Source organism: Labrus mixtus, chromosome 20 (genome assembly GCF_963584025.1).
Source record: "Labrus mixtus chromosome 20, fLabMix1.1, whole genome shotgun sequence".
In the NCBI taxonomy this organism is placed as follows: Eukaryota; Metazoa; Chordata; class Actinopteri; order Labriformes; family Labridae; genus Labrus; species Labrus mixtus.
Window position 1 is genome coordinate 14,237,830 of NC_083631.1, and position 64,786 is coordinate 14,302,615.

General features: G+C 40.1%; 3 protein-coding genes across 5 annotated transcripts in view; all 3 read left to right on the plus strand.

The window, feature by feature from the left end:
• The window catches only part of stat3 (signal transducer and activator of transcription 3 (acute-phase response factor)), a 12,899-nt gene extending 11,018 nt beyond the window's left edge, over positions 1 to 1,881 (plus strand). For both annotated transcript variants that reach the window (XM_061027048.1, XM_061027049.1), the window contains 2 exons: positions 576 to 673; positions 920 to 1,881. In XM_061027048.1, coding sequence (XP_060883031.1) covers positions 576 to 673; positions 920 to 960 — 139 coding nt within the window. In that variant the 3' untranslated portion in view covers positions 961 to 1,881. The remainder of the gene's footprint in view (positions 1 to 575; positions 674 to 919) is intronic.
• A 4,569-nt stretch (positions 1,882 to 6,450) lies between these two features.
• stat5a (signal transducer and activator of transcription 5a) lies at positions 6,451 to 51,720 on the plus strand. 2 transcript variants are annotated; one of them, XM_061027046.1, is made up of 20 exons: positions 6,454 to 6,605; positions 32,686 to 32,750; positions 35,182 to 35,319; positions 36,139 to 36,295; positions 37,518 to 37,607; positions 39,570 to 39,744; positions 40,437 to 40,567; positions 40,676 to 40,827; positions 41,189 to 41,344; positions 43,297 to 43,476; positions 44,214 to 44,301; positions 44,877 to 44,999; positions 45,295 to 45,387; positions 46,505 to 46,711; positions 47,399 to 47,493; positions 47,826 to 47,968; positions 48,543 to 48,698; positions 48,815 to 48,866; positions 49,294 to 49,404; positions 49,549 to 51,720. In XM_061027046.1, exons 3-20 carry the CDS (start codon positions 35,192 to 35,194, stop codon positions 49,670 to 49,672), a joined length of 2,361 nt encoding a protein of 786 aa, XP_060883029.1. In that variant the 5' UTR covers positions 6,454 to 6,605; positions 32,686 to 32,750; positions 35,182 to 35,191; the 3' UTR covers positions 49,673 to 51,720. The 2 variants fall into 2 exon arrangements, with proteins under 2 accessions (XP_060883030.1, XP_060883029.1); XM_061027047.1 differs by lacking the exon at positions 32,686 to 32,750 and having other exon boundaries at positions 6,451 to 6,605.
• Positions 51,721 to 58,332: 6,612 nt separating this feature from the next.
• Positions 58,333 to 64,786, plus strand: part of plcl5 (phospholipase C like 5) — a 61,134-nt gene continuing 54,680 nt past the window's right edge. The window contains exon 1 of the mRNA XM_061027044.1: positions 58,333 to 58,963. Within this exon, the coding sequence (XP_060883027.1) occupies positions 58,661 to 58,963 (303 nt within the window). The 5' untranslated portion in view covers positions 58,333 to 58,660. The remainder of the gene's footprint in view (positions 58,964 to 64,786) is intronic.

Genomic DNA, 64,786 nt, shown 5'->3' on the forward strand with positions numbered 1-64,786 from the left:
TAACGTTGATATGCAAGGGCCTGTTCTTCCCACCTAATATCCTTTGCTAACAAACAATTCTTGTAGTTTGTACCTTAGAGAAGCTGTCATTAACACTACATCAATGTTGTACTTTAAGCTATTTTGTTTGAGTGGGCGAATCATAATCTTTCCTGGTTTGGTTTATGTTTCAATTTAATCAGTGCCTTACCACACAACCTATTTTTCATCTCCTGTCTTCGTTGGCATGACTTTGGTGCATACTGACAAGAATGCTTATCCTATCTGTGATAGACTGATTTGTTGACCTTCTTAACCCATGAACCAATGATATGTGGGTTGAGCTGCAGCTGAATCACATCCCTCTCTGCTGTCACTGTGAAGAATCCGACCTCTGACATACACAAGTTAGGGGACTGTTATCTTCTCACTTGTATTAAAGTGGGATTAAAAAGACGCCTTAGTTGTAGTTGTGCAGAGAGTATGTTGACTAACATGAACAGATTAGAAGGGAAACGTGCACAAGTTTCTGTGTGATCATCAGTGGACATTTCAGTTTTTCATATACAATTTGTCTTTTGTCTGTTTTTTCATAGCACAAACTCTGGAAATACCAGTGATCTGTTTCCCATGTCACCTCGCACCCTCGACTCTTTGATGCATAATGAAGCTGAAGCCAATCCAGGACATTTGGGTGAGTCATTTACACATGGTGTGCAAAATCCCGTGACACACACACAATGATGTGTGATTCTAAAGTCCTTAACCTTAACCAACCCAACAAACCCTTTACTTTAAACGTAAGCTCATTTTAATTCTGACCCTTTTTATACTTACTTACCAACACCAAGTTTGTCCTCTCAAAGATGCACACTAATACACTGTAGCACGTAATCAATAGCTAATATTGATGGCTTGTATATTTGGATTTCTTCTGCAGATTCACTCACTTTGGACATGGACGTACAGTCTCCCATTTGAAGAGATGTGTCACCCTCTCTTCGTTTTCATTGTCTAGATTTCATGTAATGTTGTGTTAGAGGATTTCATGATGATTTATTTTTTCCTCTGCGCACACAGTCTGCCTGTACAGTTTGTTTCTTGTACCTGTGTAAAAATGACTCACTTTCACGCTGTAGAGAATTGGATGATTTTAAAAGACCTTTTGAGGACGCCGTCTTCAACCTTCCACTTGTAGCTTTTTGTTTGACCGTTGTCGACCGATACTGACCTGTTGTATTTTAAGCAGCATAATGCTCGCATAGAATACTTTCCCATCATCACAGATATCTAATTTTTAATTATATTTTTTGAGAGCCTTGTATTTCTGCGTTATTGACTTTCAAAATGATTGTGTTGAACAAAATGTAACTAGAGTATTTCTTGTATAAGCTACTGTATGCCTCTTTGGAATTGTGCTTTGAAATGTTTTATGATTAATGGTCTTTTTCAATGTGTCATTGCATATTAAATCAAACATCAAAAGCCAAATCATAATGTAACTAATACCATGTTTTTGTGTCATTTTAGCTTTTTCTCAAAATAAGGTATTTCTTATATTTCTCAGACTTTTAAAGTGTTAAAAACTGGATAGAGGGAAGAGATGTGGAATTTTAAACATGTTTGAGGTTATTTCCTGTAACAGCCCCCCCTCCAAAGTGTTGTGAGAAATAATGTGACCTTACCTGTAAAAGTTGTGCACTTACAAAAATGCATTCCCACTTTACAATAACTGTAATTTGTGATCACTTGTATTACAAACGATTTTAAAATGAGCAGTTTATGACTATTTTTGAATTATTAATTCACCTGAGTTAATGAGTTGTTGAAATCATTTTTGAACAATTTAATGCGAGCCACATTTTCTTCCCATGAAATGTCAAAATGTTTCCTGTACAAAAATGCTATCACTGTTCATTAATTGGTAAGAAAAAAATAAAAATCAAGTAAGCACGAGAAATAGTTTAACAATCCATTGGTGTTTTTAATTGTACTTGTAAGAAAATCCTGGGAGCATGTTAAAACAGAATAAGAGCATCTCGTTGAAAGGATAAGAACTGTTTCACCACTTGTGATTGAAACAATTGAAGTCTAAAGTAGTATCAAACATCTAATTTCCTTGTTTTCATGTAAACATCTGGACACAAAATACAAATGATCTGGTGTAGTGGGAGAAGAGCTAAAAATATTTTTATATGTAAAGTATAGATTTTTTTTAAAGATGTATTTTCGGGCTTCGAATGCCTTTATTGTAAACACAAGATAGTGGATAGTCTGAAATCAGGGTGAGAGAGTCGGGAATGTCATGCGGAAAAAATAGCCACAGGCAGGATTTGAACCTGGGCCGCCCGCTTGGAAGACTACAGCCTCCCTATATGGGGTGTGCGCAATAACCACTACGCTACCGTGCCCCAAGATGGGAAATATTTTTAAGGTTCACTGAAAAATCACATACATAATCAAGTAATAATCTGTGTTCATTTCATGTGTCAACAAAAGAGTGAGAAAACCTAGAGGAAGAGGGCAACATAGCCTAACTTGTATATGACAAACATCATTTTTATACAGAAAAGAAGGCAGAAAAGAACTCTTCAAAGAGTAGTCCCAGGCGTCAGTGAAGGCTTGAGCTGCTATGATTTGAAACAATCCTGTTTTTGTCATGTGTTCTTTAGCAGCAGAGATCTAATGATTATTGGTACAACATGTCATTTCACTTCCTATTTTCAACTTGAAACTCTAACATGCGGTGTCCCTTTTGCTTATTATGATGAATCTATCGGCACAGGCTGACTGGACTTCCCTGTTTGTGTGCAGTCTGGCTTCACGGCAGATATAGCATAGCACTGATGTGACTGCTGGGATTCCCGTGAGTCCTTAGAATATGCAGCCAAACAAACACCCACTCAGGAACCAGTTTCTGCATCACTTGGCTCTACATAGCTTCCTCTCTCTCTCTCTCTCTCTCTCTCTCTGGTGTATCTTGTTTGTCGTGGTGATAGGAAATGCTTTGAGGAGATGAGGGGGCGTAGAGATCTACAGCTATTACCGTCAGCAGCTGCTGACTCAGCTGTCTGAGGAGGCAATCGTCAGCCATCACCTCTGGCCTACCCTGCAGACAATCAATCTGGAGAATCAATAAAGCTTCAACTCAGTGCAGTGTGATGACTGGTTGGTTGGTTGGTTTGTTGTGTGTGTGTGTGTGTGTGTGTGTGTGTGTGTGTGTGTGTGTGTGTGTGTGTGTGTGTCTCTGTGTGTGTTCAGTGAGGCTGCGTTAATAAATAATGACATTTTGACATGGATGTGAGAAACTGAAGTTATTATTTCTGCAGCATGATGGGGAATTTTCAGATCACTAACAATCAGAAGCAACATTCAAAACATACTCTGGACTTTTGTATGTATGTTTCTTTGACATAGAAGAGATCAGGTATGATACGTTGAAGTTCATTTAAAATATTTTTAAAAAAATGTAAATTAATGAATCACTTGTCTTATCTTGTTGATGTCTTTGCATTTAAGAGTTCTCATAACACATTGAAAGTATTATACATAACACTGTTTACTTTTACTTTCAATATTTGAATACATACATTTATTTTTTTACTTTTGCTTATACTTTTCCATGTGTTGAAAGACTGTAAATATTGAATGCAGGTCTTGTATTGTATTAAGCATTTCCCACGGCTTCATTTATTATATTTGTTTAATACACAAATGTGGCATATAGCACCAAGTTTGTGGATTTTTGATATATCTGTACCTCTGTGTAATCACAAAGGTAACTAATAGCAAAATAGAATCCACATCTTAACTTCAACAGGTGTTCTCATGGTGACTGTCTCCCTTTTCCCACCTTGTTATGTTTCAGGCAACATTATGTGACACTTTTATAGTCTGGATGTGCCTCAGGTGCACATTGCCCTTTAATTAATTTAGGCAGATTTATTTTTAGGCTGTGCCACCTCATCTTTCTGTAACTCGTTCTCTCTGTCCTGGATTCACTGGATATATTCATTGACAAACAGACAGCCAGACACACACACACACACACACACACACACAAACAAACAAACACAGTGTATGGAACATAAATTCAACCAGGGAGTCGGGGTTAAAGTAAAGCCTAATCATATTGTCACTAACTCTGGAATACAGCAGTTGAGTTACGGTGGCCCTCCACTCCAATGAATTTGCGGGGAGTCTTGCAGAGTTGAAAGCCGGACCACTTGGTCAAATCAGGCGGTTGTGGGGGTAACAATGGAAGGTACTCTCCCCACACTGAAACATGAGCTCTAAGGAGGACCAAGTCAACTTTGCTGTCCTTATAGGGACAATGAACTGCAAGGTGTGCAGTCTGAAGCTGCGCTATCCCTCACCTCTTTTGTAAATCCATGTGCTTGATTATGAAGCTCTTTAGACTGAAATAGAAAGTACCTCAATAGCCTTAATCTACTCGCTGGTGTGCAGCTGAGCACCTCAGACTGTGATTTCCAACTCAATCTCCCATCCAACAATAGAAAAAAAAAACTATTGCTCACGGTTAACTATTTTTTCTCTCAACAGCTAGCTAGACAATAGCTACCCCACTGGTGACAGAGGTCAACTTTGCGAGCTGCCCCTCTTCACAGCAAACACTTCCAATTCATCTTGAGAAAAATCCTTTTCTTGGCCTGGTAGGGGATTTTTCCTAAGGGTGTAACTAGTTCTTTCCAGCTCTACAATAAAAGTCTATTGTTTATGTATACCTATGGATTTCCAAAGGAAGGAAAGTCCTATGGTTCTCAACCCTTGGTGATACACAAGGGAATATTGTAAATTGTAAAGACCAATATGCACATTTAGTGTCCCTCAGTGGGCCTTCTGATATTAGTCTCATATATGGTTTATTTCTATATGCCCTGTATTTAGCAAGGCCCATTTGGGATATACATACACTCTCTCATCCTTTGTGTATACCATGTGCACTGTACAAATCTTAAGAGATGTTTCACCCTTAAACTATGCCTCCCATGTTTTATCAAAGATTATCTATACCTTTTTACCACCCTTGTTAGCTGAACTGTTAGCTGAATTACATATTTAAATGTCCACCGTTCTTGCGCCTGTAAGGATGCAGATGCCCACTGGGTTGCATTCTGTCCACAGATGGCAGCGGAGATCATTTGTTTTACTGCAGACTCAGCTTATTTGACTTTCAGCTTGCAGGAATGTAATGCAGCGGACATAATGGTTATGTCTGTACAAGGACCAGATCATGTCATTCTAGCTGTGTTTCTGAGCTTGAGACTCAGATCAACATCCTGATGTGTTGCATGTGTGCCCACTGAGAGGGGGCTGCAGGTTGTGAATATCACCAATGTTCCCTGAGGGAATGCAATTGAGACAGAAAAAAAAAACAGGTCTGAACCTCTTCACCTTTCAACTCTGTGAAGTTCAGTTTATACAAAGAAAAAAAAAACACAATGCAGGATCTTAGAAGAAGGCAGGATTTCCCTTGACGTGATAGTCTCATTAGCCTTGACATGCACTTGGTTAGGATTGCTCTCGGGAGGAGGTCATACCTACTTCATGATGTTGTATCTCGTTTCCCCCAGTCTCTTGGACTATATATAACTTCCACTTTTGTACCAGTTGACGTCGCTATTTTACAAATTGAGGCCGGTAGATTTGGGAACGACGCACTCAGCTGACTAGAAGGTTGCTGTGGTTTTATACCTTACCAGTCTGTTTACCAGAAGAGAACAGCTTTGAACTCAGCGAGACAGAGAAAAAAAAAAGTGAGTCTGAGCTTAATGCCATGCAGAAATTGGCATTCACATGTATTTGCTCATTTTAGGGCTTTAAGTGAACGAGGCTATATATTTCAAATACGGTCGTGTTTTACTACTACTGCAGAGCGTTTACGGTTATTTACTTTCAAATTCAGTCATGAATGTTTGGTGATGGTGGCCTATTGTAAAGCACACAAAAAAAGTTGCAAAATCATTCGAAATAAAACGAAAATATTGCTCATATCAACTTGGAAAAAAAAACAAGATAGACTAAATAAAATAAAATAAATGAGTCCTATGCAAAATAGGCTATTGGCATACACTGATACGGTAACTTCGATATGATATGCTTCTATCAAATAGGCTTTTTAACTCCGTCCTCTATGCATATTCCTGTCCAACATCTTTGCCTATAACCTACTCTGCACTTTGAGCCAAATTGTTTTTCATTAACTCAGTAGGCTACACCATTGTGCAGAAAGTTTGAAATGATTTAATAACCGATAATCTAATCCATCATTGCACCCTCCTAAAGCCTGAATCTGTCTTTAATCGAAATCAATCATCACTGTGTGGGGGGGGGATCAACAAAAAACTGCTACACCCTCACAGACATTAAAGAGCCGCCGGAAGTGGGCGGGATGTTAGAGAGAGAGTGAGTGAGAGAGAGAGAGAGAGAGAGAGAGAGAGAGGGGGGGGGGGGAGAGAGAGAGAGAGCAGTGAACTGTGAAACGAACTGTAGAAACTAGACAACTGACTTACTGAGAGAGATCCGTGCCGTAGGTTGCCGACGTCGCTGCAGCCTCTGCCCGCATTTTATGAGATACGACAGCAGCTCCAAGTCGCTCCACGGAGGTAAGTGAGACCGCTCGACGTCTGCTTGAATGTGTACATTGCTGGAAGAGGTGATTGTCCTCGTGTCGGTACCTACCTGACTTGTCCCCGTTACGAAATAGTGCTCTCCTGACAGGAGCTTTGTAAACAAACTGCGAGTGCGGCGTCGAGGCACGAAAACAAGAGACACCCCGCTGCATGTCAGACAAAAATAACTGTCGGACTTTGTTTCAGTCACTTTGTTTGCGATCTCTTGCTGCGGTGTTAGAAACGCTGCCGAATCAACAGGCAGGTTCTCAGAGCGCTGTGATATTGCTACACTTTTGTGGTCCGTTCACCGACTGACAGCGTGTCTGTGCTGCTGTCAGGGAGCTTACATGTGACCCGCTGCTGTAGCACCGCACAGAGTCACATTAGCTGTTTTAATAATAATAATACGTTTCCGTCGGTAAAGCTTCCCCTCCATCCTCGCATTACTCCAATATAACCCAAACGAAGCATACATTGGCACAGAGATTTAATAGGACCATAAAGATAAGACACTCTCACACACACACACACTCTCACACACACACACACACACACACACACACACACACACACACACACACAGAGAGAGAGAGAGAGAGAGCTTTTAAACGTAAAAGGCGTTATGCAGAGCTCCAGAGTCATATAAAGATGTAATTGGCATCAAAAGTCTGACAGGTGACAGCCTGACTTGAGAACTTTTGTTCAGTGACCGTCTTTCTGGTAGGCTACTGACACCATGCTGTGCCCTGTTTCATTCACCTGCAGTTTAAAATCTGCTTAAAGAGACGAGGGGAAAAAAATGGAGAAAGTTCTTTTTACTCGTTTATTCCGGGAGAGAAATCTTGGACTTTGTACTCCATGACAGTTGCTTGACTGATGTGGTAAGATAAAGGCAAAAGCATGCAGACATGTTCATAACAGTGTAGCGTTGCTGTAGTTCTAAACTGCTCAGCTGTGAATTAGTTCTGCCACCTAGACCAGCTGCTGTCTCATTGAACAGGCTTCTTCTTACATGTCAACACATCCACAATTAAGAATATGTCACTTTTGGTAGCTGTCACCAAAACACATTTTGTTTTAGTGCTGTTTAGGTCTTGTCTCTTGCTTGTTTTGTATCAAGGCTAGATTAAAAAAAAATCAATAAAATAAATCAATCATGTTATTTCCTTGTTAGAAAGCAGCTTTACAACTAAAAAAAAAAAAAAAAAACCTTGACCCACTAATGAATTATCATAAAATTCCCCAGTTCCCCATGGCATTAGTTGTGATTCCCCCAAACAGTACAATAAGGTCACTATGCTCTCACTAGAGTGCTTCAGACACAGACGCACAGTAAACCTTTATACTGCAGTCAATTTGCACTCAGACAACTTGGCTTGCAGATGAAGAAGATATGTCTTTCTCTTGATAAATTTAGACTCAAAGGCTTATATTAATATCAGCTCAGGTCATGGTCTCACAGAGGATGAATTTTGAATTTCAAGTAAGTTTGGTCTTTCTAAAAAAAAAAAAGTCTGGACAAAACCTGTATTATTGCCTTCTTGTTATTGAGATGTTGTAATAACTCTCTGCCCTCTGTGTTAATGTCCCCCTTGAGGTTGCAATAACTATTGCTTCCCAAATTCGGCTGAATTGTTTGGCTTCCTGTTTGGCCTTGGAACATGCTTTCAGAAGAGCTGAAATTAGACAGTTTATCATAAATCATTTTGATTGGTCATGTGTGGTTAACTAATTTTTCTGTTTTCTGTATCTGGAAATTGAATATCCATTTTGAATACCCATGGTTTCGGACGAAGGAGTTTTAAAACGTGGTGTTGCTTGGGCTTTGGGAGTTGTGACATGATTTTTTGTCATTTCTGCAGGTCTACTCTCTCAATCAATACTTCGGTCAAGCTGCACAGGAAATATGGGTCAATGCCTTTTATCATCTAACCCAGTTGGCAGACACTATATTACCCTGCATTGCTACCCCTGATATTGCAGTGAGTGTTGCATGGAAGGGGAGGGTTTTCACAGGTTTTCTGGGAATCAAGGGTGTTTAGGGGTTGGCAAGGGGACATGACATGCAGGCCAGGCATGACTTGGCTGTTACACTGTGTCCCTGAAAGAAAGACCCAGACACAGGAGGAGGAGTGGTAGCAGGGGAGACAGGGGAACCCAATGTGTTATCCTGCAAGCCCACTATGCCATGTGCTCATGGCATGGGCTTGTCTGCGCTTCTCTTTTTTAACGCTCCACACTGCCAGACAAGTCTACGGTTCAGCTAGCGGGGAAAGACAGACGATAAGTTTGAGTTCTGTAAGTAGGGGGGTGGGGGTGAGACATATTCTCAGCACTGACAACACAAGAAGCTGGAAGTGACACAATTGGCAATCTTTTGTTTCGTTGTGACTGAGCTGTGAGTCAAATGTGTCACTAATGCACTTATGACAGTTTCAGTTCAGGAGGAGAGGATGGAAGGAGAAAACAAGAGTTTCGCCATGTTTGATCCAAAATAATAAAAGTAGCATTCCCAATGAAATGTTATCTATTAACGACAAAAGGGGGCCAAGTGAGGTTCACGGTGAAAGAGAAAGGGAAACACATTCAAAGTGAAGTGATAAGGAAGCATGTGGTGACAGGCACCCTCACCTCCTCCCCCTTGGGGCTAACGCTAATCCATTGGTCACATGACCATCGGCTTTTAGCCTGGTCAGGGCCAGGAGTACTCAGATCCATCTGTCGAATAGCGTCGCTGATTGTTGGCATCCAAAACGTGGACTCCTGTCCCGTGATCACGGCCTGCTCCACACAGGAACTCCTGTTAGATTGTCGTCATCTAGAAATGTCTGCAGGGTTTTATCCAACATCGTTGTCGCTTGCTGTGTCAGTGTCTTTATTCTCTTTTTTTTTTAATCTCTCCCTTTCTCTTCCGGCCTCAACTTCACTTGAATTCTACTTCTCATTAAGTGCAATAAGTCAGTTGGAGGAGGATGTAGGTCAAACCTTGCGCTGACACTGAGAAGCATGATAAGGACTTAGGTTATTATCTCAGGGACCCAATAAGAGTGGCCAGAACGCCTCAAAAAGTGAAGCCTAAACAAAGCCGTATGAAGGAAGTCACAAACCAGGGGAGTTCACAATTCAGTTCCCATGCATCACTAGAGCTCTGGGTGCCGCATGAGGAGACAGTGGGCAGAGATCATCCTGGGATATAGACTTAAATGAATACGGTCAGAAGTTGTTGTTTTCTTATGTTTATAACATACCCTCTGTAAGCCTAAAAACAGAGGCGCCAAACTCTGTTGCAACTTGCCAGAGGCTATTTTGTATTTATCATAAGCATGCATGATTACCAAAAGGTTTAGTGATGTATGAATTGTTTATACATGGCATCTTTCTTTTATTCAATGACTGCATTCAGAAGCTTATGAGATGCTCTTTTTACTAGATATAAAGCAAGTGTGGAACAATTTGTCTCACTATGTTGCTCATTGAAGTTTAAAAAAAAGTAGCTACAGGAACCCAGTTTACAGTCAGTAGCTCAGAGTTCAGCAGAGCTAGCTTTTGAGGGGCTGGCAGGTTGCCTGTGTGGATTCCCAGGAGAACGTGTGGACTCAGAGTGAGAAAAGAGAAGTAGATTTCCTAGTCACTCCCAAACAAGCATGAGTTTGCTTTTTCAGAAATAATCCTCACCCCAGGTTTTCCCCCCAAGAAGAAGCTAAGTGACCAACAGCAGACAACAGTGTCAGAGCCTTGAAGCTCTGGCGTCTGAATGGATGTCATTTTATTTGAAATCTTTTCAGGCTGTTGTTCTTTTGCACCTGAGTTCAATTTAATTTTCAAAGGCAATTTTTATTAAAGGAATGGTTTTGTGTAGAATCTTGAATGTATTATCCAGTGAGTTATTAATGTCTGACTTCTGGTGTTGGAATTTAACTCTGCACAACATGTTTGGTGTACTTTTATTAATGCCTGGAGCCGTGAGCCATGCTTGATTTTTCATGCATGAATTATGTGAACGACTGGCTTCATTTCGAGCCTAGCCCCAAAGGAAGTTCTATCATGTGAAGTCTTGGATCTTAAAAAGAGGTTTGATAGTCAAGTGCTGAACAGGCACAGGAAATTGTGTTGGGTTTATTTTGTTTATTCATTTATTAGTTTATAATTTAAACTGTATTTTATTGTGAGGGCAGAAGAGGTACTAACTACGGTGTGATTTACGGTGTAGATTTCAAGATTGAATGAAAACATATACGTTCTGATGCAGTAATGACTGTGCCTATTGTTGCATGATTTTGTAAAGAAAAATCCTTTTGGGGTAATTTAAGTGAAGTGATATGTCATGGTGACAGGAAAAATATTATCTTTAAGGGTATTTGCATTTCTTCTTTTCGCAACAACAGTGTTCATGCTGTGGATGGTGACCTTATAAAGCCTGACCTGCTGGCCTACTTCTAAGGGCAGTGCAGTTTAACACCCATGGAGTGACCAGGAAGCTGTATTAATTTAAGAGCACTGCCATCTGACAGTGTGTGTCAGTTAGAGGCGGGGGGGGGGACGACTCTATAGTAATGCTGCCACTGTAAAATCAAGCAAACATAAAGTACATTCAGTAGGACCATACAGTGTAATCACACAAAATTATCTCAGTATAGCAAAATCTCCAGCTTAGTGACAGGAATAAAACACATCAAATGCTCCCTGTGAGCTCAAATAAGCTCTTGAACTGGAATAAAGAAAATCTTTTCTATATATATTTTTTTCAGCACAAAACCCATAAAAGTCCTTTTTATATTATCACATGGGAAGTAGTTTGCGTGCATGCTTTTGTAAGCACATGAATTCATTTCTTTTATGGAGCTACCAGGTGTTAGGTATATGATATGACTGGACCTTGCTCATAAATACTTACAAGCTGATCATGAAGAATGGACTTTAATGAGATAATTAATATCCTCTCAGCTGACATGAAAAGGTTGTTTTACTTGCAAATATACAGTCCTATTTTCATTCAGTTGTTTTATCCTGTATTTCTGCATGGTGACCCTCTGGTTACTTAATTTGCATGTGCATTGTCGTTTCTTACAAAATGTGACAAAAGATACTGTTTGTAATAGAATGACACGAACTAGATTTGAAGGAAGCACCCAGACAAGAGAAACAAGATTAGATAAGCCACTTCTGAACACTTTTTTCTTTTGAATTCTATGAATAAATGATGCTACTTTGAGTGAGTCAAGATACAATACACAATGCATTGCTGTCAGTGTATCTTGCTGTTTTTGCTGTTTTACCACTGGTGGTGGTTTTGACACTTGATTTGTCCCTACATGAACTGTCTTATAAAATGTGTCATGACAACCCAGATATAGAAGAAGTGGTGCCAGAGACAGGGGAACTCAATGATTTATAATCTGTCTGTTCAAATCTTCCCCTCGACATTTCAGGTTAGACAATGAAGGTGAAGTAGTCCACTTAAAATCGGCAATGTGCAACTTTTCCCTTTGCACAAATAGTGAAGTCTGAAGATGACTTCCTCATCTCCAGTAAGTCATTTTAATCCCATGACACTTGTCACTTTAATGATGTCATCATCCTGAATGTAGCCTTTATTGAGTTAACCAGATCTGATCCCACAGTTATAGACGTAGCAAGTACGATTTCATACTTCATAAATGCCACTGTTCTCGCTGTTGTTGATCACTATTTTAGGGTTAGTGACTTCCCTTTTTTTGCTGTCCTCACTGCTAACATTTACCTAACAGATACAACTCGTCTTTCCATTTTCTGTGTTCGGATCACTTGCTGCAGGTTTGAGATTCAGATTCAGCAGGCAAGGTTAAGAAGATTCACTGGGCCAGTCTTCAGATTGAGAGCGAAACAGACACAAGTTAATGTCAGGCAACATGTTACAGAAAAGAGTGACATACTCTAACTAGTAGGCAGAAATGGCTTGAAAACATTTATATCATTGATTAAGTAGACAAATGAAGAGCATTAGTGGAGACAAGTGACACAACACAAAGGTAGACACCACCTGATAGCGCTGTCCTCGCAATCTCATAATGTCAAATATTAAGAGGTTCATCAGCAGGACAGTCTCCTATAATGGCCTTCAAAGTGGGTTATACCATCACTAACCTCAGGAAGATAAATTGCCACTCAAGGTTAACAGTTGCTGATAACCACCTTACATCACATGGCAAATACAACTGACATTATATATCCTCAAGCCTCACAAGCATTTGACAAATAGTTGCTTGACAATAGGTACCTTGTTTCTTATTTACCTAAAATAGTAGTGGAGTTTCTTGGTAATAATTGGCTTGCAAGTGCACTAAAACTGTAATATAAGTGGTTAGCAAAACATTCAAACACATTTAAAATGTTGCCTTAACCTCTCCACTTGAAGGATTGTTTTGTTGTGCACAGACCCACAGACTAACCAAATCAACATATTTATTGTAATTGAAATGTGAGAAATACACACTGGCGCTGTATCTTACTTTATGTAGATGGACTGGAGCCCCTTGTTTTATAGTTCAGCTGCAGGATGAGAAATAGATGTCGGTGCTGCTGCAAGTGATGTTCAAGCCTGCACAGCTTATAGCAAATGAGACGGATTGGATAAGCCATGGCGATCTAACAGCCAAACAAATACTGTATTTGCAGGGAGAGGTAGTCGATAGGAAACAGTTTGAAATTCAAGCATTCAGAAAAATGCTGTCAGTACGTGAAACAGTCAGGCACTCAGGCATGTTTCTGACGGCGACGCACACATTGCTCATGTATGCACATCTGAGGGACACCATAAACAATTTAGCTCAGTTGTTTGTGCTGCTATTATTTATGAGCCTTGTTACACTGACTGTGTGCATGTGTGCATCTGTGTCTGTGTGCGGCTTGTGTGCATGTGTTTTGTTCAGCCAGATTTAGGTCATGGATGCTCCCTTGTGTCCAGGGAAAGAGCTAACATCCGTGAAAGATTACGGAAAGGAGCATTTGATTAAAAAATGATAATGACGACATACAAGAGAACAAAGCTTTCTCAATTATTCACACTTTAGTCTAATTTATATCTGGTTTTACATTGGATTAAAATGTCCCAGATGACAGTTGAAATAGGGTTGAATCCGACACTTTCTTTGAACATTTTTTTTGTCTTCCAATAATTATCAGAGCACTTTTGAGACTTTTGTAGCTTTTTTCTTTCCTTTTTGCACATCTTCACAACATGACCTTTTTTTATTTTTCCTTTTCAATGAACCCAGTGGTGTAATGAATACTCACATACGTATGTGTATTCCTTGCTTGTAGAGGCACAGGCGTACTATGATGCAGAGTCAGGATTTGGATTTGTGGCGCTGTAATCCTGTATTGATTCTGTGAGCTCATCTCCAGCCTCCTATGCCACTCCCATTTAAAAAAAAAAAAAAAAAAAAAAAAAAAAAAACAACTAAACCTTAAATATCTGCTTTATTTAAATGAAATAAGCACTTAATGAAAATGATCAAAATTGCACGTGTTCAGATCTTGCTGATTCCGGATCTTACTTTGACAAAGAATATTCATTTCCTTTTTTATTCTGTTTTTGTGGACCACAGACTCAATAAAATGAACGCAATTAAAGATGTCTCAGTCATAACAGTGTATTGCCTCGTGTAGTTAGGGTTTGGGGTTGTTCAACATCTGTTTAAAAGACACCAGGGGATTCCTGTCTGCCTGATCTTTGACTACGAGATCCCATCTGTTGCTGCCTTCTCTGTCCCCTGCTACCCCTTCGAGGCATTTGGCCATGTGAGTCAATCACATGCACTGTTAAATATACACTGAGCGAGAGAGAGAGAGGGGAAGGCTAGGACAAGACATTGTGTGCATGTTGTGTAAATACATTGTTTAGCAACACCATGGCCCATGGCGTATTGCAGTTCCGTCAAACCTCATTAAACACACTTTCCATTTTCACATGATCTGCTGTCCCGGCTCTTCCTTTTGCACCCAGCAAGCCATGAGACAGCTTGTGTATAGAACTGTGAACTATAAATAGGATGCCCACACTAAGGGTTTTGTGTAGTTCCCGTCTGGTTTCCTCTGTATTGTAATTTACAAAAAAAAACACTGGCTGATTTGACCATCATATTTAATGAGGATCAGGTTGTAAATTAAATTTCTCTCTTACTAGTGCAATTGGTTAAAGCTTCCGGAAGAGTTTACCTTATTAGATTAACCTATTGTCCTCAAATAGGCTTGCTCTATTAGTATTTACTATAGCTGTAGAGACACACAGATTTCACATGAATACACATTGAACTAGGAAATCATCTCGTGCAGGAAAAGCCCGGAAATGGAGGTGAGAGGGTTGGCTGTGGCTCTGTGTTACTTCAGTGTCTACGCTCACTTCATCCAGATTATCCCCGTGCATCTACCAGAATCGCTCAGAGGCTACCATGCACACAGCACCACAAGGCTGATGCCTTTGTTGACCTTGTATAATGTGCCACAGATGAGAGCTCTGCCCTGTTTTTTCTGTTTGGATGATCCTCATGTTATAAGCGAGTCCACCACACCCAGCAATCCCATCAATGCAACAGTATGACGTTAGGATTATTGGTTGATCAGATCTCCATCTGCGAGGGCCGCGTGCGTGCGCTACTGTGCAGAAGAAAAAAAAACCTTCTTTGTGTCTCAGAAATAATACTTTGTCGAGTGCGTCCACTGCTACACATCATTGCTATGTGAGACACCATGAATATGGATGATCATTTCAGTTCTTTAATGCACAAGAATGACAAATAAAACGACAAATAAAATATTTCAATTTTATTTCTGTTTTGTTCCTTGAGCTCATTCCTGTCTGTCACGATGTATTGCTGGTGTTGTGCGTTGCTGTGGGGCAGAGACCTCTGTGCAGTAAAGGTGGGGTTGACCTTTACTGAAGCACAGAGCTTGCCATGAAGGGGGGGGGGGGGGGGGGGTATTGAAAGCAGCACAGTGGGGGGATGGTCCCAGAGCTCTGGTGACTGGGTTAGATACTGTGTGTGTGAGAAACTGCAGCTATCTGACCCCTGACACATGACATGCTGGGGAGATCAAAGGGCAGAGTTGTTACAGACTGTCTGTGCCTGTGTTTACAGGAGTGCTGATAGAGGGAAAAGGGAAAAAGAGATAACCAAAGTGAAAGGAGAGACTCCCGCCTTGAGAATCAGGAAGGTGATATCACCTATAAAGATACAGTTGATATAAGTGAAAAGGTTTTGTTTCAACATTCATGGATGTGCACTATTTCACCCCATTAGAGTTATAACAAAAGTTCTAATGTTACAAACTTTCTAATGATGATGATTTTAGCTGTGAGTCATTAAATGTAACCCCTGCACAGGTCAAAGAAAAGAGAGAAAGAAATGGAGAAAGTTGTGATTAATGCTTGATTTACTTCATTTTAACTTCCTCACCTCCTGAAGGATTTCTGAATTACCTAACAAATACTGAGAATTGGACTATTGCTGCATCAGTGGTTGTGGTTAGCCTGATCTGAATAAATACTTTTAATAGTGTTAAAAGCCTTACATAATAGCCTAGATATGCTTTCTAATCCAGGATTTCCAAAGAATAGAGGGATTTATGTTTGTGTTTAGGATCACACATCAAGGAACAATTTAGAGAATAATTTGATAAATAATGAAAAAAGCAACCACAAAATTGCATCTGAAGATCCAAAAAGGTCACGTGATCTTTTGGCAAAATGGGTGTAAGGGACAACGCAGTATTTAATGGATATGTGAAGGAACTTGCGCCTACTCCCAGCCAATCCTAGCATTTGAGTTTTAAGCTAAACTGAAATAAGAAAACAACTTATTTAAAAAAAAAAAAAAAAAACAACAAAAATGTTTTGTTCACTCTTTCATTCAAGGGCTTTAATAGACGTAGTAAAACCAGTTTGTAGATGTTGAAACATTATATAAGCCTTATTTTCCTGATCCCGTCACACACACACACACACACACACACACGCACATGCACACACACACACACACACACAATCACACACACACACGCACATGCACACATAACCTTTCCTTGAGTATATGATGATGGTACTAATTGAGCAAGCGGGCGACAGAAAGATTGACTTTGAATAAATGAAAAAAGTTAATTGACCAGAACCCGAGCCCTTGAGATGAAGCCTAACAGAGTTAGGGCATTCAAACACACATCAATCAGGTGTGACTTTTAATAAAACGTCTCATGTTAAATTTGTTAGAATTAGGCTGACTTATGCAATAACATGCAAATGTCAAGTGATTGGCTCTGCTAAACTAACCGAGCAGTGCACCCCAGCCGATGAAAAGAATTGATTTTCTTGAATCCTCCTCATGGATGTGAACTCCTGCAGTGCATGCTCGTCTCCTTCCCTGCTCCTCTCGCAGCACGACGGCCAAGTCCACACCAGCCAGGGGTATGCAGCCCTGTCAGTTAGATATAATTGTTGTTCAAAACAGCAGAAAGGAAAGAAAAGGCCTGCAGAACTAAGATTAGACAGTGACTGAATTAATCAGCAATCTGCTTGTCAGTGGAAAAATAAATTCAAGTTCAGAATAAAACAAGTAAACAAGAGAGGGTGCAGATAGTGATCCCTTGAGAGGAAGAGAAAGTTAGGGAGTCTTACACTAACAGATGATAATGATTGTTGAAGATGGAATAATATATAGTTATTACATTAAATGTTTTTTTTTTTTATCAGTGCAAAGTCATTTAATTCAGTCATCCCCTTAGGACACTAATAAATCTTAAATGAAGGCATCGTGACATGAGGTTTCCATTGCTCTTCATTCATTACTAAGCTGGGGCCGAGGACATTTAAGGAGAATACTAAAATGCATGTATAAAATACTACTGCATCTGTGAGTCATGAGTCAGAGTTCATCCAGCGTATCAGCCTCCACAGCGATATCGGCAGCGACATTTTGAGCAGCTGTGATAGCACCCAGTCAACACGATGTTGCAGCTTCAAACCTAATTGAGCATCTTTTTTTGGAAAGGAGAATTCTGACTGCAGGCGTAATTTCTTGCCTGTTTAATATGCTATTTAATAATATTCACAATATCAACTCTGAATCTAGTTGCTGTTTTTAACTAGACTGAAAATTATATTTCCCGTCATATCCACGGTCAGGTCCACGGCTGCCTGCTTACTCTCAAGCCTTGCTCAGAAATAATAAAATGCATTCTTTTGTTTTCTGAGATTTACCTCATACTTTCATTTCCTCCTCACAATCAGACAATATTTTACGAAAATCCAGGCTTAAGCCCAAGGGGTTTACAGTTCGGCCTCCTCATTTGCCCCTGCATAGAAATATGTCAACAACACTCTGATATGAGGCCTCATCACATTGACCCCCCCCCCCCCCCCCCCACATACCCCCTCATGCAGGTCCTGTCTGGGGCATCTCCAGCTCTGTGGTCCCAGTGACATATGGAGGGCCCCAGTGATGTTTGTTCACTTGTCAGATGGCATTTGCCGCGCTGTTTGGGAAGACGACAAAGCTGGTGACAGAGGAAGGAGGTCAAATGGCCCACGTGTGCAGGGAGGTCTTATGGGAGCATTAAGGTGTGGTGGATTGTATTTAAAATAACATGAAACCTGAAATTTACCCTGTTATTCATAAGAAAACATGATATTCTAAAGTTAGACTATTTAGCATGACAAATGTAACAAATATGTAAATGATTTGACATGGTCATGGAATAGTTTTTTTTTTGTCAGTGAGATTATAGTAATCCTCTTGCTTACATTGTTTGACAAGAGTAAACACTATGAATTGGTGGATGGATGAGCAGCCGACCATGAGCCTTAAATGGTGATTGATGTGTCTTTTATATCCGCAAGAGTGGGCAGAGGTGATCCTCATTACATGCTTGATCAGAGTCAAATGTCATCCTTGCTGAAGGGTTACACTGTTTCCGTCATGTGAACATTGAATTTATTTGGTCGGTCTTACAAACTTTTTTCATATTGAAAAACAAGGGATGATAGAAAACAGTTCATTCCCTTCTCTGTTCTGCTCTCTCAGACCCACTACTGCGATCTGATGGACATGACACCCAGCGCCCAACACCAAGGAGTACTGCATTACAGGGACTTGTTGGGCCCCACTTGCTAATAATTTCTGTCCAAGCAGTGACACTTTCAGACCGTCATAAAGCAGCAGGATCATACCAATCACCACAAATGACAAGAGGGATATTATTGGAAGTTCCGAAACACAGATTGTATAACCTTCATTTGTATTTTTCATTGAGACAGAGTACAGGCAGAAACTCCCAGTCATGCTGCATGCATTTCGAAAATGAAGCAGCAGTTGAGGTTTATAATATAACATGATGCTGTCTGAGATGTATGTTCTGAGATTAAGTGTCCCCCTGGTTGTGTTTGGTTAGGAGACGTGGACGGCATGTAATGACACTAACCCCAAATGCCCTCAGCTAACAAATGGACTTGTAAACTTAATCATCTGGATCTGTTGCCTGGTCTTTGTTTTCAATTCATGCTGTATGTAGGTTAAGCTTCTTGTTGGGCGATTATTTTAGAAATATATTTTTTTCTTTCTAACTGGTCTGTAAGCCCTCTGCTTGGGGCCCCAGAGTTTGTTATTCAGATGAAAGAGCTTCTCTGTTTGTTTGTTTTATTTTATAACAATGAATAACAAAATAGTCGTTTGGCCTGCATATATCAAGACATTTTAGTTAATTAATCTATTGGTTAAAACAACGTACTAATATATTTCTGCTTAAAGGGTTGCAGGTCAGGCTTAGTACTAATGTCTGTTTGTACAACTGGACTAACACTGTGCAGCACTGAGCAACTGCTGAGCAGTGACAACTGGCTAGCTGGTTCTCTCTGCTGTCTGTCAGTGGTTTTCTGGCTGCAGGCTTCTGTTCCACAAGTGGCTACTCTCCAACAAACTGGCATTCCTGCTGCTGAAGACTTGAGCTTCAGGCCGTGTCCGCATTTAACACTCCCTCTGGGCCTCGGATTATGTAACATTGCCTACTGGTTCTCTGTAGTTGACGCCAACACACAAATGGATGCACACACATGTGTGGACATAACATGTTCAAATTCACATACAAACCTTTGCATGCCGGGCTTCATTCATGTACCAGAGTTCCCCCTAGGAATAAAAGCGTATTTCTGATTCTAATCAGATTCTGACTCTGAATCAACATCCAGGCAAGACAAGTATAGCTCAGTGGTTTTCACTGTAACAGACAAATACAGAAGTAACTTCCTTGAATAATGTTGAACGTGATGTGTGTCACTTCTCGTGTGTTTTTTTCTTGTTTCACAGTTTTTTTTTAAATGAAATGCTGAGTCGAAAACAGGATTCAAAGGTGTGAAAAGTGATTGACAACTAAGTGAAGAAGTGTTACACATTTTTTCTTAATAAAAACATAAAAAACATATATATATGTGTATATATACATATATATATATATATAAACACACATAAATAGGAATTTTTGATGGTAACTACTACTCAATGACACATATTTCATGTTCATTTGCTGATTTAATCTCTTTCTTTATATATTAAAATTTCAAATAATTCTAGTTCAAACCAACGCTTGCCATTGGTTTGCCATTCAAATCTATGCATAAGAGGAAAGACGTCAAGTGTGTCACAAAAGAGGTGCTAACACATGAGGGCTCGGCTGCTTTATCACCTGTTAGCATCTGCATCTTTTGCATTAAAGTAAACAAATAGACACAAATAGAGTGATATGTTCCTTTACTTAAGTGTGTGCAGGGCCGCTCCATTATGACAAAAATCACAATCACGATTATTTTATTTTATATGGAGATCACAATTATCAAACATGATTACTTGTTGATTTTAAAACTACTGCCTCACTTTGCAACTCTGAACGCTTTGAAACACAAGCAATACTGTACATGAAAATAAATCAGTTTAAAAATATAAATATATGATAATTATATAAAGTTCAATAAATGAACGATGTTTTTGAGGTAGTGGGGGTGTACTCAAACAATGTATTCAAACAAGTTGTTTGAAACCTGAACCAAACATGACAAAACCTTTGGACGGATCAAGTGCAACACGACACAGTAATCGTTTGATCTCGATTATCTTTTATTCATGACTGTGTGAAGCCGAAATCATCATTGAAATTAAAACTTGATTAATTTCCCAGTGTTTATATTATTACAGGAACAGATATTTGCAAATGAATGCACAGCTCAGTCAAAAAGCTTCTGCATATCAATCTGTCACTCTGATTCTCAGATATATGGTATCTTACTGCAGTTCCTTTTGCCACAGTCCACATGATGTACTTTGCACCACCTGTACTTCATGGATGTTGTGCCGCACTTGAACACACGAGAGATTCAGACTTACACTTGAAAGAATTTCAAGGCTGCACTGATTCCTTTTCACATACAGACTGCAGCCGTTTCACCTCAAACACCCTGCCCTGCTCTTAGACGTCTGACCAGATGGTTGGAGAGTGTGAGCCGGTGGAACAAAGCAGATCATTGGCTGTTCAGGCTCTGGCTGGAAAGGGTTCAGGGCGGGCGGGGGGGTCAGATTAAGATTAAGATTTACTTTATTGATCCCCGCAAGGGGAAATTTCAGTTTTTACACTCTGTTAACCATGCAACACACACATAGGCTGAAAATATACACACATGCACAAACAGGATCCTGTGGACATGCACTAATGGAGAGATGTCAGAGTGACGGAGCGGCCCACAGCGGGCAGTCCTGAGCTGATGGTGGGAAGAGGGTTTGACACCTTGCTCAAGGGCACCTCGGCAGTGCTCAGGAAGTGATCTGGCACCTCTCCAGCTACCAGACCAACTTCCATATTGCGTGTGTGTTTGGCCTTGTTGTGAATATGTGAGTTTTCCCCCAAACACACTATGTCAAAGCATTTTCTTGAGATTTTTCTGAACAACTGTAGTTATGTGTTTTGCCAGAATTCATGAATGAATAAAGAATTTTGAGATTCACTGTTGCACATCAGTCTATTAAGTGTACGTTGGACATTTAAAACTGATGAAGGGGGGAAAAGGTAATGCAGCCTCTCATTTTCCAGGCCAACTTGTTTCAAGACTGAAACACAACACCACAATAGCATTCTTGCTATGTAGTTTAGGGTCTAATCGTTTAATTTTCTGTAGGCCTTTCTGCTATTGGATTTGTTTTGATTTTTGGGATAAGATTCAATTTTTAGTAAACAATAACACAATAAATTCCACAAACAGACCACAAGAACAGTTATACGGCAGCTATTTGACTGTTTAAACCCGAAGTTAGCACTGTCCATAAGTGATTATTATGGCTTTATTTAGCTGCAGGAGTTTGGGAACAGGCAGTTGTTGGTCTATTTTTTGTGAGCAGGTGTTGAGTGTCAGCAGAGGAAGTTTAGCTCTCTAAAATAATGGCACAAGCTAACACTTTAGCATCGCATTCAAAGCTCTGGAAACAAAGGGCCTCTCATATAATCGTGCATCTGCATGCTAACTGATATAGATTGCAAAGGATTTCGAAGTCAGCGTTCAGTAACCAATTCATATTCACAGATATTTTTTTCTGATAACAGTCTCCATGCTTCCGATAATTTAGTCTCCGATGGCTGCACTTCCCTGATTGTCACTTGCTACGGCAAGGGACATGTCAATCAAAAACGTAATCAGACACGCCCCCACACGTCCAGCAGAAATAGCTGTATTTTGACTTAGGTTTTCTTTTAGTTGTGTTTTTCTTTTTCTTTCAGATTTTTTGGGGTGTTGAACGAGAGATGCAACCACTTGACATAAAATTAAAAAAAACAAATTAATCCTAGTCACTATTGCAAAACAAATCTAAAGAAAGATACATCATCATGCTGAATAACCCGGACTGCCAGATGAAGTGGAGTCATATCGAGGGCAGGCTATACCAAGCACTATAAGGCAGGCCAGTGACACTCATCATTATTTTCCGGGCTGGATGGCAGAGTCCAGTAGGGTGGGTCACCTGCGGTATATCATGATTCCCTGATTGATTCCACTACTGACTGCTGCTCCATCACTCCTGCAGGCTGCTCTGCTCACTGAGCTCCAGCCAGAGTCACAGAAATAACAGATTGCATGAACTTGATGTTAAATTAGGTAAGTAGTAAACGTTGGAGCAAAGCTAAGGTGCTGTAGTGTGTCTATCAACAAGAATAACTTTACCTTATTTCCTCTTTCCTCCGTTCTATTCCAGTGTAGTTGTGGTGCTAAAAGCAGTCTAAAAATGTCATTTAAATGTCTGAGACCCATCCTGGTAAAGACGCAAACAGAAAAATTACAACATGTCAAATGTTGAAGCATTTCACAACTTGTCTACTGTTTTGTTGCTATATCCCAACTTTATGTTATATGTGGGCATCAAATTCAAACTTGGACATATCATTTTCCAAAAATAATGAAATGTTTCTATTTCATCATTTAATATGTTGTTGTGTTTGTTGTATTTTTAATCAACAAGAGGTGCTGCTTCTAGTAGCTTCTATGTGCATGCAGCGTGCTGGAAATCGTATATTACCAGAGTCATACCCGAAGCCAATGTCCATGCATCTAAGTTAATATTAGCAAATGTCTCTTAATGCTAAAGTCATCCAAAAATGTCCTTTAAAGGGGCCATATTATGCTTTTTCTGGTTTTATATGCTCTTTAGTGTGTTTTCCAAGTGTCCTGTGCATGTTTAGGCACATCTATGTGCAAAAATTCAAAGTCCGCGGAAACGCGGCTTCTCCCACTCCTCCTGTTAGCTGTAGCATTAGCTGCATATAACGCTCGGTCCTAGCCCCCCTCGAAAAAAATGTGTCAGTGTGACGTCTTGTCAGTGTGATATCACTGATCTAAGCCCATTGGCTCGTTGTGGCAAGCCCTGCAGCTCATGTTGCACGCCCGTTAACTTCTGTAGCACGCACACGACATGCCGTAGCCTGCGGTAGCACAGTAGTGCTAAGGTGCTAATGTTTTTGCTCTCGTCGGAGCCAAAGTGGCTGCATTCTCAATATGGTAAAAGGGGCGTGACATTTGCGAGAACCGTGCTGAGCGACTGACCAATTACGGCAGAGCTGACAGGCCGACCAATCAGATCCGACTTGGCACACGTGGGGACTCTGAACGTGGGCACTTCAGAGCCTTAGAGAGAGTCAGAAGCGAGTGCATGGAGCAGCAGTACATGAAAACAGACACTTTTTTAAAACTTTAGCTATTGTGAACATACTTTAGTAGGTACATAGATTAAATATATGAAGGGCATAATATGGGCTCTTTAAACCCACTACATGTAGCATGTTTGTGTTCAGCAGGTGTCCTTTAAGGCAAAGGAAATACTTAGTTCTTGCTCATGTTGAGACCTACAAATGTTTGCTGCAGTGTGGATATCTGTACCCCCTACAGAAGAATGAAAGGGGCTATATAATGCCTGTCGGAGGCCATATTCTCCTTTTATTTGTAGTGGCTCATCATCACAGCTAGCAGACAAAGGGTATCCTCAGGCCTCCGCTCCAGCACTATAGGATACCTGCTTCCTGCGGGCTTGAGCCGGTTCCTTTTTCCTCTGTACACAATTACATTTAGCCTGTCAGTGTGATGCGTGTCTGTGTTTGCGTGTCCGAGGGTACAGAACAAAGGGCAAGCTTTCAGCTGTACAGACGTGATTGCATCTAAGAATGATCACAACAAGCTGTTCTGCCACCTGTAACGTCAAACTGACCGACATTCGCTCCAAGCTGATCCATGAAAATAATCAGTGATCATTTTTCACAAATTTGTTGAATGACTTCAATAATACTGCAGGTGTAACTTCAAAAAGCACTTCCTTTTAATATACTTTGTGTTTGCTGAGAAATTAAACAATACATCCGCTCACTCTAAAGTCAGTTCACGATCTTAAATCTGTTTGTAGTTCAATAGACTGAAGCAGTGATTTTGTGAGTTCTCATTTAAAGTTCAAGGGCACAAGCTCCTACTCGATCTGATGTGATGATTTGATTTCCGTAAATTCTTACAATTACTTTATTTCGTTCCAGGAGTCCACAACATTTTGAGTGAACAGGATATTTTCTCGACATCATAAAAAGTAGGATTAAATGTTACATAACTATATCCTGTTTCTCATATTCAAATATCTTTGTTCTTTTACTTCTTTCGTTCTAGTGTTTATTTGTCAGAGGTTGCATTTATTTCTCAAACAATCACTCAGTTTTGCTCCTCAAGTGTGTAACATTTATCGTCTTTCAACAACCAAGAAAATGCTAACTCTGTTAGCTGACAAGCTGTTACTTCTACAGACACGTTCAGACAGACAGACGGACACACAGAAGCAAACTATTTCAGACTGGTGCACATTTCTGCTGAATATTGGTCCTGGTTGTAACATTAGAATTTATTACTGTAAATATTATTTATCTTATTTTTACCTCATTTTATTTTATCTATTTTACCTTATCTTTTTACCTCATTTTGGTTGTATTGCACTGCGGGTCGGAGACAAACGCAATTTCGATTCCACTGTATGTCTGGCATATTTTGAAATTGACAATAAAGTTGACTTTGACTTTGATATCAGTGACAGCTTAAAAATTAGCTCATCTTGCTAATGTGAGGATTTGGGTGTGACAGCTATTCCACTCTGGTACTTGTTTAGCCTGTTGCATGGAGGTGTAACGACAAGAGCTGACACTTGGCCTGCTGGGGAGACACGTTTGACTCAGAATGCAATTTACCCATCAAATTTGATCCCCTCTTGAATCTGTGAATTCAGTCCTGTGAGCCGTATTTTATTAAAGATCTTCCACATTCAAATGTGAGACGAATACACATAACATAATTTCACCACCTACACACTCTCCACATGTGCGCACACATAAATGAGCACATCACTGAGCTAATAAGGGATCGTCCTCATGTTGACAGCGTGATGGGATGTGGGTTGGAGCACAGCAAGAGGAGCTCAGGGCAGCTTAGACAGCACAAAGAATCTCTTGTAGTTGTCTGTCCCTTCATTTAATTTGCTAGTGCATTGGCTCATCATGCGCTCCTCTGTGACAAGAAATCTCACATGTCTTCTTTCATTATTTGAATCTGTCTGAGTTGGGAATGGATTGTCATATCTGTCTGAACAAACTACCTTAATTTCTTTGTGAAAGTTAGAACTGTGGCGTTCAAATGGTCAAACATTTGAGTCTGGAGATGATTCTAACAGTGATTGTCTGCTGTCTGTCTGCTGAAAAAGTGGAAGAGTTGACAAGCTGTACTTTGGCCAGCTTGTAGTGTTTGCATGCAGAAGAGTGGTCTGCCAGATCTGTGCTGGTGATGTAATGAGGATGTTTGGCCTGGCTGGGATTATGTCCTGGCTGCTCCTCTTTACCTCAGGGCAAGTCTTTGAAAGTCATGTTCCTTCCCTGACCCCTGAACAGGCCGCCATCCTCCATCTCTTCATAAACAGTTCTTCTTTTGAAACTTTTCACAAACATTGCCCTCTTCAACTATTTTTTACTCTGTGTGTTTGAAAAGCCTGTAATGGTTCATTTTTCTCTGTGACAGAAAGTGAGTTATGGCCATCATTTTAATTTTACAGTCGCTCCATGCATCGTTTCTGTCATGGAGCAACTGTAACAAATGGAGGAGTATGTGTGTAGCAGTGAACAGTGTGAAGGGACCACTGAAAAAGTGGGTTTCAGTAGCCTGAAAAAACAGAAGACTTGGATTAGGATCATGCCTATGTCATTAATTATGAAGTTCGTTTAAATAAGGCAAATCTACAAACTGGATTACAGTAATTAATGGAGAGGAGAGGTCAGCAGGGAAGTTTCACTCACCCACTGCTGGTTGAGCTGTGGGTGAGTGAACTTCGCTGATGAAACCTGCTGGAACTGGATGATGAAATGATACTCTTTAAACATGCCACGCTCATGTTTAGATACTGTGTTTTTCTAACTGAATGTTGTATGGGATCTTCTTGTTGAAGACGATAGTCCCGTTTACAGTCATATAATTGGAATGAGAAATGCTAGTTGAAATGGATTCACTCATTTTTAAACATCACAGAAAAAATTACTTTATCTCCTTACTGCCAACAGCAGCTGGCTTTAAATACTAATTTGTTGATTCAACTTGCAAGTAATAATCATTGGAAAAAAAAACAAAAAAACTGTTGACTAAAGTGTCTTCTAAGTACTCATTGGTTTCACCTCTTGCCAGTACAGTATGAAAATCAACATGCATAGGAAGCTTCATATTTGTCAAATAAAGCTTTCAGAATGGTTTAGCCATGTACTGCTGGGAACAAAACCATCCAAGATCTCAGAGCGATCCTCACAAACAACTGTACAAAATACGTACATGCTAAATGCAAATGAGAAAAATAGAATAGATCTTTATTCTTATTGCTATAAAAAAAAAACTAAAGGCAGTTTAGCTGCTTTTTATGATGGTAATAAGTAAATGGGCAGATTAACAAAACGAAAAGATGCTGAATGAAATCTTGGATGGATCATTCTTGCCAGATTTTTCAAAATGCAGCACGATGATAGATAACAGAATTCATTTTCTTGCAAGACTTGCAGACATGGATGATGTAACAGTTAGAGTTTATATTTTCAGTTTAATAATTAGCTTATCTTTCATTTCTAAATGACAGTCTTCAATTTAATGAAAATATAAAACTGCAAATAACAATTTCAACGAATGAAATTTAGTCACTTCTGTTAAGTGTTTTAACTAACTCACTTGAACAGAACCCTTGAACTACTTCATCATAATGTTTTCTTTGCTTTGGCAAATGCAGCATCATTCGGTATGTTGTTAAAGTGAGCCCTTTTCATTCTGGCCTTCGTAGGGTTTTGGTCTTAAAAAGAGAAGAAAGATTTCTGTGAATAGTGGGTGGCACTACAGGTTTGTTTATATACAGGAAGTGCTTACGTTAATGAATGACAGTTTTTCCTCAGAGGAAACAGTGGGTGACAGGCATTTGTATTTTTCTTTGCATAGTCGATTCATTCATATATCCATGGGCTATTTGAAACACACTCAGTTGGGCTTTGAAACATAATTTGCTCATAGTGCTATAATCATTAATCCTAAACAGCTAATTTAGGACAACAAAGATGCTGATGATGGTTCAGGACTAATAAAAGATGGATTGTAGAGTTGTTACTATTGCCTGGTTGATTGCAGTTGTAATTTATTGTTGTCTTGGCTCACGAGATAAAATAATCAGAACAAATCAGTGAGCAGAGGAGGATGTTTGCTCCTTAGTGTTTGGTCTCTGTTCACACTATGGTTCACACAAGCACACCCAGAACCCCCTCTGTTTACAAGCTTCTGCTGTACTGAATACTCAGTGTGTTTGGCAGCACAAAGCAGCGAGGACTTGGCTAAAGAACATGTTATTCCTTTTCTTTGAGATTTACCAATATAGAATACGAGGGATTTTTCTCTCTCCTCCATTGAGAACTGATTGAATCTGACATGCTTTGAAGTTTTATTCTTTTTTGGATTCTGTTCGCTGCAGAAACTGATAACTATTACCAGATGCCATTACTGGCACTGATACATGTGTGCTGTTTAAAAAGATGCCGTAAATCTGTCACAGTCATACGGAAACATGTCCGGGTGGAATTGAGCTCTAGTCTGTATGATGACTTGCCTCAGAGGCAACAAGTGTTGCATGGTGATTTTTTTTTGAAGAGAAATCCTTTCTCTTCAAAAACAATTCCCAATGATTGTGAAATACGCATTTCTTAGGTCTCAAGAACAGAAACAGCAACAACAAAGTTGACCACTGGAGGCTGAGTAACTGTTCTGTGCTTGCGGGAGACAGATTGATCAACAGCTCTCCACCTGCACAGAAAATGTGAATGTTGCTGTGTTGTTCATGCTCACAACTTAACTGATATTGGGAAATATGGTGTGATCTGGATAGTCCTGGGCTTTGAATGCTACACTACTGTATAGTCTAAATGAAACAGGGCTCATTAACTTGTCTTTTACCTATGTATCTAGGAATAACTTCACCCTCTCTCGACCTCTATAATACTAGCTGGAACTCTTTCTCCATATTTCTCTTCCTGCGTCTATGACTCATAATTAATACAGAATTCTGCACAATGGGTGAAAAAGAAAACCCGTATTATTTGAATTCTTGTCACTGTTGTGGGAAGGCACTGACAGTGAGGACTGATTGTACTTCAGTCAAAAGGTGTGTGGTCCCTGTCCTTGAACTCAAGCTGTGCAGACGCTTTTCTGCTCTCTCTTGCTTCTGTCCATATTCTTTAATACTTTTTTATTACTTTTTAATACTTTTTATTACTTTTTAACTTATGGGAAATTACCGCTGGAAACTCCTAAATTGCTTGGACCCTTTTTTTATGATCATTACAGAGGCTAACAGCAACATTCTGGTACTTTTTAAAAATTTTTTTTACCAGTGACAGTAAGTCTCATTCATCCACTTCTCTGGTGTCATGGGTTACAATACGCTCTCAGCTGAGCCTAGAAAAGTACGTTTGTCTGACCAGTAAGGACAACATGAATACCGAGGTAAATCATTGAGCTGCACAGAGCGTGAACGCCATACTGTATGCACTCTGAAAAGAAGATTGAAACGCTGCATCGAATACATGAGGGTAAGGAGTTTATTAACTCTTTAGCTGCTTCTGTAAATGGTACAATACTGCCAAACGCTAACGGTAACACAGAGATTGACATACATGGGGAAAGGTCAACTATAACATCCTGCTTTAGACTTGACAAACACACTTCCTTGGATCTGACACCACTTCACCTTCAAGCTGAGCTTCTCAAAACAACTGTCCCTATAATGATGCTTCAATCTGGCACCAGATCGGAAAAAAAATCAACTCTGGCCAGGACCTGGACTGATGTCGTCCACAAGTGATGAGGATCCAGGGAGGACTTTAAAAAGAGAGCGTCATCACTCTCTCCTCTACCTGACCTGTATAACAGGTTTGAGTCTGAATGATTGCAGCACCAAAGGGGAGACTGAAGTGCATCACAATACGAGCAAATGGCATAGCCCCGAACCACTGCTAAACATTAACAGAGGGCTATAGGAGACACTGTGAAACCAAGTGATAACATTAGAAGCAGCGCCTGAATCAGCGTCAGGTTAAGGCCCAGAAGGCACTCTGTTAACTCAAGAACCTGAAGGTCAGATACTATTCTCACTGGGGAGGCTATAACTGACCATGTTGGTCAGGATTGAAAATCTATCTGTGGCTAACACATCAATCAGGGAGCCAACAGAGATGCCGCTTGCCATCATGCCCAAATAACATGAAGAGAACATTGGAGTAGGACAACGTAGCAATTTCTGAAGAATTGAAGCAGTGCAGACAGACAGCAAAATAAAGATACTCACATATTTGTCTGGAGACTTCTCCCAGCATGTGTGTTCCGGCTGTTCTGCCTCTTCAGTGTCAAGCCAGGAATGAGGGATACCTCAAACTCGATAAGCCCGACTTCAGAGCAGACAGTCAAGGCTTTCTGTCAGGCTGTAATTCAAAGTTTAATACAGCTGCCGTGACATTTTTCAAACCTCTTGATCTGGTCGAACCCTCTGTGTCTCATGAAAATAAGTTTAGATGCAAACACAAAGAATTAAAGTAGAGAAAATATGTCCTCTTTATCGTTAAGTTTTCCTTTATACTCTACATAGATCCATCTTTTCAATCAGTCATACCTGTTCAAACTGTAAATAGTGGGATCCGTCCAAGATGAATCCTGAAGGAAAGAAACAAAAAAGAGGCTTTAGCTTGTCTTCAGCAGACAAGACGTAAAGGTCTGTCAAGATACACTAAGTTTAAACTGCAGTTCATGTGAAACTGGTATTATTGTGGTTGGAGTGGTCTCTAGAGGTGAGATGAATTCCAAGAAGTGAATTGCATTTTCAAAATAGTTGTCATGTTTTGTCCAAAATTAAATGGTATATATTCTTTCAAACTAAGTTAAGCTCTGGAGCCAAAATAAGACAATTATAAGATGTAGAGCCCTGTGCGGGACTTCTTTTATAAGAGCTCCTGCCAGCTTGATTCCTGAGCTTCGCCGCAATGCTTCTGCACTGTGTGATCCTTTCCCGCCAACACCCCCAACATGTCTGTCAAATCCTGCTCTCACTTGGCAAATTCTGACCATTCAAGTAAAAATGTTCAGAATATTAAGGACTACGTTCATTTTCAGGAATAATGATATAAATGTGCTCACACAAGTTGCAATTGCACAGGTTTAGCAGTTGCGAAAGCCGCCCGGTCATTTTGTGAATCAGGTTGTCAGCTTGTCAAAGTGTCACACACTGTTTTTGGCTGCGGTGGAGCTAAAACGTTCACTTTGAATTGAAACACATGAGCAGTACTTGCGCCCTAGTGAAGGTCTCTACAGCTAAGTGTGACACATTTCCTCTGTTGTGTCTTGTTTGATATGTGCAGGGAGAAGGGCTGTAGCTTTGATGAGCAGCAGGATCTGAGCAGGTGGGTTGTCTCAACCCAGAGGTGCCAGATTCTGTTTCTCTATCATTTGTGAATGAGAAATGTGTCCAAAGATCACTTCGTTTTCTTTGTGTTGTAATAACCAACTTAAATCTTTTTTTCCATTTTATTCCCTCATTGTAAGCACTAGCTATCAGTGACCACCTGCACCCATGGCGAGCGGTATCCCTCTCTCAATGCGTCCTTGTACTCTGATGTGTGAAATAAATAGAGCTCTCTTATAAAATTATTGATCACACAGGTAGTTAACAGGTAGATGAACTGGATTGACCTACTATAGAATCTGTACAGGCATATATAGTAACTGTAGGTCTTATTGTAGGGAGAATTCCTAAAGAAGGAATTGAGCATCGTTTGCCACCACTATCTTCCCCTTCTCAAGGTCACATTCATCAAAGATACTATGCGAATGACATTCCAGTGCAAACAAGTCCATATAGTTCTGCAGCTGTGTGGAATTAGGACTTGTCATGAATGTGTGTTTGGCGGGAAAAACTGTAAATATCAGTATAGTTAAATTCCATACAAATGTATGTGATAAGCTAAGGTCACCATGCAGCTTTTCTCCGGGCAAGAAACGGTCTTACTGATATTAAAAAAGGTCTATTGTGCATACATAACTGCTGGTTCAGTTTTTTAAAACAGCAACACAAGAAGCAGAGGAATTCCTTTTCTGGCAGCTTTCACGGCTGCTTTTGCAGGAGTGTTGAGAATTTGACTGTTGCATTTTGCTGTGTTCAAAAAGGTTTTGCAGTTGCAAAAGTGGTGCTATACTTTTGTGGATCTGCCCGTTACAGTGCAGTTATGTACCTTCCGTGAGAATAAAGCAGTAGCTGATCTGGTTGTGATGTTTGCTATGTAACGCTCTTCCTGTCTTATCATCTGTCGGCTTTTGTGTTTCTTATCCATTTGGTTGGTCCTGTCCTCAACATGTTTTTAGAGAAAATCCTTCCGAGAATTCCATGTTATGATAACAGTAGAATTGACAGCGGAAAGCATGCAGGGTATGGGGGTAGTGATGATATATAAACTCAATTATTTTATAGTAATTAAAGATGTTTGGAGAAAAAAAACTGTTAATGCAGTTCCTGCTTCCTGGCAGCATCTATATATGTCTTTTTAATTAGTTTCCAACCACGTTGAAATCATCTGTGAAACAGCTTGGCCTGTATACGTTTCTTCCCCTTGGGAAATTCAAAACATTTATCGTATTATGTTGACGTGTCCTCAATGACTGAAAAAACAAAGTAAAATCTGTTCAGTGGACTTTCCCTTGCACCCTTTCAGATCTCTCAGCCTCTTAGTTTTTGTTACTGCTGGTTCTTGTGAAAAAAAAAAAGGAGAAATCTTCCTCAGAAGCACCCATGGTTGACTCACTTCCTCCTTTTGCTTTCTCTCTCTCTCTCTCTCTCTCTCTCTCTCTCTCTCTCTCTCTCTCTCTCTCTCTCTCTCTCTCTCTCTCTCTCCCTCCCTCCCTCTCTCTTCATTGACTCTCTGACTTGCTCTCTGCCTGTCTCAGGTTTGTGGTCCTCCTGCTTTAGAGTTTCCTGCTGTTACATGGTAACAAACAGCTGAAGGAAAGAGGTAAGCCAGAGGGGTTTTTTTTCTTTCTAAATCTGTCGTGAAGTTTGGGGCAGGTTTTCGATTTCTTGTAAGGAGAGGAAGGTAACAGAGGCTTTAAATTGTCATGGTTTTATTGTGGGGTCATGGAAGGGCATTTGGATGTTGCGGTTAGTCAGACTGAAACAACTGCAGAGAGACATCTCATACTTCTGTTGGAGGGGAGAATGGAGCTGCTACTGTTGGGCAAACACCTAAAGGCTTGTCAAAGAGACAGATCGACTAGTAACAACCTCACGGTATATGGCTAGACAACAAACACCACGTTTCAAGCTTGCACACCCGGCATGCTCAGTGTAACTCTATGCATGTTGGTGTCATGCAGGATGGTACAGAAAGACAGCCATGCACTAACAATGAGTGTTACAGAAAAAGGGTGGTAGAAAAGGTCTCTTCCTGTTCGCTTCCTCCTCCAATCAGCTGATACTATGAGAGTTGATGCTCGCTGCTGATGCCCTCAATGATAAAACATATGTGCAGCACTTGTTTGAAGAGGATTTAATTGTCTTTGAAGAATCTGCTGTATGTACCTTAGTGTGCTTTCAATTTGTCTTAATTTACACACAATCCACCAATCTGAATGTTCAAATGAAAGAAAAGTGAACAGTTTATTAAGCATTGTGTACAAGAGTATTTCCTGGGTTTTCAGGTAGTCAAGCGTGTATGATCTCACCTCATGGAAGCTATACGTATATGGATCTTTACATCTGCTCCATTGAGAAGTGAACTGCTCATAAAGCCACCAACAGTCTATCTATCGTATAGCTTCTAAAATGTGGCAGCTTTCTGAGGTCAGTGCTCTAGTCTGAATAATAACAAGAAAGTGGTTGTGAACCGGCTGTGCCAGTCAAAGGTTGAAGTTCAGGACACATACTGGGTGATACAAGTGCAGGAGCATTAGCATAGGCTAACAGGATTAGTGCTAACAGATGCGAATACCATTACGAATGGAATTATCTTCCCAAGCTCATTTCACCAAGACAGAAGTAGATGAACATGCACGCATACAGGCAGAGGTCTTAAAATGAATACAAGCTAATATAATTAGTACAATACGTATACATTCTCACACTCTGCCTGATGATTAGATGAGCAGAGATCTTTCTGGGAAGGTTTTTTTTTTTTTTTTTTTTCATCAAAAGCATTTATTGTCTAGCATCAATAAAAATGCAAGTGAAAGTCACTTGTGTGAGTCATGGGATTCTCTTGAATCTGAAACAGTTTCTGTTTGCGTTGAAGACTAGTAATCAAGGTGTAAAAAGGATGGATAGAGAAACTTTCCTCAAACTCTAGCAGCAGAAGCATGAAATATGCATTGTTGGTATTGTTGGTATTGTTGTAAACCCCCTGTCTGATTAAGAACAACTGGAATGAGAGAGAAAGTGAAAGAGGGATAGAAAGAGTTACAGTAGATCAACCTTCTTTTTTGCTTCTTCTTTTTTTTTTGTGCATCAAGCATGCTGTGTGTAGGCCTGTTGCTGTCAATTACGTATACAGTGTTGTACAAAAGATGCACACAAGCAGAGCCGCTGACACCGCAGGCACTTACCAATACACACACGCACTTACACACAAACACTCACACATACAAACACCGCAAACTTCCCATGTACTCATATCGCTCAGTGTTTTACTGACAGTGACTGTGCCACTTTTGAGAAGGTGAAGGGGTGTGTTGACTGAAAACAATGAGCAGTGACCCTCAATGTGGAGCTGTTGGCTCAACAGAGGAGCCTGTTAAAGCCTTCGACAAGTTCAGAGTAAAAATACACAACGCTAAAGTGCTCATGATGGATAGGCTGGATCTTTGTAACATAACAATGAGTAAGGTCTTTTTACCTGCTCTTTTGTTATGTTAACAGACAAAGAGTGAAATATTTTACCTGCTTTTTGTAAAGTGTCTCGAGATAACACTTATTATGAGTTGACGCTATACAAATAAAAATTGATTGATTGATTGAGTTGTAGATGAAAATCAGAAACGTCTGTAGGTTATGCTTGGAGGTTTCGTTACAGCGGATCTATTTACCATGTGCAGAAATGTTAGGAGTTTTCGATGCTTTATGGATTGAAGTAAATAATGAGGATTTCTGAATTTGGTCTGTTTTAACCACACAGTATCACTAGAAGCCGTGTGAATGAATGCTTGTCGAGCCCCGGGAGTCCTGCTTAAAATCACAAAACAGTCTGTTCAACACAAAAAAAAAAAAACAATTCTGTTTTGAGAACACATTAAGCACAAAAAACAACACATAGGAAACAAAGACAAACACAGATTAAAACATTCCACCTCAAGTAAGGGATTATGTAAACCAGCAACATGTTTTCCTTTAAGGCAGTTTGTCAGACATGAAGTCAACAATTTAACACAATGTTCTTTTTTTTTGGCCTTCAGGGTGTTGAAGATGGCAGTGTGGATCCAGGCCCAGCAGCTCCAGGGAGATGCTCTCCACCAGATGCAGTCTCTGTACGGGCAGCACTTCCCCATCGAGGTGCGACATTATCTGTCCCAGTGGATAGAAGGCCAGCTCTGGTGAGTGTCTCTACTGAACGTGTTTGTAAATGTACATGTGCACAGTTATGTCCACATTTATGCTTGCACAAATGTGTATCTTGTATGTTTGTCTGTCAACGCACGTATGGACTGCTGCTTTTGTCTTGGTCTCCGTTTTACGCCTTCACGTTGTCATTATGTTGCCGTTTACTTTCATCGGTCTATACAACCCAAAAAACGTCACACCATGATTTTTCTCCATCCACTTGTGCTTTTGTCTGTACCACTCTTTTGTCCCGATAAAACCTTCTTTGGTTATAAAAGCCTGTAAAAGTGATTTCACAGCAGCACCTCTGTCTTTTGTAAAATGTCCTCAGCTATTGCAAGGAACAATGCCATTCCCAATCAATTAGTGAAATGTCTTCCTTTGCGCTCTCTTTTGCATACCTGTTAGTTCTGCTGATACAAAAAGGGTCTACTGACAATCACATGCTCAGCTGTTAAAAACACTTAGAGAGAAGATGTTCTCTTTTATCACGTCCCTCCTGTAATTGATTTTCATGCCACCTCTCCTGCCCAATTTAGACATACAGTATTTTGTTTTTCGGATGAAGCATTCGTATACAATATTTTCAATGTGGAAAGATGCCCCCTCCCCACAAACCAACCACATTTACTTGGTTACCTTTAAAACGGAAAAAATTGACTTGTCGTCAAGGGTGAAGTTATTCTAGCGTATTTGCTGTTTTAAATCTCAGAGTTAATCTATTAAACGTGAGATTTGTATTTATGCATGTTTCTCAGATTGCATGTATCAAGTGTACGTGCATATACGTATGTGTCTGTTTGTGTTGTTAGGGATGCCATAGACCTGGAGAACCCGCAGGAGGAGTTCAAGGCCAAACGCCTGCTTGACAGTCTGATCCAGGAGCTGCAGAACAAGGCTGACCACCAAGTGGGGGAAGATGGTTTCTTACTCAAAATCAAACTGGGACACTATGCCAGCCAGCTAAAGGTGAGCCTTTTGGAAATATACACCACTTGAAATAAGAAGAGCATTGCAATCCTACTGATACGCAGCATCTTACATCATGATTCTGGATATGTTCCTACAGCCTGTCTGACTGAGAGGCATTGAGTTTGCTATGCAAATCAAGATAGAATGATTGATTGAAGAGGGGGCATTGCAGGGGGGCTATGTCAGGAAAACAGGCAGTATGTATGAGGCTTTTTCTTGAGGAAACAAAAATACTCTAACGTTAAGTAAGATGTCTGTGTTGCTTCTCAGCCATCCAGGTCATGGTAAATTCGAAGCTTGATCCAAAGGCAACTGGAAGATGATAAACCTAGTCTAGTTGCTTTGAGATCAACCTTTGAATTAAATATTAAGTAACTTCTCATTTTAAAAAAAGACAAAAAAAAAAACAGGCTTTTGTAGACATCATTTTTTTTTTAGTCCACCTGCTCAGTCCATGTTTTAGAGAAAGCTCACATTTAAACAGTTTACAGTGTGAAAATGATGAGCAGATATATGGATAGTACAACTGTTCAACTCAAAATCCTGCCGTGGCAAAGGTTGCATCAACTCTAGGAAAACAAGAGGACAGCTTGTGTAAGGGCCTTGGGAACCATCCACCACGGGTATTTATGATGGAGCTCCCTGCTCACAGATCCGTTCCTCTTTTTGTCTTCTCCCCTCCCTAATTTTTGTGTCCTTACATTACTTTTTCTTTTACACTAGAGATTCTTTTTTTTTTTTCACTCAAAGGCAGAATAATGCAGATAATACTGTTGACGTCCTGTGCTGGTTTTCTGGTCTTAGTGTGCCACCTCGGAAATTCACCTGGCTGAAAAAAACTTCTAGCTGTAAACTACTATAACTAGTATCACAAACAGACTCACAACCCAATTTTAAAACAGAAAGTGAAACCCTGATTAATTACCAAATCCTGATTGGAAAAGAAATATAACTGTAACAAATAAACTGCTCAACTATGGCATTTATGTGTGTGACAGTTTGTGTGTCTAAGAGTCTTGTCTGCATAATTGAGTGCCGTGCGCCAGAGATGGGTCTCATTAGGCTCATCTAATGGCTCTCAGAGTGTCTGCGGGGTTGGCTCCAGAACTTAGCGAGCTTCCTTGAGGCGGTTTAATTGCTGAGTCCTGTGTGCAGCGGCCGCTCAGCTCGTCAGGAGCTAACAAGCCTTAACAAAGCATATGTGCTCCTTGTCTTTCAGAGCACGTATGACCGCTGTCCTCTGGAGTTGGTCCGGTGCATCAAACACATTCTCTACACGGAGCAGAGGCTCGTCAGAGAGGCAACCAATGTAAGTATGCTGTGAAAAACAAGGGTTAAAGCCTGCAAACATACTTGTACTTATTTGTCTCCACACTGACATACCCACTGAATATAACCTTGCAGAGTCAAACACCGGTGGCACACCAAATTCTTTTCAAAGCCTACAAGCACAAAGAGAGGTGGCAAAAGTAAATAAATCTCAAGTTGCAGCACAGATTTTGTGTATAAAAAAAAAGTCTCTTATGAAATATTTACTGTTTCAAATGCTTTACAAAGCATCAGTGAAAAGTATAGGCTTAGAAATAAACTCACAGTATGAGAGAAGAAGTAGCCCTCTGAATGAAGTATCCACCAGCTTTTACTATGCAAAGCTAACTGATCCTCATGTCATTTTTGGGGAAACATAGTTCTCAGATCATTCTGCTTAAAGTGGAATAAAAAAGCATTTCATGTAAATAATAATTAACATTAACTTTGCTCGTAGTTGCAAATCATTTGTATGGAAAATGGTCTTGCTGCTGTTGGTCAACATCATTTCATTCACTAGACGTCGCATCTCTGAAATACAGCTTTGACAAAATATTTGTAACTTGAGGTCTTGCAGAATACATAGTGATGAACACACAAGGTTTAGTTAGTTTAGGTCTAAATCAGTCTTTATGTTGGGAGGCAGCACACATGAGGCAAGATAACAATTATCCATAAACCACCTCAAATGCATTAAAGCTAAGGTAAAACGCTTGTGAGGTAGATACAGGACGGATGCATGCGGTTAAGAACAATGCAGGAATGTTTGCCCTTAGTTTGCTCCAAAAGATGTTGACTGATTTAAAGGGACATATTCTGAAAAATCTATTTTTACAGTGTTGTAGAACATTTGTTTGGGTAACCTGAGTGTCTACAGATCCACAAAATAATAATAAACCCATCCAGTCCTTTGTTTGTAGTCTGCATAAGTCTTACAACACAGAGAAAAATGCTAAGTTTCAAATTTGCTCAACTTGTGATGTCACAGTGGGATCCTGGTAAAAATAATACCCTCCCCAGTAAGTCCACCCATGGTCTCCACCCCCAGCCTAGAACAAAACTTTTGTGCAGGTCTGCCATTTTTAATTCTCACTAGCGAAGGAGTGATGTCTACTGGGAAAACTCAGGGGGGGGGGGGGGGGGGGGGGGGGCTCATCGCATTTAAAGAGACACACACACCAAAATGGAGCGTTCGGAGAGAGCTGTTTTACACAGGGTCTCAAACCTCCTCTGGTGCTTGATTCATGTTATATTTTGACAAAAGCACAGTACATATATTTCATTTAGGGGACTGTTTGAAAAGGTAGAAAATGAGAATGATATGTCCTCTTTAAGGATTGGTTTATTTGGTAACTGATACATTTTCCCTCTACTTCTCACCAGCAAAGTATGTAGTCCTTTTTATTTTTTACAAACGTGAAACCTGCAGACACTCAGTCATGATGTATGATTGCCTTAATATGACTAATTACATTATAAAAGCCTAAAGCCAGCAGAGCGTACAAAACATGTGACTCTTAGCAACTCCTGGGGTGAATCGATTTCCAGTCATAACATGCCTTTTCTATTAGTGGAATGCATATTTGGACTAATTGAATTTCATCCTGTTAAGTCTGAACCTTTAGGCACCAATAATACTTTTTATCAGACCATTTAATGACCACGTGGTCTGCTGAGTATGATAAGCATCATTTTTGTACCTTCTCTATGTGAATTTGTGCCGACTGGTTTGTGCACACTTGGGCATTCTTAGACAAACAGCTTTGATGCCACATTCAGCGTCCAGCACAGATTTGTGTCCCAGCTCTCTCTTCTAACTCAGCTTTGTGTCCAGCTATTTACTTTAACAACTATCATAAACAATTCAGTGACAGAACCAATCTTACCCATATTGTACCCCAACCACTATTTCCTCTGCCTCTCTGAATGCGCCCGTCTCTCAATCTGACTCTGTTATTTACAGTCCAACTCTCCGGTGGGTGGGATGATGGACAGCATGTCTCAGAAATACCAGCAGATCAACCAAGCTTTTGAGGAGCTCCGCCTGCTGACCCAGGACACTGAGAATGATTTGCGCAAGCTCCAGCACAACCAGGAGTACTTCATTATCCAGTACCAGGAGAGCCTTCGCATCCAGGGTGAGACCAGAGAGCCTGAATCTTGTTACAGCTGTGAAGTAAAGCAGGAGCAGGAGACAGAGCAGCATTTTTAACAAGTTCACGAGTCATTCATCATACTTTCCAAGTAGTGATTTTCACATGTGCACAGTTATTGGCTTTCAGATTCATCAATTCCAAATGAGATATGATTACATTTTGAAATGCAAGATAGAGGAAAACATTTTTCAATACTTCTCAGTTTACACTTTGTTTACACCTCAATTATTTACTGGATGAATAAGGAATGTATGAAGAAAATGATTGATTTAATGACAATAATCATTTGTTGACGCTCTTATTGATTAATTTGGTGTGCAGCTCTTGTTCCACTCCTGGTAAATGCGTAAAGCGAAGTTTAAATGAAGAGTATGTGCACTTTTTATTCACATCGATGTCAAATGTGCTTAATTTTGCAGATTATCAATGAAAAAAAAAAACCTTTGCATTTATGTTGCAACATTCAGAAAGTAACACCTAGCTTTGATAGCATCTGCGCTACGCTAGAAGAAGTTTCTTGAGTAAATCATTATGCCACTGAGAGAATGCAAAATCTCTGGGCACATATCAGAGATTTTCTTTACCTTGTCTCCCTTTTTTCCTCCTTTTTTTTTTCTTCTAACTCATCCCCACCCCTCCCCCGTTTGGATGTCAACAACCCCACCCATGTTCAGCTCAGTTGACCAGCCTGGCCACACTTCCCCCTGCTGACCGACAGCTCCGGGAGCCGGCCCTCCTCAGCAAGAGAGCCACTGTGGAGGCATGGCTGACCAGAGAGGCCAACACACTACAGAAATACAGACTGGTTAGACATGACCCTTTAACTTTATATGTATACTGTATATGTTGTTTGTTTGAGTACAATGATAATATGAGCTTGAAAGTAAAAATCTATTGTTCTGTTGACATGCAGGACCTGGCAGAGAAGCACCAGAAAACATTGCAGCTGCTGAGGAAACAGCAGACCATCATTCTGGATGATGAGCTGATCCAGTGGAAGAGACGGCAACAGCTGGCAGGCAACGGGGGCCCGCCAGAGGGAGGCCTGGACATCCTGCAGTCCTGGTGAGTTCTCCTCCACCTCCCACCAAGATCACAGCCACTGGACTCCCACAAAAAGCAAAGGGTCACTGGTTTACCGGCTTACAATTGACTACCGCTGGGTTTATTTCAAATGTTTATAGCCCCTAATAAAAGGCATATGCATGACTTGCTTTACTCCTTCATTTTCACAACGGCTGCCTACTTTCTTCTTTTTGTGGAAATAAAAAGCTTTTCCTGTTCAAACATTTCCTAGATCCTTTGACTGATGTTGTTTGGACTTTAACAAAACACAATCAACCATGTCTACGCTCAAGCTTAATTCTCACTACAGGCTTTTCTGTGGGGCCGAATGTGTGTGTGTGTGTGTGTGTGTGTGTGTCAGGTGTGAGAAACTGGCTGAAACAATCTGGCAAAACAGGCAGCAGATTCGGAGGGCAGAGCACCTGAGACAACAGTTACCCATCCCCGGACCCATTGAAGAGCTCCTTAACGAACTGAACGGCACCATCACAGATATCATCTCAGCATTGGTCACAAGGTTTGTGTGTGTTTGTGTAAAGAGTTATTTGTCTAAATTCAAAGGAAGTCAAGTGTCTGAGAATTATCCAATTGACTACACACTTTGCTGCTGTATTGCACTGACCAGTGAAGTGCAATGTTTACATTAGAATTAGTGCAACTTGGCCATGGTCTGGGACTATAACAACAAAATTGACCTTTTGACCTGCACCTGTTGAACCTTAAGAACTTACTTTCCTACTTTTCTGGACAATGCCTCAGTCCGAAAACACAGGCCAAGCATGAGTCACACCCTTCTACTTCTTATAATTGGCTAAAACAAAAATCTGGTTTAAGGACACTCACGTAGCGCAATGTAAAGTCAGAGTGTTTTTTTGTGTCAAGAGAATTTCAGTATCAGCACGTGTCGGTTGTGCTATGAACATTGAGGCACTGTCCTTTTGTGCACTTAATGTCGACCTTTACATAAGCGACTCCTGCTTACACAACCTTTGGTTGCTTTTTGGGTCAATAGAGTGAGAGACATTATCTGTTCCTCAAAGTAAATAACTCTGACATTCAGTGAATCCTTTTATAATGTCATGTACTAGCTATACTGTATTCTGTTAAAAAAAACATAGTGGGAGGTCTTTCTGAGTATGTTTGTGTTTTCTCAATGGAGAGTTTACTTTATAACAGATATCTGCTTAAGTGAGGAAATTTGAATTAAAATAAAGTTTATAACAGCAATCACTTCTTCAGCAACTTAGTCAGAAAGACAATGGAACACATATTTTGCCCGTTGCGTTCTTTGATTTTGTATAATTGATCAACTTTTAAAAACTGGCATCAATCTTTTGTTGTCTTTGCATTCTGGATGAACAATTAACAGCTTTCTGTGGGTGCTTAACAAGTTAAGCAACCTTGAGTTTCACCAATTGAGCACATTTAGAAGGAACAGCGGTAGGAGGGGTTCATTTTTGACAGTCAGTAACTTAATACAGCTCCTTAATGGTTTAAATAAATGAATGGTAAATCAGAGAGGTTGTTATTTATGAGATCACTTTCACTTGATTACATGAATTCTTTGTTCCCTGAGAATCCCTCATGCTGATGAAGGCCATTATTTTCAGCTCATGATCAGAGAACTCCCCAATGGAACCACTACATAAAAATGTATTCACGTGATGGTGAAAACGTTGAATGGCTTTTGCTGGGGAAAAAAAAAACGACATAAGGGAATTCTATTAAAAATAGGTTTGATTTCATGTTGATCTCTTTAGTCATAAAGCTTAGAAATGAATTACATTAAGGGTTAAGATTTAAGTGAGCATTGCAATTTTCATGGTTACGGGGCCATGCTTTGGAAGTGTACGTTTTCAAAGAACATTGAAACACATTTTTTAAGAAGTTTAAGTGTGACTCCTGTCTGCATGTGTAAAAGGTTGAGCCCTGGGTTGATCTGAAGTTTTTGACAGCATCCTCTTCCCTCTCCTTGAAGATTGTCCCTGCAGGGACCCATAACACTTATGAGTCTATGTTTCTGTTTCAGCAATTCCTGGTTGGCCCCAGACACGCCTGAGCTCAGGCAGTAATGCACTGCTATCACGCTCAGTACAAACATAGGTTTATGTTAGACCAACCTCTAGGAAGTCCCCTGAAGCTTTTTCTCCCAAAGTCAGAAGAAAGTCATTGACGTTTTTTTTGTTAAATTAACAGTTAATACTTTTTTTGATGACCTTAAATTAGTTTAGAGGGTTACAACTGAGGTTAGTTAGTGAATACTAATGTTCTCAAATCTGTAAGCCTGTAAAGCTAAAGGGACACTTGCCAGTCTTTGCCAGAGTTATTTATTAAAATATGATGTATTTCATAAGTATCCCAACTCTGATGAATAAATACATGAAATACATTTTTTTATACACTTGAAACAAACAAATAATCAACAGGGCTTTGTTCTGTTTTAATGTTTCCTCTCTCTTTCCTCCACAGCACCTTCATCATTGAGAAGCAGCCTCCACAGGTGCTAAAAACCCAAACTAAGTTTGCCGCTACAGTGCGCCTTCTAGTGGGGGGTAAATTAAACGTTCACATGAACCCTCCTCAGGTCAAAGCTACCATCATTAGTGAACAACAAGCAAAAGCCTTGCTGAAGAACGAGAACACACGGAAGTAAGTCCAGTGCCCTTTCCATCTCAGCCCTTTCCTCTCTGGTGACTTTTACAATGTGGTGTATGTTGAATCAATTTTTCAAAAACATATTTGAATCCGACATTTTAAGAAGCTACACACGTCAGACTTTCACAGTGTAGCAGCAACATGTTACCCTGTTTGTTCCTCTCCCTTGCATACACATTTTTTTGGGATCCCTACTCTCTTTAGTGGGGGGACACTCTGTTGAGCCCCCATGGCGCCATTAAGATAAAGGATGCTCAGTTTTCTGCAGGGAATAGTGGATCCCAGGAGGAACTCAGTCCTAGCGTGTCTCCAGACCTCACCACAGAGACATGTCTGGAACTTGAACAATGCCCCAGAGGAATCTTTGGTGTGGATGCTGAATCCACATTTAGCCTGTTCCACCACCTCAGTCCACATTCCTCTTGACTAACAGAAACCTTCCAAGACTGTAGGTCAGCCAGGCAGCCAGTGGTTGAACGGGTTAGCAATTCAACAGCTCAGCCAGGACATCATCTGCTTTTCTCAAACAAAACCACTTGGTATGGCACCCAATCCACAGGCCAATCACATCTGTTTGGTGTTTTCTCATGTTGAGAAGATAAAGATGATGGTATAACACTTTTGTTATAATTACCCAGAAAATTGACATAGTTCCTAAACCCACAGGTTTTTTTTCACTCAGAAGAGATTACGTCTAATTGACTTAATTCTTGATTGTCTCTCGTATTCAGTGACAGCAGCGGAGACATTCTCAACAATAACTGCGTGATGGAGTATCACCAGACAACCGGCACTCTCAGCGCACACTTCAGGAACATGGTGAGCCCAATATCTTATTGTCCTTAGGTACCCTGCGATGCAAGACACACTGTACAGTATGAGACAGGCAGTTTTCTGAGATGTATTTGATTGCCAAGTCCATCATTTGTATAGAAATCTAAAGCAAACAAGAGTCTTGGTTAATAAACAGCTATGCTTCAAACAAAGTATTGTTATGGTATCTTCAATTGCAAGAATACATATTTCATGTCGAAATAACATTTAGTTAGACTGAGTGTTGAGCTGCACTAAAGCATCCAGTTTTATTGCATAATGTTTTGTGCAGTGTGGGTATTACAGTACAGTACATACTGCACAAACCCTTGGACACATTTTAATGATTTGTAAGATCAGTCAGACTCTTTCTGCATCACACATGTTGTAAGCAATATTCCCCAGATACTTCCATGGATAATTTACCGGTTGCCATGTAGACTGTGTGAATTATGGGAGCAAACACTGTTCATATGATGTGTGTGTGTGTGTGTGTGTGTGTGTGTGTGTGTGTGTGTGTATGATTACAGGAACTCACATTCTTTTTTTTCTTATTCTTAATCCACTTATCTTTCATGTAGTCTTTGAAGAGAATCAAGCGATCGGACAGGCGAGGAGCAGAATCTGTCACAGAAGAGAAGTTCACCATTCTGTTTGAGTCCCAGTTTAGTGTTGGAGGCAATGAGCTTGTCTTTCAAGTGAAGGTGAGAGGGTGCAGAACAATGAGGTAGAAGAGAAGGCTCCATTAGCTTTGACCCAAATGACACAAATCATTCCTCCTAATACAATAGCATGAATCTGTTCATTCTTACATTTAAGTCATATAACTTGAAGCATCCACTCCCACACACAGTGATGCATTGTGCACATCAGCTTATTCCCATTTCTCCTCTGTCTGCTTCCCAGTGGTTCAATTATGTTTCAAAAGCTCTTTCAACCATTATGTCATGTTGTTTTTCCCTGTTTGTTTTGCTGATAGTCTTTCTTCTTTCTTCATAGACGTTATCACTCCCTGTGGTGGTGATAGTTCATGGAAGCCAAGACAATAATGCCACAGCTACTGTATTGTGGGATAACGCTTTTGCAGAGCCGGTAAGTAAATGTTCATGTTTGAGAGTGTGTCCATGTTTTTAAATTCAATTTTAATTAGCATGTGACATTACATTTTTCAGAAATGCTTATAAGATAAACTTTGCATTTTTTGTTAATTAAATTAATTAGTATAAAAGAGCCCATATTATGTTCTTTTTGGGGTTCGTATATTTAATCTATGTACCTACTTTTGTACGTTCACAATAGTTCAAGTCCGAAAAAAGTGTCTGTTTTCATGTACTGCTCTTCCTTGCTCCCACTACGCTCTGAGTCCGTCAGCTACGCTCTGCTGAGCCCCCACTGTTAGACCCCACGTGGGCCAAGTCTGTTCTGATTGGTCTGCTGATCCGCTCTGTCGTTATTGGTCAGTTGCTCAGCACGCGTCTCGGAAATTTCAACATGAGCTGCAGGGCTTGCCACAACGAGCCAATGGACTTAGATCAGTGATCTCACACTGACAATGACGCCGCACTGACAAATTTTTATCGAGGGGGGCTAGAACCGAGCGTTACATGCAGCTAATGCTACAGCTAACAGGAGGACGTAGGAGAAGCCGCGTTTCCGTGCACATAGATGTGCCTAAACATGCACAGGACACTTGGAAAACACACTAAAGAGCATATAAACCCAGAAAAAGCATAATATGGGACCTTTAAATGCTGTGATTTATCCATTTTCTTGCCCGGCATTCTGGGTTCAACATTTTCTAATGTTCTGATTTGCATTGTTTTCTCTTTGGAATACATTTTGTTAATTTGTGCAAGTTTAGGAAGGTGCAGTGACAATTCAATAGGCATTTTTATAAACTTTCCATACACTGTAATAATCAGCTCATACAAAGAAAGAAATACAAAAAAAAAAAAAAACATAAAAATAGATCCTTTAGTTACTGCCCTTATAACTATAAATGCATATGATTACCTTGTTTCATATAAAGTGAATTGAATTATGTATACTTTACATTTGGTCTCTACACTTGGTTAATATGCATCTCATCACCACCAGTTCATGAATATTTTACATATTTAATATATGACTACACTTTGCATCCTGCTGTCATCTTGCGCGTGTACAAACATCTCATGTAAATCCTTTGCTGTCTCCCCTGCGTCTACAGGGACGGGTGCCTTTCCTGGTGCCGGATAAGGTGCTGTGGCCTCAGCTGTGCGATGCCATTAACATGAAGTACAAAGCAGAGGTGCAGAGCAACAGAGGCCTGTCTGAGGAAAACCTGGTCTTCCTGGCTCAAAAGGCCTTCAGCAGCTCCAGCAACAACCCTGACGAATACCGTAACATGACTATGACTTGGTCACAGTTTAATCGGGTCAGCATCGGCTCTCTTTCCTTGTGATTCTCTGTGTATCTTTGAATACTAACACAGCTTATGTAAAGAGTAAAACAATTATCTGTCATCATTGGCAATTAATATATGGATGTATAAAAGGTTTTAGTCTCCCTGCATCTTCAAAATGCCTCCAGGCCATTTTCAGTAAGCCTTTGGAGCAACATGCTTCTTCTCTGTGGAATCATTTCCTATTGGTTATTCATACAGAGAGCTATTTCGTGCTCCATTTGCTGAGTCCCTGCAGCCCTTTTCTGTAGTCGACTTGAGTAAGAGCGCATCATTGGTAGCCAGGTCTTCATCTTAATGTGCCTGTTTGTCCACACAGTGAAAGGCTGGAGGCCTCTTTTTCTGGCTCAAAGCAGCTGGTGATGGTAGAGAACGCGCTCACATTCACAGCACACCATCAGTCTCATTAGATTACAGGAACATCAGCCACTTTACAGGCTGCTCTTTAAAGCACACATATACGCATGGTTTCACCCCCTATTTTTTGTCCTCTTCCCTACACACACAACATAAACACATACAGCTGCACACCTGGTTAGATTATAAACACAAATAGGAGAAGGACGTGTTGTTTTCTGTTTCTGTTTAAAAAATGTACATGTCTATTTTAGTCCTGCATTCTTATTTAAAAACCTTTTCCCTTAAACCCTTTGCCGACAGGAAAGCTTGCCAGGAAGGAACTTCACATTTTGGCAATGGTTTGATGGTGTGATGGAACTCACAAAAAAGCACCTTAAACCTCACTGGAATGATGGGTAAGAACCTGCAGCAGCTTGTGTTTTTTGTCGGCTTCAACCTCAAGATGAAAAAATGTTCCAGAGCATAAAGATAACAAACTGTGCCTCTTTTTTTTTTTTAAACTGGCAGCTGGACTGCATGTTCTTAGGAAGTAAATGTTTTCCTGTCCTCATTTTGTCAATTTCAACAACTCAGGCAGCAGTTCAGTTTTATGTTTTTCCATGGCAACCTGGTGAGCTGGACCTGCTCCTGACAGTAAAATAGGAATGTAATGAAGGAGATAGGTGGTCAGGGAATGCACTTCACAGTTTTAATGTTTTTCCCTTGTATTTATTTCCTCGCTATGAAGAGCCATATTGGGCTTTGTGAACAAGCAGCAGGCTCAGGACATGCTGATGTCCAAACCCAACGGTACCTTTCTCCTGCGCTTCAGTGACTCTGAGATTGGAGGGATAACAATTGCCTGGGTGGCAGAAAATCCTAACAAAGCCGGTAAGACACCAATCACAGTCACAGCAAAGATATAAAATAGAATATTTTTATTGTTAGGATTAGGGGATTTAAGCCAATATTCCAGCCACTTATCAGCAGCTTTATAACCAGAATGACTTGATTTCCAACATTAAGAGAGGATACTGGCCTTGCATGAACCACTGCGAGCTAAATTTATTATTATTACTGTATCTCTACTCCCCCCCACAGCATCACTCATCCAACTTGGGCCCAGCACACCTTGCACAGAGCTTGAGTTTGGCTTCAGTTACTTATTCAGCAATTATTTACAGGGTGACAAAGAACACAAATCAAACAAAGTAACAACCAACTGGTAAAAATAGTTTGGAATCAAAACAGCCAATGAGCAACATATTTGCCTAAATAGTCGAGGAAAAAGGAAAAAGTGTGCCAACTTAAAAAAAAGTTTGGATTTGTCAATGATGTGGTCACGGCTCACACAAGAGGCCAAGAAATCAGTTCCTGCAAGTTTAAGTACCTCAAGAGGGGCTGCAACTTGAATATGTGTAACTTCACAGCATTATGTTAATTGTTTTGTAATGCTGTGTCTCAGGTGAAAGAATGGTTTGGAACCTCATGCCCTACACAACCAAAGACTTCTCCATTCGCTCTCTGGCTGACCGCATCAGCGATCTCAATCACCTCCTCTTCCTCTACCCCGACCGAGCGAAGGATGAGGTTTTCTCCAAATATTACACCCCACCACTTTGTAAGCTACATTTTCTTTGCTTCGGCAGCTGTTGCGTCCAAAATTAACTGATATTTTTTTTTTTTATGTATGACAAAGCCATTGAGCTGTCCTTCCCATGCCTGTTTGTTTTACAGCCAAAGCAGTGGATGGATACGTGAAGCCGCAAATCAAACAAGTGGTGCCCGAGTAAGTATCAAGCTTCCCTTTTTCACCTTATTTTTCTTTTCTGTCTCTCCTTTCTTTCTTTCATGCTGTCCACCCACCAGTTTCCCCCCATGGCAACGTTTAGAGTTAATCACCAACTATTGGAGCCTGAATTCAGATCAGCTATTAGTTATCTGGTACTGTTGGAGGAGGCCAATTAAGGATGGCCAAGGTTCCTGAGTGAGCTTGTCTCTCACTCATCATTAGAGTTAGGCTTGTTAGTTAGCAGGACCCGCTCCCTGCCTGTCTCCACGGCTGGTTCTCTTGCAGTAAAGAGAATGGCCGTAATGATGCAGTGAGGTCTGGGAAACACGCTGAGGCTAGTTGCTTAGGCAACTGCTGCATGTAGACTCAGGCTTTTATATTGGGTTTATGTGTGTCTGTGTGTGTGTGTGTCTCTTATGTACAGGTTTACTACAGCCAATCCAGACCCTGCAAGTGGGAATCAAACCTATATGGATCAAGGCGCCTCACCAGCACCTGTCAATCATCCTCATACTTACAACATATACCAACCTATGTGAGTCAACAAGTCCTTTAAACCAATGAGTTGCGGTTTGGGAATGTGTGTTCGCGCGCATGTGTTTTCTGTGAAGAGTGAAGAGTGTCTTGTTACTCTAGCTGCTTTGTAGTGCGACTCCTGAGCATGTCCTCTCTGTGGCAGGAGTGACTCAATGTTAGAAGCAGAAGGAGAATTCGACCTGGACGACACCATGGACGTGGCGAGGCACGTAGAGGAGCTCCTTCGGCGGCCTGTAGAGAGCCAGTGGGGCGGCCAGCAGTCCTGACCCTTGAACTTTTAATCAGTGACAGCACCAGACATACACCGCCTCCTCATTTTGCCCTACTCATATTGACATTTTACATGGTTTAATTCCATTCATTTCTCTCTTTTGTCAGATAGCTATAATGTGAAATGTTAATAATGTTTGTGATTTTATTTTATTTTCAGCATGACAGCATGCATGTCAGTAACTTCTCATAGTTTTTCTTTGTGTCTTTCAGTGTTTGTAAAACAGACTAGGTATAATGCAAAACATACAATGTTACAGTATTACAAAAAAGAAAAGAAAAGGTATCGTTCATTCACATTGTGCATACATTTCCAGACAGATATATATATAAAAAGAAGATTCTGTATGCATTCATTTTACCAGTTGAATGTTTTTATTTTATTTTTCTTCTTTGTAAATGGGTTATCAGTATTTTAAAAGTTACATTGAACATACCCTCGGACAAAAAAAGAAACGTAATTGAAGAGTTTGCTTTTGCTCTTATTTACATTTTCCTATTCACTGCTCTGAAAAGTTACGGTTCTCAAAATTCATATACACTAACCCAAAGGCAGAGTTACTCTTTCTGCAACTCTCCACATCAGCACATGTGCACAAGTGTACGATCTATTTGTTCTGATTTGTTCACCAGCTATAACCCAGCCAGGGGGCTTATGCACCTCCCTCTCTCTCTCACAGGGCTATTTGTCTTCTGTCTGCACACAGAAATGCAAATCCAAGCATTTACCCAGCGCTGCCTGCTTTTCCTCTCAGGTCCCTCCGTTCCCCTCATCAGTGCTACCTCGCATTATCCTACTGACAGTCAGTGTTACTATTGGTTCCCTTGTTGTTTCTGCACCATGCTCACATCCAAGGTACAGTCTTTTGTTGTATGTGTAAACCTCTGTGAAGAAGATACTGGCTACGTTTATTTGCTGTTTTAAGATGGAAACCACTTTCCTGAAGAAGTCGAGAGGCATGATGTTCCATAAGTCTGGTCAATGTTCAAATATTCTAAGCTGTGGTGCTGCTTCCTTCATTTTTCTTCCCATCCGTCCACTTGTCTCTGTAGCTCTGTCATGACACTGCGGTGAAAGTCTCTTGTGTGACAACATGACCGCACCAGCAGCAAAAGTAGCGAGATGTACATACATAAGTGCACACATTAAATCCTTGCACAGAACTACCAGCCACTGGGCCACATTTAGAGCTCAAGGATATTAAGACAATACAAGTCTTCATGTTTAAATGGCTGACTTTTGTTTTGGTCAAGATTAGTTTTCATTGTGTGTCCCCTTTTTTGCGACACATACAAGATAACAGATACATTAGTCTAATGGAAAAGCTTGAGACTATAACCCTAATTACGCCTCTAAAACAAAACAAAAAACACATGTACACACACAAACACAAATTTTTGAATTGAAAAAAAATGTCACTAACAGCAGTCTTGCACCTCAGGAATGAATTGCTTTGCTTAGCCAATGAAAAAGCCAAATAGAAAAAGATCTACGTATACAGAATATATGAATTTTATTTTCGCTATCATAATTCTATTTTATTATTGTTTCTCTGGCACTCCCCTATCAAATGTAAGGGCCATGCATGACACTGTTGAGGACTTGCATACTATAACCTCCTTAGTTTAAGCAGAGGGTTAAAGTCTCGTGTCAGGACAAGAACAGCTTGAAAGAGGATTCAGAACAACTGGAAATCAGAGAGAAATGTATGTTATTTTTTGTGTTTGTCCAAAAGACATTACAGTATTAAAGATATTCCCTCTGTTATCTTTTCATTTCTTCCTCCAACATTTGCTGTATCTCACTTTCTTTCCTATTTTTGAAATCTCAAGCTACATGGGCAGTCTTTGCTATATTCTTCATTCTCATCATTTTGAAGCATTGTTCCACTGGAGACTGTGTATTTTCTTCATGATGTAGATGGCGCTGTGTGCTATTCAATGTATGTACCATGTTTGTGGTTTTGGTTTGTCCTTTGGAGTTATTCCAAGAAACAGCTGTTGAGTCAAAAAGAAGAAAATAAAGTTTTATAAATAATTTTAACTCAACTTGTAGAAGTGCAGAAGATATTGATGTCACTACATAATAAATGCTTATTTTAATTGCATGCAGTCAACACTACCATTTGAATCACCAGATGTGGAGCTACACAGGCTCACCTGGATTTAAAAAAGAGCACATAGAGTGAAAGCTGTGTGTAATTGCCTCATACAAAGATTTAGTGGAAGTCATGGTATGTGAGCTCTGACCATATGTGCACTTAAACATTCTTAAACATATACAGAGATTATGTCCATAGCTGTATTAAAATAACTTTGAAGGAAGGAAAGTGTTAGACTATTTTCTATCAGATTGATTGATCCTTATTGAATCAAAATTCAAATGAAGATTGTATTATAGTTTTTATTCCCAAGTCGTTACACTCGTTTGTTTAGTGAGGACTACAATGAATCCATGAAATAACGTGAATGCATGATTCGTCTCTGTGAAGCTTTTTGATTTGTTGATGGTTTCACACAGAAACTTTCACAGACAGGCAAGTAGGATTATGGACTTTTCTTAATGGTTCTTATACTTAACCAAACTAATTGTAAAGTAATTGTTATGCCATGGTGCAAGAAATATTTCAATGAAGTCAACAAGCCAAAGTAAAATTATGTTAGACATTGACTTCAAAAATGTTATGTAACCCTTGAATCTGAGAGAGGATAATATGGGAGTCAAACTTGTATTAATTTTATTTTGAAGTCGTACTGCTCTTTGATATCAATAGTTATTAACAACACACTATTGGAGCATTTATGATCACAAATAAATGTAATGAAATAAGCTTACTTCTGCCATCTGGTGGTCATAACAAACAAAACTGATTTCAGTGTGTATGTGCCCATGTTGGTTTGTGTTTGTGCGTGCGTGCGTGCGTGCGTGCGTGCTTGCGTGCGTGCGTGCGTGTGTGTGTGTTTGAATTGTAGCTTTAATGCCATTTCTTGAGTGTGAAACCTGGGAAAGGTGATAAGAAAATCAAATTAGCAGTCTACAAAAGCGGATGAACTCATTTCTGTTATCAGGTTATACTTTGAAAAAGTAATTTGCTTAATTTGCTTTATTGAAAAAAAATACTTGGTATAGATTATTAGTATATACTGCGTGCCATTTAGTTTATTAATTGGTAATGTGTGACCTGCAGGCTGCTGTGTGAATGGCTGAAATGTGTCCAGGTCAGAAATGGTAATCAGGTGAAAAGGGCTCCTAGAGGTCAGTGCTGACTTGTTGCTTGGATACTAGACCTGTACTCATTCGTCGTTCTTATCGATGTGCATATTTTTGATGGTTGTTTTTCTTTTTATGCTCCTGAACATGGTGTGTCAGTGTCACTTGGCCTTCTCCTCACACAAATGCCTTGACATTTTATGGTCAATTTGAAAAGTCAGATTTAAAGATATGAAGATCCTAATCTGTTGACTCAAATGTCTGATCATGCTGCTAAATTCTAATATTTAATTCAAGATGGAATCACGGCTCTCCGTTGTCAACACTGGGATATTCCTGACAGTATGCATCAGCTTTGTTCAAATTAATTTAGCAGCCTTACTTTAATTATCATAATACTGATAGTGGGGGTTTCCCTAATAATACTGTCATAAAGTAAGTGGTTTTTAAATATTGATTTCTGGACATGATTAATCTTCTGGGGGGTGGAAATAGATATAAAGATGTGGACACCACAGTCTCTAAAAATGATCTCTCTAGCAGATGCTAATAGTAACATAAACCTATATATTTTTGATGGTAAGATGGGCCTGTCACCACCAGGTGTCAGCAAAGTCAAACAGTTCACACAGCAAGCCATCTCCTGGGTGGTTGATGTGATGTCGTCATTGATTCCAGAAAAAAACAAACAAATTGAAATATAGGATACGTGATTAAATATTTCTTAAGTCAAAAACATGTTGAAATCCTAAAGACAAGTCTGACCAGGCATCCATTAAAAAGTGTGCTGTCTGTAAAACATTTTTTGTTTCAGCTTCGGTGATTCATTTCTGAACCTCTAAATCTGGATCTTATCTCTACAATTGAAAAACACTTTACGCAACACATGTAACGCATGTTCCTTCCTTCAATGTAGTTACTGTTTGGCATCCATAGAAAAAAACAATTTGTGAATGTAAACACGTATTCAGACCCCAGGTTGAGCCTACCCCCATAAGTCCCTGATATACCCTGTAATTCTGTGACACAATTTTAAATATGAAATAAAAACCTATAAATGCATAAGAAGACATCTATGTGGGTTACAGTTATAATAAATAAAAAATAATAATTAATCTTTTTATTAATTTAAATAATAAAGTGTCAGTGACCCCAGTGATGATGACTGGTGACTAGTCCTTTTTTGTGAAATTTGATTGGTTGGTTATTATCCCGTATTTTGTGTGTGAGAACATTTGTTACTCTGTCCAGGAGTTACTGCAAGGAGAAAATCATTTCTGTGATTTACAAAAAAAATGCACTTATCTGTTTTTGGACTGTGTTGCAGTTGTTTTATGTAAAGGACTAGGGAGAATAAATAAATATAATAATCATAATGAAACCAGCATTCAAGGACGCTAAAGTGGCTATGGCTTTGTGTTGCCAATGAGGACAAGCAGGTAACATAGCATGGCAGCTGTGAAGTTAATTACTTCTGTCATATGTAGTTTGCCTCAGACTAATGTTAGCTAAAGCTTGCAGACAGCTGCTAGCCAGCAGGAGTTATGTATTGCTACTTGCATAGTAGAGTTTGATGAATTTTCTTCACCAAAAGATATTCAAGCTCTACAGTCTTTATAACTCCATATGTTCTTTTTGTGTGGACTTTGATTTGGATCCTAATTATTTGTGGTTGGTTGGCATTCCATACTTTCTGCATGCATTGTTTTTTTCAATGGTAATATTCAGAGTTAAATGTACTTGAGTTGTACATATAGTGTGCATTCACAAAACATAACAAGCTTAATAGCATCTAGTTTTTCTGTCACATTTACAGCTCCCCAAATTACAATACCCTTGCATCTAACCAAATTGGATAATTGGAATGATATGAGTGAAATCAAACCAAACCAAGACTAAACCTTCTACAACATCCTAACAGCATTAATCTGACTCTTACTGAATTGTTGTATTATTTGAAATATGTCTGTTTAAAGAGAGGATCAGATGTTGTGTTTCACATGTAGCAGATTTTATTTTATTTGAAAGATAATCTGTTTTTTAAGAAAAGTCGTGCAAAATCAGACTGTAAATTCACACTATTTTTGGAGAGCCTTTATTGGAAGGATCAAATGCACAGTTTCTGTTCCTGTCACTCTGATGATCACATGAGCTGGCACAGGAAGCTCAGCAAGATGAACCCTCTGTTTGTGGCTTTAGGCAGCAGGAACTTACCCTTCCCCAATATTCAAATGTTCAGTTCAGCACATGTACCTGTGAGAAGATTGTTATTGTGGTTTTCTTCTTTTCTTTGTATCTTTTCTAGAAATTAGAAATGAGTAACTGTTTCTTGTGCTGCAATAGACACTGAATGTGTCAGGGAACATTCCAGCAACCATGAGGATTTCCTCAAGAATCTAGTGTGCTAATAAATCCTGAACAGTTGACCAGTTGACCCCTGTCGCTGGATGGGGTTAGAAGACTTGATCAATAAGCTTGCAACAAATACAAAAGGCATTAGAGGTGCTGTAGTGGGATGGACTAATGCTTTACTGACACGGCCATGGCTGACATCCTGCCACAGGAAGCTACAGCAAAGCTCAATGGAAAACAACAAGGGTTTTATAGAATAACATCGGCTAATCAGTGTTCAAGGGTGCTGATATGACAGGTTATTATTTCAATATTTTTCTCACTTACTTTTTCATTTGAGCTCTCAGACTAACAACAAGTTGCGCTCTCTTCGTCCCTCCTGACTGTTCATTTATTTAGCCCTGATGTCTTGTTTTTTTAAATATATTTTTAACATTTTTACATACTTTATTAATCCCTGAGGGAAAGTGTGGAATGAACACTGAGCAGTATTTGCAGGTGGATCAATGAGCGGACCCTTGTCCCTCCCCAGGCTGTGGCCACATGCTGTGGACTCATCTGAACTAGTTTAGTATTCATATGGAGCTGATGTTTGGGGACAGGTTGTCAGAGGTCTTTTCACATTAGAGTGACACAGCTGGGCCAAGGAGGGGAGGCTTTTAAAAGCAGCATTTCAACTGAATTATTTCTGAGAATGCATAATACAAGCCCCATGAGAGACATGAAAGGTGGGGGGGGGCATAGAATATCTCCAGTAACTTCTGCCTAGACATTTACCATGACTCTTCTGGAAAGTGTTTACAGATTTCATTCACTTTTTATTCTTGCTGCAGAGATGTGCCTGGGCTCCAATAGGAGCTCTATATGTCTGTAAGTCATTCTTATTCAGATGAATGATTAAAGAGGCTGCGTGTCGGCTGAAGATGAAGCCTCTTTTCAACACCTAAGTCAGTGGAAAATGACCAAGAGAAAACCACAGCACACATGACTGACTTCTTTTGACCTTTTCCGTCCTCTGACACAATGTATCCAACGATCAAATACCGGATACAGCAATTTGCTCTGTGTCATGTGGTTGGGATTTTCTCAATGACAGATTCTCTCCATTGTTTGCAGCAATGACATGATAAGAATCTGAAAATAGAATGGAATCTGTCTTTGATGTGGAGATGTCACTTTGGTTCTGATTAGTCGAGCCACATTTGACAAATCTGAGCCGACGCTGCGCTCACGCCCTCTGCTCTACATGATTCCTTTCATACAAATTGGCTGTGATTTGATTTGTGCCCTCAGTGGCTAAAGGGAGTTGCATTGCCCCAGCTTACTGGCCATGTCTTTTCTGATGATGTGAGCATGGACCGATGGTGAATTGAACATCCTCCATTTTGGTAGTTTATTTTATCCTGGCAGGATTGTATGCAGTCTTTCCAACGTGACTACAAATTAATGGGACTAATACAGTCACTACTCTGTTGTTGCCTCTTGCTGACTGTCTTCTAATCAATATCCATGAAGAGAAGAAGTGGGGTGAAGAAAGAGCATCCTTGAATCTTTTATGAAGAGTAAGCTATGAATATAGGGGATTGACAACTTGTGTTTTGTGAATGAGCCATTACTTTCCTCTATAGAGGGAAGAAACAGTAGAAAATTAAACTCTACAAAGCAGGACATAGACTGATTAAGTGCTAGTATTGAAGTAATAGATAAAAAATATGGAAAAAACGAGGGTAATGAGGGTAGAGTTCCTATCATTAAAACTACAATACAAGTTGAAAAAAAAGATCTTATATTCTATTTTCATACCATTCACAGGGATAAAAGCGATGAAACAAAAACAGAGATGCAACACAGGAAAAGAGATTCAATCTTCCTGCAGAACAACATTCAGCTTCAAAACATCTAGGAAGAGACTTTGAAATAGAAAAGGAGTCCTACGATGTCCCACAACTTTATGTTCAGCACAGACAGACCTGAGTGAAACGAGAGGAGACGGACAGGAAAACAGGGAAAGTGGGAACAAAAGGGAAGGAGAGATAAGCAAACAGCTGGGACATTCATGTGTTTGAGAGACCCAAACAAACAGGCACTGTTATAGAGATGCGGTGAATTTACAGTATTGTTATCAGCAGAAAAACATGGACTACAAGTACAATGTTTAATCTAATCTATTCACTCAGCCGGAAACATTTCAACAGTAGAAGTGGCAACAAGAAAGTTCTGACTTACAACTTTAGACATGCCAATTTTATAAACAGTTGTTTTAGGCTTTTTTTGGGGGCATTTTTTCCCCTTATTTGATTGGACAGTTGATGAGAGACATGAAATGTTGGGAGAAGAGAAAGGGGGTGAATGCAGCAAAGGGCCGAGGTTCGATTCAAACCCACGGCCACTGCAGCAAGGATTAGCCTCTGTACATTGGGTGCATGATATAACCACTAGACTGTCATCTGATTGAATCACTGTCATGTGTTTTAAAGAAACAGGAAGTTTTATTGATTCACCAATATGTTATTATGCACCCAAATGTTTTCTTTTCCAAATAGGCCGGGACACTGCCTGGCCTTTTGGTTTCACATTTGATGAGCATGGCTTGCAACAGCCTACAAAATTAGAATGAAAATAAAATAACGATACAAACGAAAACTTTAGAATTTGTGATTTTTGTTGTTTACCATTTTCACTTTTTAATAGCCTATGTTGACTCCCTCTTATGGAGAACTTACACAGTCTTCTAATGGAGTTTAAGAGCGAGTGTGTGGTTATCTCACATCAGGTTTAATGTTGATTTCTAATCTCTTGTTTTAAGTTTGGCTTTAAAATAGCTAGTATGATTTTTGCAGCCTATTCCGGATGTAGAACGCGCGCGCACACACACACACACACACACACAAAAATCAAGCTGTGATTGCGCGCGAGAGCTGCTTGATTCAATTTTACACGCACGCGCATGTGTGCACGTGTTTCGTGGCTTATTGCGATTGCGCTTTCGCAGTCTTGAATTTGTCCCGCGGATGCATGCAGAGGGGAAGCTCTCCTGTTTGTGCAGCAGCAGCAGCAGCAGTGTAGAGGACGCGGCGCGGCGCAGACAGCGGAGAGTCCACAGAAGTGAAACAGATTGTGAGGACAGGGAGAGGAAAGTGTAGGCAAACAGGGCAGCAGCGAACCCTCGACTCAACTCAGTATTTGCAGTGTGTTTTTTGTTGTTGTTGTTGAGCACATACCCCTAGAAAGCTGCGTGCGGGGGTACAGCGTCTGCTCGTTTGTTTCAGCAGGACTAGTCCGGATTCAGACATATCTTCATGTGATGGACCAGTAAGAGGAGGACGAGCCACACTGGACGTCAACAAGTCCACCGTGCTGTGAAAGAATGGGCTGTTTTTACATTGTGGAGGGGAGGGCTTTGCTGTAACACCGGCGGATCATGGCAGGGGTACACGCTTCAGATGCTGTGTCGGGACATTTTCTGGATCCTGCCATCGGTGCCCAGCCGGCTCAGGGCGCGACCAACATGCCCGGAATCACCAGCGATGCAGCCGCGTTGACACCAACCGGCACCCGGGCGTACTTGGAGGTGTCAGCGGCTGCCCAGGGCTACGGGGCCGAGGGAGTTTACACCAATGGACGATACATGGAGCACGGCAGTCCAAGGATCGGGAGTGGCAGCCGTGATAATTCCGCCGAGAGAATTCAGGGATCTGGAAACCCACCTTGCGGCATCATGAAGGTTGGTTGGTTGAAACGTTTAATTATCCTTTGATAGGATTCTCAAGGTGACACAAGAGAGTTTCCTAAGTGGCTGTGCCACTAAACGCGTTCATAAAAGGCAATACAGACAATTTTGGGTTAAAGCCAGAGACTGTGCAGAAACTTCTAGGGACATTATAAAGTGGGACAACTGAATAAATTCCCTTCTTCTCTTCCCTTCTTACAAATGTTACCCAGTGAAATAATAACTTATAAGAATATTTATTTCCTAAATTTATAACAATGGGTTACACAAAGCAATAATAAATATTGTAATATAATTTGTAATATAAATATTAAATCTGCATTTGCACTCAACAGAACTTCTCATTGAAAGTCATTTTTTTAATGTTGATTAACCTTCCTCCTGTGTCAAACTCACCGACATGAAAGTGTCTGAGTCTTTGTCTTGTTCTTGAAATCTTTATGAAAAAAAAACATTTTATTAACTGAAGTCCTGAGCACTTCATGCATCATCATGCAAGCTTCGTCTTAGATGTCATTTCAAACAGAAGCAAAGTCCTAATACGTTTTTTGTTGCTGCAGTGACCCTGCAGTTGCCACAGTACAGCACATTTGTTCTGGTACAGTAACACAACTGGAGAGTACAGTTGTAATGTATTTCACCTGAAATAACATATCTTATGAAGCAATATATTTTTTAGTAATCTTATCTTTAAAGTTACAAATGGAGCTGCAGGGCTTCAAAGATTTTCAATTGACACTGCAGGAGTGAAAGCAGTTCTTGGTAGTTTTTTTTTTTTTTTCAAACCTTTCCTTGATATAAACCTGATTTGGGGATCAGGGGCAAGACATCTCTTTGCTAGGCCCTGCCAGTAAGTGTTAGTGAAAGTTAAATATGTTTTAATGCGGGCCTGGCCTTTATTACTGAAGGATTAATGAACTGTTGTTACGCACACTACACGATATAGACAATATTTCACATCTGATTTCTGTTGTGTTTCTCTTTTTAAGCTTTAGTGCGCACACATTGATTTTCAACACAGAGTGCAATGTCTTAAAATGACAGACTTCAAGGAATCTTTGGTGAAGGTATAAGTGTTGCGTAGGTGTGACACACTGGAGAGTTACATTCTGTCATATCAGACCCAGTTTGCTTAGCAACCGACTCAAAACACTTACCCCCAGTATTGGATTTCCTGCAGATGTGGGCAAACAAAAATAACCTCCATGTCTTGAATGTTGTTGACTAAATGGAACCCAAGTAAAGGCTTTTCCTTGGTTTTCACTACAAAAACATTTGTTCCCAATAAAAAAAAACCAACAACTTTGAAATATAAGATGGCTCCAAAGCACTAAATCCTTCCTCCCTCTCCACAACAACCAGCCAACCATTGTGAGGCTCAAATGCAATACATGGCAAGAAAGCTGGAGGGGATTGTGCTGTTAAAATGTGATTGATAACAAATCTTCAAAGGCTCATTGTCTGAATGTGCTCACATGATGCTAGAAAGTGATGAATTACAGTAATCTTTATATTGCTTCAAATATTTGTAAATTATTGTTGTTGGTCTGGGAGAAAGTCACAGTCAAAATACAAAATCAGAAAAAGAAAAACAGCTTGAGTGTGACCCTTTGCATTTTATGATCCCAACAGTGCACTGACATGTCTTTCTTAGACTCCCCTTCTGCTATGAACATGTTTGCACATGGCTGTACACATACATGACCCAGGTTAACGAACAAGAACGCACAGGTGAAAGACCAAACTTTAGACTGATCGGCTGTCAAAACTGGCACAGTGGGAATGTGCACAGCATGAGGATTGCTTTTTGCATGAACCGTCATGGATTACAGTTTTTTTTTTCCAAGCATGTAGTCTTTTCTTAGTTCCAAGAAGACAGAAGTCCTTCAACAATATCCTGTTAGAATTGTCAATGCAGTTGCTCTGTTTTTACATTGATCACATGACGGCCTCCTACGTTTCTGCATTGAAGTATATGAAGCTATATGACGCTTTAATACATCTTGTGCCATTTGATACTTGATCTGTACTCATGTAATGGTACACACTGTCTGAGAGTGAGCATGGTCGGAAACTGGGTCATTCCTTCTGCAGACTTGGGCCATGTATAGCTTGAGCACACCCAGCCACACTTCAGCCGCTGTTTTTGTGTGTGTGTGTCTCTGCGTGTGTGTTGGATATGAGGTTTTAAAGGTGAAGAGGTTGCGGTTCCATGTGAATAGGGAAGCAAATGAGCAATTACAGCTCTGTGTTACTTCATTAACTTGACCCTCAACAAGGAAATGTTAGAACAGAATTGTTGGTGAGTCCGTCCCTTAAGCAGGCATTCAACGCTGTCCTCTTGTCATTTCCTTAGCAGGTTGACAGTGTCATGCTGGAGTGTCTGCAGAGTGTCTGGAGGGGGGTTTGTGATGCAGCCTTGTTATGTAATGCTGGACTGTGGACAGCTGCAAGGCTGGCTCCAGCCTGGCTGGGGGGGGGGGGGGGGAATGGGGCGAACAAGATTTGTCCAAGAATTTCAAGATGAGAGTTTTACATCTTAACAAAATCTCAGAAACATTTGCCAGGCATGCATTTCATTTCATCTTTAGCTGTTCTTACCCTTTCTTATCTGCTCTCAGTATCCTTCACATTGGCAGAAGATAACAAACAAATGTTATTTTCAGAGATTTGTGTGAACAGAAAACAGTTCATTGATTGGTTTTCAAGTATTCAAGAGAGAAGAAAAGACATGAGCGATAAAACACAGTACATGTCCACTGGGAAGAAAGATCAATGACGATCACAAGGAGATCAGTCGGTCTTCAGTATCCGGTCCCTGTCCACCTTGGCACTCTGCCTCTTTGAGTGGCAGGATATAAACTCATCCTCTCATGACCTCATGTAATAGATTCGAGCCAGTATGACCCAGCTGCCAATTATCTGCTCAAGAGTGTACTGAGATGTTTCATATATGATCGGCCTATGGTGGGGGCAATCCTGATAACTGAGAGCGAATGCTATTCCGAATACCAGAGAAGGAGATAGCTTAGTGGAGGAGGTGATGCTATACTTTATTTCATATAAGGCAGCATGCACTTCCCCATTAAATGATTGTCCTATCACTGTCAAAAAAAAAACTTTGCAGAAATCGCAAGTAGTGGTAGAACTTTGTTAAGTGCGCTGAGCAAGAAGTACCTCCAAACATCAGATACCTAAGCTGCCTCAATAGGATTCTTTATTCTTTATTTTTTTAGGTCAGTAATATTTATATGTGAGATTGGAAAAATGTGTTCCTTTGTTTTGCAAAGTACAGACATTTTCTTGTTTAAAAACACACAAAAGTGATCTCAAATAAACTCAGGAACTGAAATGCACATTCTTTTCTCAAATCCTCCTTCTCCACTCACTAACCATGAGCGTTCCTGTGTTGGACCACCTCCGGCCCTTATTACAGCTGCCACGCATCATGTCTCTGACTCAACAGAGTCCCAGTATTGTAAACTGATCATGCTGACATCAGTAGCTTTTACTACTGCCCAAGGTTGTATTGGTGGGTAGTCCTTTTTATGGTGCATTAAAGCTCATCATACAGGGTTCCAATGAGATGATATCAGTTAAGGTCCCAAGGTTATGAATGTCATTGAATCTAAATACTCTTTTCTAAAAGGGTTTTTTTTCCACAATGACAGTGAACAACATTTAATTATTATAAAAAACTTGGAGTAAATATTATTTCGATAACCTTAATGGCTATTCATTTATTTGATAATTTTCAGTTTGTGCTTCAAAGGTCAACGAGTGTGGAAAGAGAATTGCATACTGTTGCTGTACAGTATATTCTATTTTCAGAAAGCCTCCTGCTGAGAGACACACAAGTAATTTGTTTGTGTTTGTGACATTTAACGTTTACTTAAAACCTGTCCAACCAGTGGATACAAACATATGGCTGTAGGGGATCTGACAGAGTGTCAGAGTCTCTTAAATATCTGCCCCCTGATTGGCTCCAACAGTTTTTGACTGGGCTGGTCCCCCACTGGCACCACTGACAGCTACGAAGCGTTTTAAAATTAGTATGTGTTATCTTTAACATTTTTCAGCATCACCTTAAAGCCAATTTTTTTAACTTGACATTTTTCACTTTTTTTTTTACTGTCCTCTAATCCAGTGTCCATCTAATTTCGAGGTCCTGCTTGACCTCTGTTGTGGCATCAAAACGTTTGTGTAGGGGGGGGGGGGGGGGGGACTTTAAAAGGTAGGAGGAGGATATGATGCTGAGATAATCTTTTGACCATTCTGCAACTTTGTACACCCTAATCAGATGTGCTTTTACAACATGAAATGGTTCACTGCATGCCGGTATGTTGTTGGCAACTTCCAATAAAGCCATATTTTCTGTCCAAACCCTGCCTCTGCTGCTCCCTGTTGTTTTGCCAATGTGAGTTTGTCTGGTCCTTTTTAAAGACACAGCGCACCACAGCCTGAACTTAAAACACTGATTACATTTAGTGGGATTATCTGAGATGATGATAATAATGATGAGGGTGATGATGAGAATTGGATGACCAGCAGATTCCTGCCTCACTGCTCATATCACAGGCTTAAAGTGAATTCATTTCAAGTAATGGATCATTCCTGGACGTTAGGGCAAAATGCATTTTTTCAAGGGTTTTAAATGTAAAAAGTCATACCCATGGCTCTAACAGCAGCCACCCCATTCTGAACACTTGGATATTTTTGGAAGACTGAGATCTGTGCTGCGTTGAAAAGAAGGCCGCATGAAGATTTGAAGTGGTGATTACAGACGGCTGGAGCTGCTGAATCATCGCTTGCTCTTTTGGCGGATTCTCTCAAAGCAGCAATCAGAAAACACAAACATCTCAAAAAAAGCCTCTTTGTCTTTGAATCCACAGCTTACAGTGAAGCAGGGTGTGAAAGCATCATGTTTTTGAAGGTCACTTACCCACAGAGATGCTGAGCTCCAGAGCCCCAAATGAATTTGTAATTTGGTAAACATGTTGGTAGAGGAAGTTAAAATAGAGTTTTGATTATTCTGAAGTAGTCTTCATTTCATGTTGGCATGTTATAACATTCTTGTTTTAATTTGACTATTCATTTCACTATTTAGTTAGAGCAGAGTAAAGGCAAGGAATCCAGAAAGAGGTCAAATAGTTGAGATTGTTTTAATGTGTTGAAACGTAGATCTAGGGTTTTGTTTAATAACAGTAATTTGTCTGTGAATTCACTTGCTAATGTGTGGATTTGGATGCGTTTATTGTCCTCATGACCAAATCCAAATAGTCCATGCAGCTTGGATAAGTATATTAATGAACTGAATGGTCTTTGCTCTTCTTGTATAGCTGTTTTCATTTCAAGGACACCATTCAGGATGAGTCACATTCAGATTAGTCAGGCTGGATGTTGTCTAAGGTTAATCTGGGCTGCAAAAACATGGGGGTCTGAAGGATGAACGGAACAATATGTCTGTGTGAGCAGATCCACCTGGCTTTTCGCCGACAGATTTGCAGTGCCTGTAGAACATACGGCTCTTCCTCTCGATCACATTTTGTCTTGCGGTTAATGTGAGACGGGAAGCCGATGTAACTGTACACTCAGAAGAGGTCTGTGTGACTAAGGATGATGAAACGGTTTGCAATCATCAAAACAGTTCACTGAAATAGAAAAAGGTGCATCGTCATTTATTTACATTGCTTTTTCAGTGAAATTTGAAATCTGTTTTAAAGCCCAACAATTGATTGTTTCTGTTGTTTAAGTTTGGATTTGGAACTGTTGAACATTGACGGCAATAAGGTTCAATAGTGTCAGACTAACCAGTGA

Excerpts from the sequence above, each read along its gene's own strand:
- stat5a (XM_061027047.1), top strand. The coding sequence starts at position 35,192 with ATGGCAGTGTGGATCCAGGCCCAGCAGCTCCAGGGAGATGCTCTCCAC. Across the intron at positions 40,828-41,188 it reads CTGGACATCCTGCAGTCCTG|GTGTGAGAAACTGGCTGAAA; the intron begins GTGAGTTCTCCT and ends TGTGTGTGTCAG. Across the intron at positions 47,494-47,825 it reads AAACCTCACTGGAATGATGG|AGCCATATTGGGCTTTGTGA; the intron begins GTAAGAACCTGC and ends CTCGCTATGAAG.